The sequence below is a fragment of the Mustela putorius genome, unplaced genomic scaffold (assembly GCF_011764305.1).
Source record: "Mustela putorius furo isolate JIRA1106 unplaced genomic scaffold, ASM1176430v1.1 tig00000508_pilon_pilon_pilon, whole genome shotgun sequence".
NCBI classification, from domain to species: Eukaryota; Metazoa; Chordata; class Mammalia; order Carnivora; family Mustelidae; genus Mustela; species Mustela putorius.
In genome coordinates, this window is record NW_025421402.1 from 10,221,863 (window position 1) to 10,293,951 (window position 72,089).

The 72,089-nt window shown below is 37.9% G+C and overlaps 1 protein-coding gene across 1 annotated transcript; it reads right to left on the minus strand.

Annotated features, from left to right (window-relative positions):
• Positions 1-2,779: 2,779 nt before the first annotated feature.
• Positions 2,780-29,809, minus strand: RGS13 (regulator of G protein signaling 13). Its single transcript, XM_045081150.1, has 7 exons — positions 29,610-29,809; positions 27,866-27,935; positions 27,168-27,208; positions 21,423-21,491; positions 17,578-17,639; positions 5,018-5,184; positions 2,780-3,829 (listed from the first exon to the last, which is right to left on the minus strand). The coding sequence occupies exons 4-7, from the start codon at positions 21,485-21,487 to the stop codon at positions 3,644-3,646; spliced, it is 480 nt and encodes a 159-aa protein (XP_044937085.1). The 5' UTR covers positions 21,488-21,491; positions 27,168-27,208; positions 27,866-27,935; positions 29,610-29,809; the 3' UTR covers positions 2,780-3,643.
• Positions 29,810-72,089: the final 42,280 nt, after the last annotated feature.

Below are 72,089 nucleotides of genomic sequence, written 5' to 3' on the forward strand. Positions count from 1 at the left end.
ACGTGTTTCATTCTTCACTTACAGCTTGAATTTAAATCCCATTTTTCATCTTCTATGACCAGAGATGGGAATTTCAGGTCCTAGATATGGGGGAGATATTTTTGGGCAGTGGTATCTTAGGATTTTCTTCAAATCACACCCTATTATGTCTTTGGAGAAAGCTTTACATATCTCTTTGTTGTAATCGTTCTTCCAAAATTGGTAAAGAGTCTTTTGCAGCCGATGAAACTATAGTGTGACTGATGAATTATAAATAGGAAAGTGTTCATCTCTGCCAAGATATTTAAATCTGAATTGTACAAATCTCTGTCACTATCTTCTTTGGGAGAAGATAAGATTTTATTTTTGGGCAGATACACTGAAGGCTTATCTCATAGATCTCTAGAGTTTGAAAATATATGTCTAAGAAAGAAAAATAATAAATATTGTCAGGTTCTGATATCAGAAATCTAACAATATGTTTTAACTTATCAATTTCAAAGCACTCACGATAAAACAAATACCATGTAAATATGTGTTAATGTGGACATACCCTTACAGTGTTTGAGAAGTATAATCAATTTTTGAATTGTTTTAATAAATATGCTAAGGAAAATGTAAAATATCTAGTGTATTATTAGGCTAAAATGATCTGAAAGCTATTTTAACAGTTACTAACATAAAACACATGCTACCACCTAGAACTCTTGAAAAGATAGCAGTTTAAGTTCTCTGTTCCAAAGTAAAAAATTTCAGAATTCCCTCAACCAACATTAAAAGCCAAGGTGGTTTTTTATCCACTTCCTAATGAAAACATTTTGGAGGAATTACAAAATGAGTCCAAGCTCGTTACAGAGAAAAAGAATAATGAATCCCTTAGTAGTGGTATGTAATAAAGCCCACACTGTGTATGGCTCAGTCAAATCAGCTGGTCCCACCCCTTTATTCGATAGGTGAGGAGAATGAGACCTACTGGTGCTAAAGGTACAATGATGTCAGGTGAGTGAACAGACACTAATTCGGTTGCTTTGTATCTCAGTCCAAAGCCTTTTGTTTCATGTTACCATGAGCAACCTTGTTTACCCAACATGAGGTGAAGGGCTGGGATAGATAAACAAAGGAACAGTATTTGGGACCTAAGATCAGTATATAACCAAATCTGAAAGTTCTAGACTTCTCCTGGATTGGAACTCAAATATTCACCCACTGAAGGGGAAAGAAAAATACTAAAGAATGCTGATTATTCCAGTTCCATTTTTTAGTTATATCAGTGGCTGATTTACTACAATTTGAATGATAAGGCCTCAAGGACTTCTGGAACTGTTCCATCATGGGTAGTCTTACCATGTATGCATAAGACTCCCTACGTGTATATCTAAAAATATATTTATTCCCCGTCAGAGTGAGACGAAACTATTTGAAACATGTGGAAACATTTTTTTGCTTATATACTGATCTTATGTCCTGGAAACAGTCCCTTTGTTTAGCTAGGGATCATCATCAACTTTAGATCTCTAAGATGTCAATCTGCATTTTTATATTGGTATTTTTTTTTAAAGATTTTATTTATTCATTTGAGAGAGAGACAGTGAGAGAGAGAGCATGAGCGAGAAGAAGGTCAGAGGAAGAAGCAGACTCCCCATGGAGCTGGGAGCCCGATGCGGGACTCGATCCCGGAACTCTGGGATCATGACCTGAGCCGAAGGCAGTCGTCGAACCAACTGAGCCACCCAGGCGTCCCTATATTGGTATTTTTAAGAGAGCATAAAATACAGTGAGATACTTATAATTGGACCACTGCGGTAACACTTTCTACTTTAGCTAGAATCTGCATTAATTAGTGATACTTCTTCACAAAAATATTTCTTGAGTACTTTCTCAGAAATAAACCCTCAAGTATTTATTCTGTGTTATAATAGCCCTTTGCTGATTGAGAAGAATTGCAGTTGATGTTCATTTTCATGTCATACAGCATGGGTTTATAGGCGTCTTAAAATAGTCATGTTATTTTAGTCACATCTGAGACCTGAGCAACACTTTTCATAGTAAAATTAAAAAAAAAAAATCTTGAACAATATTGTTCTTGAGTTAATTCTTCGGCAAAATGATATAAAATATTCTATGTATTTTGTTCTTCATCAAAAACAATATTTATCCATTTTTGTGTGTAATGTTTATACGCTATGCTATATGCTAAACAAACAAGTCAAGAAGCTATGACTTGCTTCCTCTGGAATCTCCTAACAAACTCTAAGAAACTGCTATGAGAGGACAGGCAAAAAACAGTCTTTTTTTTTTAAATTTTTTTTTTAAAGATTTTATTTATTTATTTGACAGACAAAGATCACAAGTAGGCAGAGAGGCAGGTAGAGAGAGAGGAGGGGAAGCAGGCTCCCTGCTGAACAGAGAGCCCGACGCAGGGCTCGATCCCAGGACCCTGGGATCATGACCTTGGCTGAAGGCAGAGGCTTAACCCACTGAGCCACCCAGGTGCCCCCAAAAAACAGTCTTTTGCTGGAAAAATAACTTCATTGTGTCTTTGGGAAAAAAAAAAGCATAGATTTGCTTTTAATTTTTAATTTTTTATTGACATATAATATATTATTAGCCCCAGGGGTACAGGTCTGTAAATCGCCAAGTTTACACACTTCACAGCACTCACCATATCGCATACTCTCCCCAATGTCCATAACCCCACCCCCCCTCTCCCTACCTCCCTCCCCGCAGCGACCCTTAGTTTGTTTTGTGAGATTAAGAGTATCTTATGGTTTGTCTCCCCCCCAATCCGATCTTGTTTCCTTTTTTCCTTCCTTACCCCCTCAACCCCCACATTGCCTCTCAAATTCTTTGTATCAGGGAGATCATATGATAATCGTAAAAGGATGGATTTATAAGACTTTAGTTTATATTTAGATTTATTGATTATCAGGACCATGATAAATTCACATTGTGAGGAAACAATACTTCAAATATAGGAACTAAGTTTTCTACCCTTATATCAATATACAAATAAATGAAGAATTTTATACATTATTAATAGCTTAGAATCGTCAGCAATTTTTCACATTTAGAAGATATATATGATATAGAAATTTAATTATGAATATAATAGGAAAATTTCACAGATAAAATATCTCTCAAGACACAACTTTTTATATTACTCATAATATTAGACCATTGATTGTACTTCATATACTGTTTGTCTACTAACTGAAGTTATTACAAGCACTCCATCTGTACAATACACTCATGCTAGAGACAGTTCATATAGCTACAGTTTTTAAAGAACTGATCTGTGCCTTATGACAACAAAACTTCACTAATAAGAAACCATCATTATTGACTACCGTAGTAAAAACTTCATAATATTGGTGTTATGAAGGCTTTCCTTTTTCCTATATGCTACATGAGCTACATAGGCAAGCCATGAACTGTGTTTTTCATGTTATAACTGTTCAAGAGTCCATCCCTTTGGGGATCTGTTTCTCTTTGAGAACAAGAAGACATTAATATGCAATTTGATCTCTTCTATTTCATTCCTATTCTATTTCTGATTGTAAGTGTGTGATGGTGTGTGTGTGTGTGTGTGTGTGTGTGTGTTAATTAAAGAAACAAAGCCAGCACTTTCAATGCACCGTTTTCAATTTATACTTTTGAGTGAGAGTTAGGAATTGTTGTTGGACGGAATAGTCTTCAAAAGTCTCTGGTACATTTCTGACTTGAGAAATCTGGGATAGGAATCTCTTTCCATGTGCATATACACTATCCTTTGAGCCTCTTCAAAACACGTTTGAGTGGGTTCTTGAATATTCCTGATGATAGTTTCTCTTGTTGAACTGTCAATGTTAATCTGAAAAGTGAAATTACATGCAGAGCATAAGTAGGTATCATTGAAGATAGAAACCATAATGGAAAGGTTTAATTTTTCCCCCCCTCTCCCTTTTTTTTTTTTTTTTTTTTTTTACTGGAAAAAGGTAATTTTGTCTGAAATTCTGTAGATATCCAAAAAGACTTTTAAGAGACAAACTTTGCTCTTTCAAAAGCAAACATCCACCTTCCTATCCCAGGTTAAAAACCAAAACAAAACAGAAAACACATAGCCCCAGACCAAGGAAATCTCGGAAACCATTGCTTACTTAGATGCACTGGTTTGTTAGTGGAGTCTACAAACAAGGAAGTTTATGAGATGAAGGTCTCTTTTAAGGAAAGGGGAAGTTGGTGCTATTTTAAAGTTTATCTTTCTTAGTAGTCATGATTGTTGGTTTCAATGAATATGCCCTGAAATGGGAAGAGAGTGAAGAGAAATGGAGAAATAAAGGAGAGAAGTGGTTATTTCAATAAACCAAGTATTTTCCAGATAAGAGTTTTGAGGAACCAGTCAATAACGTAGGACTGTCCTGTGAGATGGGAATCTCACATAGCATTGTCCACCCTTATCCCTTGACAAGAATCTTCATTCCTTATTCTTTCTCTACCAGGAGGGGTCCCAGTGTTTCACGCACTCATGACTCTCTATTTTCTTGAGGCCGTTGTAAATGATTGGCAGAAATATCAGTGGGAATGTTTGCTGATTGGCTGCTTTGGAACTGAGGTGAGCAGTGAGTTTGGTGTGGAGGCACAGACTTTTCCCAAACCACTGGGGTATTCAATATGCCAGTGTATGGCATCTATAGTTCCTTCCAGCAAAGTCGATTCTTCTTTACAAGGACTTCTCCTTTTTTCTCTCTCTCTCTCTTTCTCTCTTTAAAGAAACTCTTCCAGGAATTAGGATAATTTAGTGAGAAGCAGCTCTGGGGCCAGACAGGCTTAACTGTGAATCCTAACTCTCTCACTTATCAGCTCTGTGACACCGAACAAGCTAATTAACTTCCCAGATTCTCAGGCTTCTTATCTGTAAAATAAGGTCTACAATATTGAGTTTGTAGCATAGTAGGAGATACTGGATATGAAGTGCCTGGCACATGTGTGTGCTTGAGAGATCTTAGCGCCCTCCCCGGGATGTACTGATTTCCATTAGCTGTGACTGTCGCGTAGTTACCTCTCTAGGGGACTGTGGCTGGATGTAAATCTTATAAAGTTTTCTTGCCCTAGAAATTCTGCTCCACCGAGAGGCAGTTTTCTTATAGGTTTCACAGGCCATCCAGAATTTAATATTCTCATCACTGTGCTCCATTTTTAAGTATGCTGTATAGACCACTGGACCATCTAAAAGTAATGGAGAAATCAGTTTATTTTCATGGATCAAAATCATTAGAAAATCTGAACAATATTTAATTCAGGTTAAAACTAAAGTCTAAATCAAAGCTTCCAAATTATTCAACAAGTGAATATTGTATAATGATACACACACACACACACAAACCACACACACACACACACACACTACATCACACTTACATCCAAAGCATATTTTGACAATGCTCGTTAGTAGTGGGGTCATCGCTTCATTCCTTTCTTCTGAGTCATTCAGAGGAAAATGTTCACTGAAGTGGGTGGGTTTGGGGCAGGAGAGGTCACTGGGACTCAGAAACAGGGCTTAAGTTGGATCAGTAGACAGAGCTCCATCATGAAACTGACATGAAGATCTAAGTCCTCCAGCCATACTGGAGGGTCAGGACACGGTTTAGAATCTCAACAGGCAGGTCAAGTTTGAAAGAAAAATATCCAAGTCATGTAGAAGTAATGAATTGATCAGGTTGTACAGCCTGGGGTGTTTCTCAGTATCCAACATGGAGAACATGGATGGAGGAAACGTTCAACTTCTCATTATGCTTTATGGTTCAAATGAGAAAGGAAGGACCAGACGAAGAATGGAATTCAGGTGCGGTGTTGGAAACTCTCTCAAAATAGAGAACAGGACAATGGGTATGTGTAGCATGACCATGAGATGACTCTTGATGCCAGAGATGATCATTGGTAGTTTTGGTATTCAGCTGTATTTTTGGAGTGGGTAGACAAGGACATCCATGTGAAAGGTGCTTTTCTGACTGAGGCACTATTTTGTAGAAAAGGGTTAGGCAAGCTCCCAGAAATATAGCACATTAAAGAAAATCTCTGGGAGGACTAAACATTCTCAGTATTGAGGATGAACCCTCTCAGAACTTCTTTTGCTGACTGGGAAGTCTCTTGGCATATCTGAGAAATTGAATTGCTAAATGATGAAACAATGTAACTTTTAATTGATAGTAAATAGAAGTGTGTGTGTAGGCACATTGAATATGTGACCAAGCATAGGATTTTGATTAACAATATTTTATTCAGTATTATTAACTGCCATAAGAAATAATGGTAATGGGACGCCTGGGTGGCTCAGTTGGTTGAGCAGCTGCCTTCAGCTCAGGTCATGATCCCAGCGTCCTGGGATCGAGTCCCACATCGGGCTCCTTGCTCAGTGGGGAGCCTGCTTCTCCCTCTGCCTCTGCCTGCCATTTGTCTGCCTGTGCTCGCTCTCTCCCCCCCTCTCTCTCTGATAAATAAATAAAATTTAAAAAAAAAAAGAATTAATGGTAATGAGGTAGAGTACCAATATAAAGTCAAGCTTTCCAAGATCTTCGTATTACAGAATAGGCTGAGTTTTCTAGCACTAGAAAGCCGTAACTTCTTGGCTTCTACTGGCTCTGTCAGCAGTGATACAAAAATAAAGATAGCAATCAAGATATTTTTATTCAAGAAAAAAAAAAAACTCAAAAAGAGGCAGATCCCCTCTTCAATTTGCAAGAAATGTGCCTTCGTGGGAACACACAAAATTAGAGCATGTCTCATGAATATCATGAAAGTCTAATCTTCATGACATTCAGTAGGAAATGGTTTGAACGGAATAACACTTGAGTTGAGAGGACAGATGAGATGGGGATGGAACGTGTATAAATATGTAACATAGGAAATGATATGGATTAGATATTTCTACCCAATGGGGAATACATTTTATCTTAGATTTCAAACAAGAAGTTTCTTTTCACCACCAAGCAACTTTAAGATGTGCCTTGCTTCATCACAGGCACAGAAAGCTAAGGGCAGAGACAAAGACTGTACCAAGCGGAGCTCATCTTAGAGAAATAGCTGAATGGGAAGGCAAACCAAAACCTAAACAAAACAAAACCATTAAAAAAAAAAATCAAAACAGAAAGCCATTTCTAGCTTAATAAGTAAAGCTGGAAGACAATAATTTGCAGTGTGTGTTGAAGAAATGGAGTCCTAGCTAAGAAGATAAAAAGCAATTTGACATACTTTGTACTTAGTGGAATTTGGACATTGCGTCCTGAGGAACAGAATTTGAGAGTCCTAAAAGAAAGAAGTGATCTATGGAACAGGGTAAGGAATGAGGTACCAGATAAAATCTGTAGATCCTGGAATGAGAGTCAGCCACCAGGCTACTTGGATGGCTCAAGTGGCTGGGCGGCTAGGGGAGAAGGAGATGACTTGGAAACCAATATTAGATTCTATGTTATAGAATTCTGAATTTGTGTTGATACTTAGGTTTAGCTTCATTGCATAGTAAAATCTTTAGAGATTCTCATTTCAGAACCTCCCTGCGTCTGTGTCAGCCTTCTCTAACTTCTTTCCTGATTGAGCGGAGGAAGGATTTTATGGGACCGGGCAAATGGTTCAACAGTTTTCAAAATACCCAAGGCCTTTGCTCATGAAACCATCCATGCATTGCTGTTGATATTTTATGTAGACACTTGATATGATAGATTGTAGTATTGGTCTTAGTTACTTCCTGCCCTTCTTATAGGAGGATGACATTTTATGTCCTACTTATATCAGCCTTGCTTATTGGACTTGTTTTAGCCAAGGAAATATATGAAATGTGCCATGGATAGCTGGAAGAAGGTTTTAAGCAGAAAGTTGAAGCAGGTGGTCTGCGATTGCCCTTCCAACTGGTCTTGCAAAGGACACATTCTGGGAAAGAACCTTTGGTCTGAAGGTTAGAATGAAGATATGGAAGAGACCTGGAGCTGAACCCAGTCACTGTGTGACATGAACAAGAAATGAACCTTTCTTGTAAATTAGTGGGATTTGAATGTGGTCTTTTACCTGACCTGGACCTGAAAGCTGACATCGATCACTTGGACCTCTCTGATATTTCAGAGAAGATTCTGGTGCCTGGAATCAGTAGACTCACATGGCTGGTATGTTTTATAGAATTTTTATAACTTAGTCAAGTAAGCAGCTGAAGATGCATTTGTATGAAAGTGTTCCAGGAATATGAGTAATTATTAAAGTTGGAACTGATTTGCTCAATTGAGAATTTCTACTGACTCAGACAACAAATGAATTTAAAGGTGGAAAAGCCTTTTCCAAATCGGGCAGTGAGGCCCAAAGTAGCCCGTTCTGAAGTTGTAAATGCTACTCCTTCCTGAGCATTATACTCCACAGACCGTGATTTTGCTTGAGCAGAGTGAATAAGGAGAAACAACTAGAATTGCTCATTAAATGGAGAAGATGGAAAAAATAGGTTTATGTCATATATAATGCATGCTTTTTTCTTAAGAATGCGAGTGATGCTTTTGGGAGTCTCTAGCATGATCTTTTTAAGCTAGTCACTGAAATTAGTATTTCTATGACACACAAGATAACACATGTCAGTATCTTGATGCAGAAGGAAAACGTGACATTCCTCTTGGCTGAGTCAGAGCAGTGGCCCATCTGTTGCAGGATTGTTTTCTGCAAGGGGAAAAACCTTACACCACAAATTAAATCCTAACGTTTTGCTATATTGCGGTCTTTCATCAGAAATGCACCTAAAACAATTTTAAATTTATTTTATTTTCAATCTGTACCACTTGGAATAATAAATTCCATAATTGTACTAGACTCTATATGAAGGTTAAAAGTAAACCTGCTTTACTGAGATTCTCTAGTTTGGCTACTATGATATTAATCATTTATGATTTTTCTCTTAACTTCTTTTTGCTGTGTTATTATAAAAGTAACTTAAAGTACTATGAGTTGTTTTTAAATACAGAAAACTTCCAATAAAGATAATAAAGATTATTGACAATTTGATATATTTCCCTTTGTTTTTTTCAGTCCTTTGTTAATGTTTAACTTTCTATCTAACCTAGTATTCATTCATGGATACAAACATAGATACATATATAAATTACTGACATTATACTATGAAAACAATTTTGCATCATTCTTTCATATTTAGTATGTAGGAACACTTTCTTCTTTTGATTTTTAAGGGTCACATACTGGTCTATTGCAAGGCTACCCTATTTTATATTTAGCTACCCTGCTATTATTGAATATCTATGTTGTTTCCCACTTTTATGTTGTAAATTATCCTACATTGAATGTTTCGTGTATAAATCTTTGCATCTGTAATTATTTTCTTAGAATTAATTTAAGGGGTGGAATCCTTAGGTTGACAGATACCGTATTTTTGGAGACTATTGATACTTGTTGTAAAATTGCTTTCAGAAAGATTTCATTATTTTTCATTACTAACATTAGTGTCAAAATGTCTGCTCACTTCACCCTTTCCAGTCTGATGGGGATAAAACCAGTGACTTACAGTTGTTTTAGATTTTTAATATATTAATGCCGAAACATTTTTTCTTTCTTACTGACCATATCTTTTCTTTCTGTGAATTTCAAATCATATAACAATTTTTTTACACTATTAGTGTTTTCTGGATTTTTTTCAGATCTTTACATATGAGAGACATAGTTATATTTATTGCATTATCTTCTCTGCTCTTTTTACATAGAATTTTTGTTTATGATTTTTGAGAAAAATATGTAAGCCATCTAATCTGAAAAAAAAAAAAAAAACACCTCATTTTGTCTATCTGACCTGCTTTCAATCTCTTTTGCACTTTTATCAGAGAAAAAGAAAAAATCTCTATAACAAAAATCTGGCCACAACCCTTTAATAATAACCTTTCAACCTTTCCCCATTATTGCCCCCATAAAAAAAGCCAGACCTTGGCAGTGGCTACAGGGCCCATGAAGATACAGTGTTCTCTACCTCTCTACCTCTTTCTTTGTCACTTCTGGAAACATTCTTGGTTTGAGTGTTGCTCCTGGCCAAGCCATGTGCCACCGCCATGCTGTTGTACAGGCAGTTCCTTCTACGAGGTGGCCTTTGTACTCTGATCTAAGACTCATGTGGAGCATCTCAGTTTCTGGAAAAATTTCGAACACTCCCCTCCCCCACCTAAGTAAGTGTTTCCCATCTGTTGACAAATAGCACCTGGCCCATCTTATATAATTACAGTTCTGTCTCACCCTGCATCACAGTCTGCTCTATCTACCCCTTTACCTTTGATTACTTTCCCACTCCCGGGCTCATACTTCGTGAATTAGGACTGCAGGTCTGTCTTCACACGCCCAGTGGCTTTGCCCTGCCTTGTATACAGCAGGTACTGACTAGACCAGTGTGTCAATCCAGGCTTTCGGACTTCTCATACTTTTATGTTTGAAAGTGATTCTCTGCAAGTTTTGAAAGGTGAAGCAGCAAGCCATAATTATTTAGCATCCTGGGGGCACCAAAGACCAGAAGATTTTACCTGAAGTGTTGTTCCTTTTTGCTTTTTTTTGACACTGAGACGACATGTCCTAATGGAACAAGGATGTGTCTGAAAGGCCAGGTTTTGTTGTTCTCTTTTTCTCCCTCAAGGGAACAAGTGCACGAGGAGTTAGAGAAGACAAATAGTGCCACGTGGAGGAGCTGCCACCCCGCAGGGGAGGTAGTGTGAGGGCTGCCGAGGGGAACCATGGCAACAGCAAGGGATTAGCAGAGGGCAGAGTAAATTATAGTGTAGGAAGCTGCAGATCCACAGCGAGCAGCACAGAATCTCTCTCAGAGGAAGAGAGCTGAGGGAAAGGCTCTGTCTGTGGGATCAGGAGGCATGTGGAGTAACAGCATCCATCCGTCACTTCTAATGTCTGCTTTGTGCCAGGCTGAAGATGCACCAGGCACAGGAATTGGAACCGTCTTCATGGCCTCCAGAGATATGATAGTCCTATAGCATCCAACCTGGCATTTCCAAGGGTGTTTGCAGGTGATCGTGGTAACTGAGAAGGAAGGAAAGTATACACCACCTTGAAGGATGACTTTGACCCAAATCAATGGTGATGTAAACTCTGTGATTCACAAAACCTGCCTATTTAGAATGGCTTAACTCTACGTCTGCTCTGGAACAAACTGAAGAGAACATACGAACATATGTAACTGGACTTTCTCATTTGAAATCATCTGGGCAAATTTTATGTGGGCACTCAACATTACACAGTCATTCTACCACCCCTCCGTAATATCTTGGTTCTTTCACTCGCCAGAAACCATTTCTTCTCGTCTCCCTTCTCCCTTCCCCATCTCTCCTCAGCTCTGTGCTGATGCCCTTGCCTCAGACCTCACAGAGAACACTCATTTCATCAGGTAGGGATGCCTTCTTCTCCCTCCTTTCCAACTTTTCTCCTGAACTGGAAACAATGTCTGAGCCATTCTTTTCTAACTTCCACTTTACTATGGTTTCTCCATGACTTTCCATTTCTTTGTTGCTCTTGAAATTGTCCCTACCCTCTTCTATGTCATCACTTTCTTTCTAACGGTTGCCATCACCTCTACTGTATTTCCCAAATAAAACCAAAAATGGCTCTTGACTCTATGTTCTCAGTATTGACCTCATGTCTCCTTCTAACCTGTACTCTTTTTTCTGCTGACCTTCACCCCAAAACTTATGTAAATGATTCCCTACATTCTCTCCCTTGCTTTCTATTGTCCTATCCATTCCCGTGCCCCTAAAACAGTTCCTGTCAAGGCACCACTGGCTTCCATATTGCCACATCCAGTGATCCCTGGTCTTTTCTCATCTTACCAGTCTTCTCAGCAGTCTTGGACACAGCTCACAGCTCCCTTCTTGAAATATGCTCTTCATTGCCTTTCACGGTGATGTACTGTTTTGCTCATCCTTAATTCACCCGAAGCTCTTTTTCCACCTCCTTTGCTGACTCCTCCTCTTCTCTGGATTTGGCACTATCAGCATGCACCTAAGCTCCATTTCTGGATCTCTCCTCTCCTTTCCCTGATACTCCCTCTTAGTGATCTCACAGTCCCATGACTTCTATTAGAGTCTATATGCTAAGTACTCTTGGCTTTGTCTTCCCCGCTAACTTATAGTCTTACATGGTTTATTGCAATAGCTTCCCCAACCAGCTCTCTGTTTCTTTCTTTTTTTTCCTTTTTTTTTTTTTTCCAGAAGAGAATCAGAGGGGTTTTGTGTTGTTGTTGTTGTTGTTGTTGTTTTTTTTTTTAAATATTTTATTTATTTATTTGACAGAGAGAAAGATCACAAATAGGCAGAGAGACAGACAGAGAGAGAGATGAGGAGAAGCAGGCTTCCTGCTGAGCAGAGAGCCCGATGCGGGACTCCATCCCAGGCCCCTGGGATCATGACCTGAGCCGAAGGCAGAGGCTTAACCCACTGAGCCACCCAGGCGCCCCTGTTGTTGTTGTTTTGTTTTGTTTTGTTTTTTGGGAAAAGGGGCAGGGGCAGAGGGATAGGGAAAAAGAGAGAATCTTATGCAGGCTCCATGCTGGGCTCCATTTCATGACTCCAAGATCATGACCTGAGCTGAAACCAAGAGTTGGATTCTTAACTGACGCCCCAGAGAGTACCCTTAAAATCACATTGACCCTTGTTACTCTGCAATTGAAAGCTTTTTATGTGGCCAATAAGTCTTATACTTATGATATGGTGAGCATGGTTTATTTGAAGACAATGTCCTCGCTTATCTCTCTGGGCCTTTTAAACATGGCTTTCCTCTGCTTGGGCCACTCTACCCACAGATCCCAGCCTGGCTGGCAGCTTCTCATTGTTCAGCTCTTAGCTCAAATTTTACCCCTTCTGACAGTTGTCTTCTAGTCATACACTTGAACTGTCCCCTTATATCTGCCTTCTCTTTGCCATGTCAGCTGGTTTTATTTTCTTGAAAGCACTTACCACTTTCTGACATTAATGTATTCACTATTTATTTGTGTGTTTGTCTATCTCCTCCTCTAGAGGGAGCACATGAGCTGAGGACAGTGACCTTGTAGGTATCTTTCACCTCTGTCCCAGTGCTGGGAAGGTTTCCCACACCCAAGGAACGACTGAAAGAATCATCCAAGCAAGTTAGTTGCAGTTTTACTAAACTTCTTTCTATTTTGGGTCAACATCATTTAAGGAAAAATTTTTGGTAATTCTCAGGTACTTTTATGAGAAAGTAACAAATAGTTTTGACATTTTTTTTTTCTGGTCCATTAAAAAACTTATTACTACTTTTATGTCCATTTGCAAATAATGTAACTCTTCTAAAAACTTGGGTGTTTGGAAACTTGGAGAACTTTCTATCACCTGCAGACTTGGAAATTTCGCAGGGTACTTTCTGCTTAACTCATTAGGGAGATTTTTTTTTTTTTTTTTAGATTTTATTTATTTATTTATTATTTGTCAGAGAGCGAGCAAGCGCGAGCGAGCACAGGCAGACAGAGTGGAAGGCAGAGTCAGAGGGAGAAGCAGGCTCCCTGCGGAGCAAGGAGCCCGATGCGGGACTCGATCCGAGGACGCTGGGATCATGACCTGAGCCGAAGGCAGCTGCTTAACCAACTGAGCCACCCAGGCGAACCAGGGAGATTTTTTAATGAGACCAATTTTTACACTAAATCCTGAGGAATCCTACACACTGTCTCTCTACTGGACTTCTAAAGTAGTTGACTATTTTTAAAGTACTGTCAGTCAGACCTCCTTATTATTTTACAGCAGTCGGAATCAAGTCCCAGCTCAGATCTGCCTCTTGTGAGAAGCTTTCCCCAGAGACCTGCTATCCCCCACCATCTATCTTCACCCCTTAGCACAAACCTAGTGTGTATGTGCTACAGACCTACCTACGAGGACTGTGCTAGGCGATCTGTTATTTCTAGTCTCCCTTCTTTATAGTTGTTCACAAATTGTTTATGGTGCATGTATATATTTTTTTAATATTTAATTGTGGATGCCTTCAGGAAAGTACTTCCACTGTCCCTACATTCTACATAGTTGGAACTCACTAGATGCTTCACAGCTCAGGGATCATACTTCACACAGTATGCTAAAACTCAAAGCAGTTTGTTCTTAGCAGTTGTTTGAGCAATCTGTTCAGCCCTCGGATTCTCATAGGATGCTTCCTAAGTACACATTTTTCTTCAGTCACAAACTACACTTTTGGGATATACTTTAAGTGCTGCTCTTCTATAAGGCTGTCCTAACCCAACCTTGCAAGTAATTTTATGTCAAAGAAATGTGTGTCTGTGTTTTTCTTTCTATATCTAGAGCTTCTTTCTGCTTGTCGAATGTAATAATAGACTCTTCTTCAAGGGAAAGGCAAAGCTTTATAAAGCCATCCTTACTCTGGAAGCAAAAGCCAAAACAAACCAAATGAAACCAAACCAAACCCTGCCATTTAGCCCTTTCTTCATCGTTTGGTGAAAATGTTGTCAAAGGCTATTATTTTTAAAAAGTGTGTGTTTGCCTTGCCCTTGAAGTTCCATTCAGGATATTACTAGAAGTAACAATCACCATTTTCTACTTTACCACAATGTGCTATCAGTTGTAGGCTTCCCTGTTTCTTCTGGGAGATTTTCAGTTTTTGGAAAAAATCTACTCTTTTCCCTGTGTTATTTCATGTGGTAATGGGTGCATGGAATTTTTTTTCCCCAAGCACATTGCCTGGTACCTAAGTGCTTAAGATTTAGTGAATGGATATTGAACACACATACTCTTTTTAAAAAATTAACTTGTTTGTCAATAATGAATCATTGAATAACATCTAGGCTATTAGCATTTTTAATTTTTAATTAAGGTCTTAATTTTGACAGGGTTCTGTTCTTCAATTGACGATATTCTTAGATCCCCTCCTCTCAAGAGGAAGTTGAACTTAACTGTATTGTAATGGCTAGTACTTAATGGCTGTTCAGTAAACATCTCTTAAACCGATTCCTGTTCATCCATTGAAACCATACTTAATACCTTTCCTTCCTACATGTAGTTTCTGAACTACATGTTCTTAGAAATAGTCTTTTAATCTCTGTAGAAAGAAGCATCTACATATCTTAGGTAAAGAATACATTTTACTAATGTCCTTGGTTAATGTAAACACACCTTATTCTCTGGCACATTTAATGTTTCTTTGTTTTTTTGTTTGTTTGTTTGTTTTGTTTTGTTTTGTTTTATATTATCTTCCTGGTTGGATGGTCCAGCGATGAATTGTTTTATCCCTTTTTAAATTATGTGATTATTAAATTTTACATGAATTTCACAGTAATTCAATTTCTCCTAAGATTCTTATTCTGCTTTTGCTGGTTTAATAAAGAGCCTTCCCATCCTCTCCTTTTCTGTAAACTTTGCTTATTCTTATGACACTAGACCTCTGAATAGCTAATTGTAATTAGGCTATCACTTGAGGTTATTAGATCATTACCCAACAACTAACTGTATTCACTTTGTTTATGAGGCCTTTAGGACTGGCACAGAAAGTTTTATGTAATATGGCTTGATAGTTGGATCTTTTCTCACTAATATTTGTCTTATGTTAGTATTCATTGAACATTTATTAAATGCCCATTGAATACAAAGCACATTTTTAGCCTCTGGGACAGGAGATGAAAGGTGAACTCTCTCTGATCTGTGTTTTCAGGGAATTTAAAAATCTACTGAGAAAGTGTCTGTGGAAAAAACCCAGTACGCTAAGTAACCATACTTAGAAGCGGAATAAATACTGATACCAACGGAAGAAAGACGGCAAGTATTTCCAAGAGATGGCAGGGAAAAGGTGGAAGTTGAATTTTACTAGCCAGGACGGGCAGATAACAGAGTAGACAGAGGACTTGCCAAGAAACCTGGAGCAGGTGTGCCATGGAACAAAGGTCACCCTGGCGGAGGGGTGTGTCATGTGAGGAGGGAGAGCTGCGGCTAAATCGTAGAAAGTGTGTTTGAGTTTGGGATAAAGGGTCTTAAAGGCCAAGTTAGAGATTTTGAACTTTTTGGTAAGCAGCAAAGAAAAAGGAATGATATTCAGAGACATGCACTTTATTACTAATTAAAGTAACTACCATTTATTGCATGCCTAATCTGCATCAGCTATTAAGCTAGGTGTTTTATGGCTAACATAAACAATAATGCTGGAAAGATGGGTGATATTATCCCCATGTTACAGATAGAGAATTTGAAACTTCAAGAGGGAGATTAATGTGCAATGTTGCAAAACATAGATTTCACTGGCTGGGACTGAAATCCAAATTATTTAGCGGAGGATCAATCAATATAGCTGACTGAACAATATATGCTTTTGTCTCTTCCTTTTACTCCAGTGTCCTAAAATTGACCCCCCAAATTTCAATTTTAAAAATTCATAATCATGCTGGCAAACCGGATCACAAAATATGAGGAATACTTAAAAAGTCAAAGGCTGGGGCGATTCACAAGAAAATCCTGGCCTCAGATGTTTATTGGAAAGGGTTGTTAGGCTAGGTCTGGAGGTGTGGATCCCAGTAGGGAGGGCCATGAAGTAATTTCCAGAATAGCTGAGGAAAGGGTTCCTGTAGAAGGAGCCAGGGGTCTACACCACTGGTCTACACTCTATGAGTCAGCTGTCTCCATGCCAGGAGGGGCCCTTGTGTCAGAGAGAGCAGGAGTGCCCCAGAAACACGGTCACCCCCAGGAGTAACAGGAAGTACTCTATGCAGAGTCACCACTGATACATCCCATCAGTTAAATCATTAAGTAGCATAGCTAACTCCCTCTCCATAGTCAGTAGGTGTAAACAGGTGAAATATTTGCAGAGAGTCTATTAGGGAATCTCAAATAAGAAGAGGTCTGTAGACAACAATTAGCAAACATTTGATGGGGACAAAGTCCATTAAAAAAATACTAAATTCCTCAAACAAGAGAATTTTCTATGAGTATCTACTACATTTTTTTTTCCTCTGCGTACCTGTCTTCTGGTACTTATCAACTTTCCAATTCTCTACCCCAAATACAAGTGGCTGCTCCCATGAATGCACACACTTTTTTGTATTCCTTGCTTTGAGCCTATGACTCTATCTCCCTAATATCCATTTTTGTTAACTCTCATTTATACCATCTGGATGTTGATACTTCCATACCACTATATGCAGATTTATATGAAGTCTTGTGTAAATCAGACACTGATAAAACAGAAAACTAACTCCGAGGAGTTTCAAAACATTAAGACTCAAACTTTTCTTACTTTTGAAAGCACTAAGAGCAGCAAATTGTTGAGTTTTCTAAAATCCTAACTTTAGAAGGCCATGGTAAGGCAGTGTATTTCAGGATGTGTTACAATTTAAGCATATTTTCTAAGGGATTTTACACGTACACTTGTCAAAACTAAAAATTCCCAGTGACTAATCTTGTTTTAATTAACACCAAAGAAAATAATAGTGGTTGACATGACAAACTATTTTCAGGTTTTCTTTTTTTAACTGGGAGCAGTTGCCATTTAGAAGGCTGTGAGAAGAGAGGCGTACATTCATCATCTAGTGCCACCTTCTTCTGTTAGGAGTGAAACTGACTGGTTAGTCAAAGATGAAATATACGTAATACTCACATTTTGTAGCCATCAGCTTTTCGAAAGACTGGCCCCACTGTAACACTTCCTCCAAAGTAATGCTTTGAAAAGAAAAAGAAGGTGCTCATTGTACCAAAGTATTCTCAAGGGTTTGCTGAACTACAGAGAAATACATGATCTTGAAAATAATGCCAAATTATAGTTGTACTCTATTTGTGTGTGGTTTTGGATGGAAATTTATCTTTCTGTGATCTCCTACATTTTTTTTTTTACTTTCTAAATTACTAAACTTAAAAAAATTGTGAAAGTAGTATAAAATTTAAAAATAAATTTTTAAAAGATAAAGATCCATAGTCCTTTAATTCCATTATTCCCAACTTACTACTATTCATATTTTGATTTACTTGTTTTCAGTGTTTTTGTTACTTGTGTGTGTGTGTGTGTGTTTAACTAAGAAGTAGCCATACTCTGAATGTGTGTTTGTGGACATGCATACTTTGTTTGTGTATACATATATATGTATATATATTCACTTGTATTAAGCTTTTTACGTGTCATCGCAATTATCTTAAAATCCATTTATAGTGTTACGACTTATAATTATAACATTATAATCTTTAATAGTCATTGTGGAGGGTTCTACAAGGGGGCATTTTTTTTTCTTCTTTTAAGATTTATTTATTTGAGAGAGAGAGAAAGAGAAAGAATGTGGATTGGGGAGGGACAGAGGGAGAGAATCCTCAAACATGGACCCCAATGTGGGGTTCGATCTCATGACCTGAGCTGAAATCAAGAGTTGGCCATTTAACCAACCAAGCCACCCAGGTGTTCCTATAAGGAGGCATTCTATAGTTTACATAATTATTCTCAATGAGCATCTTGATTATTTCTCATTTTTTTAACATAAAAACTTGTGATTAAGGCTTGCTATGCTCACACAGGGCAATTGCTTATGGGTGGGATTTGTAACAGTAGAATTAAAGTGGGTCAAGAAATGCACATTAGGGGCGCCCTGGGTGGCTCAGTGGGTTAAGCCACTGCCTTCGGCTCAGGTCATGAACTCAGGGTCCTGGGATCGAGTCCCGCATCGGGCTCTCTGCTCAGCGGGGAGCCTGCTTCCTCTCTCTCTCTCTCTCTGCCTGCCTCTCTGCCTACTTGTAATCTCTCTCTGTCAAATAAATAAAAATAAAATCTTTAAAAAAAATGCACATTAAAAAATTTTTTTTAAGATTTACTTATTTGACAGAGAGAGATCACAAGTAGGCAGAGAGGCAGGCAGGTGTGGGGGGAAGCAGGCTCCCCACTGAGCAGAGAGCCCGATTTGGGCTCTATCCCGGGACCCTGGGATCATGACCCAAGCTGAAGGCAGAGGCTTTAACCCACTGAGCCACCCAGGTGCCCCAAGAAATGCACATTTTTAAGGTTCTTGGTATAAATTGCCAAACTGCATTTGGGTTTGCATCATGTGCTGCTGGCATCAGTAATGTGTTGGCCCATGTAACTATATCTTAGAGATTATCCACAAAGTCTATTTGCATGCATTCATATAATAAAGTTAGTAACCTATATGCAGATATTTTCTCTATTATTTGTTATAATTTTTTTTTACAGGCTGAGGGTTTGAATTTTTTAAAAGTGAATAATATGTGAATAAACGGTATAAAAACTATTTACCATTTCAAAAAATCTGTGGAAAATACTGGGTTTGAGGCTTCATTTCTGTTCATCTTTTGGGGCTTTGTGAGGTGATTGGCTAGTGACTATGGATTCTTACGTATCATTTTATTTTCTCTCCTTCAAAATACTCAATGTGTTCATCGCCATTCAGCTTATGATTGTTTCAATTTACAGTTGGTTCACTCTTCATCTTCCTGTTTCTGGTGATGTCAAGGCATCAGCTCACTGTAGATACAAGTAAGCCCTATGCATTGCCTACACCTGGTGTAGGGAGCTCAGTAACTGGTGTTGCGGGAACAGCTATCAGCATTAGGAGGGACTTAACACAATGAAGGAGAAGATTAGTCAAAGAGGTTAAAACATGACCTAGAACATGCAAAAATATCAGGAGTCTTAAAAAGGTCAAATGTCTTTTGTTGTCTACAAATTTGGATGGTCCGTGCCAGTTTTAGGTGGACTATGTGCATCAGTACTGAGGCTTAACAGTATACTGACATTAAGATTGCTTTCAAAAACCATTTCCATGACATGGTATCTGACTCGTTGTTCTTTTCTCTTACTAGAACTTTAAGAACAGTGACCTACAGTGACCTTTCCCATCCAGTGAAATGGTAAGTTCGGCAAGGTATATGGCATTCCTCTTGGCTCCACCCGTGTTCCCATTATATAGGAAAAAAAGAAAACCTACAATATGAGCCAAGATGCTGTCATTGTCTTGGCTTAGCTTAAAATAAAGCGTTGGCACTTTGTTGTTGAGAGAATTCTTCCTTATCTAAGATTCATGAGATTTATGGGAATAGATCACGATCAGAGTGATTACAGTTGGGGTTCAAGTTGTAAAATGAAATTTGGTTTTGGTTTAACCCCATTTTGCTTGTAATTTTTTCTGAGCATCTCAAGTTTCATGCTGTCCCATTGCTATTCAGGTGAGAGTATTTCTAAACCTCTCTGTCCCCTCACCCATCCGGATTTCCTAATAAAAGCACCAGGTACAAAACAGGGGAGCATTCTGAGACCTCGTGGCATTGTGGAAATGGGAATGAAGAGTCACTGGAGTCTGAGAGTCTGAGAGTCCTGAGTTCTAATTCCAGGGCTGCATTTAATAGCTTTTGGTGTTGCCTAAAATCTTTGAGCCCCAGTTTTATTATCTATAAGATGGAGATAATACCTATCTCTCGAAGTTATCTTGAAAAGTAGAAGGTCATGAACATACAACACCTATCCAATGACTGTTATCTACCAGCTTGTCATGACCGTAAATTCTCTTTCCCTGGCCGCCCTCTTCCCCGATGGCTGGTCTACAAGGTGAGTAGAAGGAAACATGAGCCCCTGGTGGTGAGACTCCATGGGAGTCATCAGCAGAAGAGATGGAAGCTGTTCCCGAATTAACCTACTTCATCTCCCTCCCAGCACAGCAGCGTCACCTGGTTGTTTAAAATGCTGAGCTTTGGGTCTTCTTATCTCATCCACCTACCACTTCAGCCTCCTCCTCACCTCACACAAATGCTTGTATTTTCAGATATTTTGCTATTACAGGGCAGGAACAGGCATGCCAGGAGCTCTGACCATAGCAAGGGAGATGGGGTCAGGACTGAGCAGTCCACATGGACTTGGTTAGGCACTCTGGTTAAACTAACACACAGTGATCCTCAGTGTGGGAATCCTGGAGTGTGTGGGAATCCTTGAGGTGGAAAATCCAATCAAACGGTTTGTTACCCTTCTCTGGCATTATGCATTCCATTTTAGCAATCACTATTCCCATCCAAATGGCTACATGTTTAGTTTGGCAAAATATCCAAGAGACTCGGGAGGCTGGTAAGCATCTGGTTATCACACCAGTCTCCCTTCTTCCAAATAGACATGAGGTTTCTGGCACTTTTAGATGGAGGGTTAAAATCCTGAAAATATTTTGGATAAAGAATCTCATTTGAACATAAACAATATAAAACTTTAAAGAAATCTAAGAGTGTTTATAATAGACCCTGTATAAACATTAAACTTGCTTAATTCTCAAGTGTAACCCATAAATAATGAACATGAAACCTTAGGGTAATACATGATTGCTCTTCTGGAGGAATTGCTCATGTGTATATGCAAATTTTACTCTCTGAACAAAATATATTAAATTAGCCATTGAATAAATGTACACCTATTTATCATGTGATACATATGCATGAGAACGGCCATCTAATTTAAATGCCACTTACTTTGAAGGAAGACTCTTAGATTCATCTCTGCACATCTTGCAAATCCAACAATTCCAACTGCTCATTTTTCTAAAGCAATACAAAATGTACTTAGTATAATTTAGTCATTTAAAATAATTATATGCTAGAGTCAATGTCTCAGGAACACACAAAATTATAAATCATGAAAAAAATAAGCATCAGTTTTTGAAATTAACGGGATACAACCACTGGTGGCGTGGGGAGGAGAGATGAAAATAAAATAACTCATCTTATAAATATTTTTTTAGAAATGCAGGTACTTCGAGTTGTGACTTTAGAACCCACCTGGGCCACTTATTCATCCTAATATGTTTTATTTTTTTTAATTTTTATTTTTTTAAAAGATTTTATTTATTTATTTGACAGAGAGAGATCACAAGTAGGCAGAGAGGCAGGCAAAGAGAGAGAGAGGAGGAAACAGGCTCCCTGCTGAGCAGAGAGCCCGATGCAGGACTCGATCCCAGGACCCTGAGATCATGACCTGAGCCAAAGGCAGCAGCTTAACCCACTGAGCCACCCAGGCGCCCCAATCCTAATATGTTTTAAAAAAATACAGCTTACTGAGAAAAATCTTCCCATTTAGGGCCCACCAACAATGAATTCGACTCCTGGGTCTTCCCTTTTTTTGGGTAATTTTTAGAAAGATCTCTCAATATATCACACAAGAATTTGCTTCTTTGTAATTAGCCAAAATAGTGTATATAGCTAAGTAAAAAAATAAGATTCCTTAAGGGTGAATTCTGAGAAGGGTGTTGCTTACCTGGTTTTCTCTGTTGTTGGCAGCATAACCTTGGCTTTAAAATTTAGGTACAGTTTACTCAGCCCAGGCTTTATATAGAAGTGTATGTTATAGAGGGTTTTAAACTCAGAACATTGAGAAAACAATTCAAAAATTTAAGAGTACTTAAATCTACAATTTATAATGAGAGATGGAAATATTTTCTAAATATGTATGCATTACACACAATGAACTATTAAGGATAACAGTGAGTTTTCATATTAGTCTTCACTGATTCATTCAAAACATCTGTTGAACACTTGTTATGTGCCAAGTTCTGGCTGCCAGTGTTCCATGCGGATCCTGTCTTTTCCTCTTCCTATCTTCACTAGCAAGCAGTTAAAGTCTCTCTGATGGGGACTTTGAGACAGGAAGTCCAGTGGTCCATGAGTACACATAGGAGAAGAACCTAGCCAGACTTGAGGGTGGTTAGAGACAGCGTCCCAGTATAGTAATAGCTGAGCTGGAACCCACAGGATGTGCAGGAATGTGCTGAGTGAAGAGGACAGGGCAGCTTGGGCATTGGTTCATGTTCCAATTGAGGAAATGAAAGGAATGTAGTCTTCTCATGAATCTAGAATATGGCAGGGAGAAAGCTGAGAGAATGGGCTAGAGAACTAAGATTGGATCAATAATCATGTTCCAAAATGTTCATTGCAGCAAGAAAGTGATGAGAGATGAAGTTGGAAGACCTGCGGAAGCTAAGCATGTTGGGCCATACACTCCATCAATTTCATAGGAAGGAGCTGGAAAATTATTAAAGATTTTAAAATATGAAGGTGACGTGCTAACATCTGAGATGGGTTTTGGGAGTAGAATTGATTGTAATGGTGCAAGGGTGTAATCTGGAAGACTAGTTAGGAGATTGCCCGCGGGAATGTAGGTGAGGATCTTACAGGGTTCGATTCGGAAGGTGGCCGGAGAGCTGAAGGGAGAGGGACAGATTTTCGACGTGGTAGAGAACCTGATGTATTGGATATGGAAGGTGGGAGGCATGCAGGAAACAAGTTCAGATAAAAGATTTGAACTCAAGATAAAGGTGGCGGTTTTTATAAAACACATAGGAGAAACCCAAATAAAAGATAAGATGGTCCAGGAAGAGAATATGAACTCAGAAAAGTAGACGGCCCAAGACAGATGACTCAGAAACACACTGAGAAAGTGAAGCCTGCAGAAGGCTTCAGAGTATAAACAGAAACCAAGGAATGAGTTATCAAAAAGCAAAGACCAGTCAGTTGAGTGTTAAGAGCGGGGAAGAGATGAAGGAAAAAAGAATGGGTGGCTCAGTGGGTTAAGCATCCTACTCTTGATTTTGGTTCAGGTCATGATCTCAGGGTCCCAAGATCGAACCCTGCCATGCTGGGCATGAAGTCCGCTTCAGATTCTCTCTCTCCCTCTCCCTTTGCCCATCTCTTCCCTCCTAGGCCCGTTCCATGCACATGTGAGCACTCTCTCAAAAAAAGAGAAAGCAAGAGAGGACAAGGGGGCCTAGCAAATATCCATCCGATTTGCTAACACGAAGGTCATCAAGAGCCTTGGTGAGAGGGGTTTTGGCAAACAGGGAGGGCAGAAGCAAGAGGGAAGAAAACAAGAGGAAATGGAGACCAGAACCAATATAGGGCTACTTGGACTTTCTTTCTCTCCTTGGCCCTCTCTCCATTCCTGCGTTCCCTCCGTCTCGCCCCTCCTTCCTTCCCATCTAATGAAAGCCATAAACAAACAGTGTAACAGAGACTGAGAGGCAGGACTGTGCTCTCTGGCTGTTCTGGCCTGCACATCTCTAAGAATCTGGTTCACAGGGGCGCCTGGGTGGCTCAGTGGGTTAAGCCGCTGCCTTCGGCTCGGGTCATGATCTCAGGGTCCTGGGATCGAGTCCCGCATTGGGCTCTCTGCTCAGTGGGGAGCCTGCTTCCTCCTCTCTCTCTCTCTCTGCCTGCCTCTCCGACTACTTGTGATTTCTCTCTGTCAAATAAATAAATAAATCTTTAAAAAAAAAAAAAAGAATCTGGTTCACAAAATCTACAGTGTAAGTGACCTGCCCTCGGATTGGCAAATAGTGTTCATGGAAAGAAGTTGTAGACTTAGGAGAAAGGAGGAAAATCAATAGACATTAGGTTTCTGAAAAAAAAAATTTTTTTTTTTAAGGGACTAGAATTCAGATTGAGGGATAGAATATTGAAAGTGAAAATAGAGGAAGAAATAGCTGTTTTTTTTTGTTTGTTTGTTTTGTAACTGGAATAGGTCTAGATCTAAGTATATTTGTAGGTTTGGGGATAAGAATTTGGGGGTTCTGTGGTCTGATGGATTTCATTTTCTGTATGGCTTCTCTCCCATAAGGTGGAGCAAGGGACAAGTAGTTAAGTATATCTATAGAAAAAAAAAAAACAAATTTAGGACTCTTGTGATTGCAAATATAGATTTAAATCAATTTAAGCAAAAGAGAGAGTTGATTATAAGGATAACTGTGTGTGCAGACAGATTCTAGATGGCCTTAAATGTTGGGCTCTATTCTGTTGTAGCAATAATTCACTGAGGTCTTTGAATTATGGTGTGATGAAAATAAGATGCTTTGTTAGAAAGATAAATCTGACCAAGGATGATTAACACTGAAATAATTGAGGCTAAAAAATCTTTTACATTGATTGGTTATTCATAACCGACCCTGTGCATAATTGGACCCTGAATTAAATTTTAAGATTCTTTATCTCTGTAATCACTTCTAAAGTGCAGATTATCCAATGGCTCCCTGCTTCTCTTCTAAGTGGGAGGCTGGTAAAGAAGTTCTTTCTGTCATGTGTCAATAAAACTAGTCATCCCTGGCTTCTGCTGGACCATGACTTCTCCCTTCCCTACAGTATTTAACACAATTTTTTGTATGTCATTGTCTACTCACTTGGTGTATCAGAGCTATGTGCACACATTAGTGATTTCTGTAACTAAAATTCATGTCTATTTACAAGCTATCATATATTTTTAAGAACTTTGTTGGAATTGTTTGGCAAAGGTAGAACAGGCTTAGTATGCAACACGTATTGAGGTCAGACGCATGACAAAGGTAAAGTAATTTCGAGATGCTCTAGAGTTTAGAGAGTTCCCACAGCTCTTTTTCTTTCTTTCTTTTTTTTTTTTTTTTAAAGATTTTATTTATTTATTTGACAGACAGGGATCACAAGCAGGCAGAGAGGCAGAGAGAGAGAGAGAGGAAGGGAAAGCAGGCTCCCCGCTGAGCAGAAAGCCTGATGTGGGGCTCGATCCCAGGACCTTGAGAGCATGACCTGAGCTGAAGGCAGAGGCTTTAACCCACTGAGCCACCCATGCACCCCAAGTTCCCACAGCTCTTGACAGGTGGTTGCGTATGTTAAAATAATTCTATGCTCCAAAGCCAAAGAAACACGGCTGTGAGTTCAGGATCTTATTAGCTGTGTAATTGTAAGTAAACTCTTAGATTCTTAATTTCCTTGTCTCTAAAATGGAATTGTAAAGATTAGAAAAATGCTTGCACGCAAAAACTTTCTGTTCCAGTTAATCTGATCTTCCTGTAGCTTCTTGCACTCTGTCACTTAGGAAATATTTCCTGAACTCTCTTGTATGTACAGGAAACACACATTCAGCCAGACTGCATTCCTTCCCCTTTTTAAATTTCATCTCAGACCTCGTAAATCTTCTAGTTAACCTTATCCATTCTTCAGTGTGTTAGTACACTCCCTTGCAAATCTTCCTGTTCTTTTGTACCACGTTCCTGTATTTCTGTTGTTCACATATTAGTAGCTGGGGTTCCAGCTTAGAAGTAGCCAGATCTTCTGTAGCAGGTCAGACACTTTGGGTGCACACATCATATTGAAGGGACAAGGCTACCAGGAAAGATTTGTTTGGCCAGACAAGCTCTGAGAAGACAGTCTAGCCAGAGCTACCCTTTACAATTATAAGAGGTTGTCTCGTCTATGGACACACATTGTCTGGAGGAGAGAAGAGGCTTAGGTCCCCCCCAGTCTCTTTGCCAACCAAAGGGCCTCCAAGTGGGGCTTCATTCATGTAGTGAATGAAGACCATCATTTAAATTTAAAAGGCCATCTTTTAAAATTCCAGCAAAGGCTCTGTATAGACCAGTAGTAGCCCTGTGATTAATTTAGGTTCTCTCGCCCAACTGGCTCATTAGTTAAACGACATTGGAAAAAGAGGGTAATAAAAATATAAATGTATGAAATAATATTATTTATATTTCTGACTTCTACAATCCTAATAGACTATAAATTCCCCGAAGTGTTAAGTTCAAATGTTACTTGATAATCATGTTTAAGTAGTTACTTATATATTATCTAGTATTTTAAGTCAAACATTCATAAATTAAATTACAGAATACCAATATAATGACATAAAGGCATCCACAATGAAATAAAGTATTTAGTGACAGAATTATGTAAAAGATGTATTATGTGTAAATTAAATCACAAAGCAGTCTTGTTTTACAAAGATCTTTGGTTTTCTAGTCCATTGAGAAATGGAATTTATTGGGGGATTGTCCCGATGTCAGAGTTCTGCTCCATGTCCTTGCCCACCCCATGGAGCCCTATGGCCTGTCTTCTAATATTTCAGAAACTGAATGTCCACTGCGCCTCCCTTTTCTGATGACTCCTGGATTCACTATGACTGTGACTATACACCACTTCTTTGCTAAAATCCCGCAGAACATTATCCATGTCCTCATAATGCCCTCTGCATTGAAACCAAAAGATAAATTCACAAATATTTAACTTAGCTTCTGATAATAGACAGATTGGTTCCCTTGAGCTTATTACTTCTTCTACCCAAAACACTGCTTAAAATTATAGTTAAGGCTTAGACATGGAGAAAAAAAGGAGATTAAACAAAGAGACAAAAACCAACAAAATCTTTTAATTTTGGAAGATGGTAGACAGATGCAGGAATAGAAATTAAAATTCTCGTACCTCTAAAATGAGAAGAGAAAAGGTCGCCTTTGGAATTTTGTCTGGAAAAATGAAGAAAATAAAATTCAGTCTGACACAAAGAATTTCCAAAAATAACTAGTGGTTTAGAAAGAAATATCTGCAATTTTTCATTCAACAGTATATGTCATTAAGTCATAGATCTGCATCTAAATATCAAAATTTAGAATGGTGGAGTGAAAAGTTTTCATATTTATAATTGAGAACTTTTTAAAAAAAATATTTATTTATTTGACATAGATCACAAATAGGCAGAGAGGCAGGCAGAGAGAGAGAGGAAGCAGGCTCCCCACTGAGCAGAGAGCTTGATGTAGGGCTCGATCCCAGGACCCTGGGAACATGACCTGAGCCTAAGGAAGAGGCTTTAACCCACTAAGCCACCCAGGTGCCCCTATAATTGAGAACTTTTAAGGAAAAGTTTTGGTAATTCCACAAAAAGTAAATTAATAAATTTACTTGGAATTAGAGCATACATAGTCATTTACTGGTAAACATAAAAATTAGCCTAAAATATTCTAAAGCTTTAAAATTCTATTTTGACAAAATTTTATTTCGACAAATAAAATTCTATATTGACAAAATATTCTATAGAATTGAAATTCTATTTGACAGAGAGTTCTCTGTAAAAGAATGACCCAAATGGATATGATATAGAATTTATTTAAATTAGAGAAACTCACCAAATTTCAAATCAATAACAATCATTTTTTTCTCATGTTAGTAGTATGATTATGGAAAAATTCCATTGACCTAAAAAGAAAATAATAACAAAACCAAAAATGTTATTATGTACTTCCTAGAGAATGCATATTTGGCAAAATAGTTCTATAAATACCTTGTTTTATATTTTTAAGTAAATAATTTTTCTACTTAGTGTTAGATTATCCTTATTTTTCTCCCCATTATTTTTACCTTAAAAAAAATTAATATATAACATATTATTAGCCCCAGGGGTACAGTTCTGTGAATCACCAGGTTTACACATTTCAAGCACTCACCAGGTTATCCTTATTATTTTTTTTAAATTTTTTTATTTATTTGACAGAGAGAGATCACAAGTAGGCAGAGAGGCAGAGAGAGAGAGAGGAGGAAGCAGGCTCCCCGCTGAGCAGAGAGGCCGATGCGGGGCTCGATCCCAGGACTCTGGGAACATGACCCCAGCTGAAGGCAGAGGCTTAACCCACTGAGCCACCCAGGCGCTCCAGGTTATCCTTAGTTTTTGATTTAACTTCTGATCTGGAATTTTATTAATTTCAGAGATTGATACTGTAAAAATTCCTATATATTTTATTTGTGTTTTCCATTGCCATTTCTTTATTTTTTGTTTACCTTATGTTAAGCCTGTCTTTTATTTACTATTTTTAAATTTTTTCTAATCTGACTGTCTTTTAGATTTTTTCCATATCCTGTCAGTAAAACTAGTGCTCACTTTTACACTCTAAGTGTAGAGTATTTAAAAACAGGTCTCCAAAATGATTTTGCCTCCAATGTTTCTCTTGCTTTTTTTATGAAAGCGTATATTTCATCTATACAATCTAATTCTTAGAGTGGTTATAAATGCTTTAGTGATGAATTTAATTAGATATATATTGTGCCAGAATAAATCCAAGTTTTCTCTAGCATTTAAATGAAATCTTTCTTAAAGTAATATGAAACTAAATGAACTTTCTTAAATTTTACCTTTCCACATATTTAAATGTTTTTATTATCCTGATAGATAGCTATAAATTCATTCTATTCAATATAATATCTGCATTTAAATGTGTTTCTTATGTTATGGAATGTCACATGAAACTTAGAAAAACCTCAAGTTTTAGAAAAACTCAAATTTACATTTTAGTGAGGTTTTGTTTGCCATAGCACAGAAAATTCTTGCCTTTTAAAGAGCAAGTAATTTGTTTTTTATTTGTGCCTATTAGGCGTAATATTAAGGAATGAAGAAACTCCATAAAATCAAAATGAACAATGCTTCATGTAAATCTTGCAATGGTCGATACCCAGAATCAGTACAGCTAATCAAATAATGGAACTAATTATTTGATAATGCATGATTTTTGAAGCAAACGATTCTGAGACATCTGGTTTTATATATACCCTTATTTAAACACATATATTTATGTTCACACACACACAACCACATAAAATAAAAGCCCATACTCTAAATCTATACTCTATTCTTTACTGTACAATTTAGAAGCTTCATTTATACATGTATGACTGTAAGTATTTTTTAGAAAGCCTAGGCCAGGCAAGTTATTTTTTAAGTATAGAAAGCCTAGGCCAAGCAAACATGTGTTCAGTAGTTTGTTTTCCTCAGAAGAAATCTAATACTTCTCGCAGTCCTGCTGTTAAACATCCACTCATTATTGATATCAAACCAACATTATTGTATTCATCAACTATTTTACAAAATCTCATACTTACAAATATATCCTGTAGAACGGTCCACCATGCTAAATTTTATTTTCTAGCTGTATGATCCTTTTGAAATCAGGTTCTGAAACACTATGAGATACCCAGCATTTTGTTTTGCCTCGCATAAAATAACTTTACTGTCTCTGTAATCACCTTTGATGGCACTCTGCCCTCTCTATGAATGTTCTGTTTTTACACACATATCTATGCAAAGGGAGGTTTTGTTGATTATGGAAAGTAGTGCTGTGGGACTGCCATGCATTGCTGATAAAGAGTTTTTTTCTAACATTATCAGCCTATCTGAAGCAATCAGATGATTGGAACCAGTAGTTCTATGAAATTTTCAGTGTAATATTCAAAATGTTTTCCAAAATAATCAATTTTTCTACTTTTAGAAAAATTTTTCTACTTTAGCTTAAAGAAGAACATCTACTTTTTAAAAAACTGAGAATTGACTATCAGTAAGTAAGCTACACCTGCAAGGACTTGTTATTAAATTATTGAGAACTAGTAAAATAATCTGTTTAGAATAGTCAAATTACTAAGGTCTTGTAATAACTGAAGGGTCTAAAAACGGCTCATTTCTGGTTAAATCTTTCTGGCTCCTTCAACTTGTCTTCATAGGGTGATTTCTGGACTCACCATATTCTTCAGTTAATAATACCTATTAAATTCTGAACTGAACACAGAGCTCCTGACAAGGATTAATGAACCAGAGTATGGTGAGATTAATACCTTGTCCTATGTCTAATCTAACCGTGTTGTATATGTGTGTATGCGTGTGTGTGTGAGAGAGAGAATGAGATACAGAGACAGAGAGAGATAAAGAGAGAAACAGAATGATGGGGTTTGAGGCATGCTAGAATAAAACAACAGAGAAAGATTAGATGATGTTTGGTGGAATATTTCTGAAAGTATTTAGGAGCCTAATGAGGTAGAAAATTATCTTTACTTCTATTTCATGATTTTGAGGTCCAAAGCCAGAGAAACTGAATCAGATCTAGAGGATAATTTGGGGAACTAGAAAAGGCAAATAAACTTCAGAAAGTCAGAAGCTAAGTAGATGTAGCAAGGAAGGAAGGAAGTATAGGGCAAGGTTTGGATTAGTTGTGAAGATTCCAGGTTGATGGTTTGCTGATAGCACCATTTTCACTGGTTTCTAGGTCTCGAATTCCTTCCCTTCTCGGGCCACTAGGGAGTCTCTCTAGGTAATGGTGCCTGAGGTTCAGGACAGTTTCCTCTTTCTCTTGGTTTGGGTGCAAGGGGAACTTCTTTACATGAATAGATGAATGAAATGTTAGAAATTGGCTATCGGCGATGGCTAAGAAATAAGCTATTTATAGTTATAGTGGGAAGATTCTGAAAGTAGCACTCTGTAAGAGTGCCAGTGGAAATCTTGATGAACAGAATAAAACATGAGCATCTTCTTACAGAGTGAAAATTGGATATCAACAGAGCTGGGCAGGAAAAAAAAAAAAAAAAAAAAAAAAAAAAAGAAGGAAGCCATGGAGTGAAGAGTAACAGAATAGCTAGATAAAAGGCAGTCCAGGAAAAATTCCAGAACAAGATACCTGTGGCAGATATCGAAGCATTTTTAGTTCTCCTGGAAAAATGTAGGCAAGGAATTAATGGGGTCAGAGCAATGTCATCCTCAGGATGTGGGCGGACCCAAGAGATTCAGAGATGTCTGGTAAGAGTAGGTAGTAGCATCATTGAGCTTTTACTCATGCAGTGTGGGAAAGGTTTGGTTAACTGTGATCTCTTTACTCCTGTGTGCTTTCACTCTGTTTCTGGTTCAGCCCAACACAGACCAAACTAACACAAGTTCAAACGTGCATAAAGAATATTTACTATTTTTTTTAAAGATTTTATTTATTTATTTGACAGACAGAGATCACAAGTAGGCAGGCAGGTAGAGAGAGAGAGAGAGGAGGAAGCAGGCTCCCCACCGAGCAGAGAGCCAGATGTGGGGCTCGATTCCAGGACCTTGAGATCATGACCTGAGCAGAAGGCAGAGGCTTTAACCCACTGAGCCACCCAGGCACCCCAAGAATATTTACTATTTTTGTATGGTTAAAATTCAAAATGAACTTTAAAAACAAAGATTTTATTTATTTATTTGAGAGAGTGAGTGAGGAAAGGGCAGAGGGAGAGGGAGAAGCAGATTTGCTGCTGAGCAGGGAGCCTGATGTGGGGCTTCATCCCAGGACCCTGGAATCATGACCTGAGCCGTAGGGAAATGCTTAACCCACTGAGCCACCCAGGTGCCCCTCAAAATGAACTTCTTTACATGAATAGATGAATGAAATGTTAGAAATTGGTTATCGGCAATGGCTAAGAAACAAGCTATTTATAGTTCATCGTATTAGGTTATATAGCTATTTGCCATTTGCTCACAGTATCCTATGAAATGTTTAATATATAGTACTTAAGATATATAATTAATATAAACCACTTTAATTAATATATACCACAATATATACCACTTTAATGTCATAATAAAATATTTAATATATATAATTTATAATAATTTTATATATATTCTTTTTAAAAAACTTTTACTTATTTGACAGAGATCACAAATAGGCAGAAAGGCAGGCAGAAAGAAGAAGAATTAGGGTCCTCGCTGAGCAGAGAGCCCGATGTGGGGCTCAATCCCAGGACCCCGAGATCATGACCTAAGCCGAAGGCAGAGGCTTTAACCCACTGAACCATCCAGGCACCCCTATTTTATATATATTCTAGAAGCAAAATAAACCACTGCTGAATTCACTCATAGACACCAGTGAGTTCTTCAGTGAAATGTATCCAATAGACAGCACTTTGTACCAATGTTTTCATTGCCACATATGAGAGATTTTCTGATGTGTTCATAAGTACCATCACTTGCATTGAGACCAAGAGTTACTACATTAACTGTGGAATTACTGCTACATTAACTGTTATGCAGAGTTTTCTATTTAGATGGAAGCACAAACTTTATAGTTTTATTTTCTGCCCACTTGCAGGAGTGTACTTCTTTTCAAACCAGATTTTATAATGATATCTTGTAACTATTTCTGGCTGTGTACATCTGATACATAAGTGAACTAATTTAGAATACATTTTTGTATCCTTAAAATAAACTGAAAATTAGTTAGATAACAAATTCTGAAAACATTTACTATGGTCCTTAAGACAAGTACTGTATGAAAATGCTAGTTCCTGCTTACTAATTTCAGAAGAGAAAACACAAAAAAAGCCATACTGGAACAATCTGTTGAAGACCATATGTGATGTGAGTATGTCAGATATTGCCTCCTCAGTCTCTAACAGAAGGTTTTCAAAAAAGCAATTACCTAAAAAAGAAAAGTAATTGTTTTAGTTCTACGTTCCTTAAAGAATTTTTAAAAAAAATATTTTAAGTTTTTATTTACAATGATATAATTTTCAATAAAAACTTAAGAAACATTTGAATTCTGTAGAGTGTTGATTTGTAGATAGTACCTTGCTCTAAGAACCATTTAAAGTACAAGTTTTGTGGGGTTTTTGTTTGTTTGTTTTTTGTTTTGTTTTGTTTTGTTTTATTTAAACCAGACTCTTCATTTTATCACCAAGTAAGAGATACCTCCTTCTCCTGGAGTGAGCAGATATGTATGATCTGTTTCTTATGAGGGTCTAGTTGCCACTCACAGATCCTGAGACATCCATCCGTGTGGATTTACCCATGCTCTGCCTCTACCCTTTGCGTCAGGGTGATGGAAGTCTGCTCCTGTCTTTCTTCAACTCTGGATCTGCCTCCCCCTAGCCTCTCTACTCTGTGCCTTCAGCCTGCTTCCCTCCCGTGTTGTATCTTTGCAGAGCAATCTCTGTCCTTTAGACTCCATGTCCCTATCTTAGAATGTGGTCGAACATTCTGCAACCCAGACTTGACTCATTCCCTCCTCTTGTCGTTTCTGGCTTTCTGCCGACCAGAAACAATCTAACTTTGGCTCTTGCCTTCTGTAAACAGAGTGACAACATAAATTAGAAACAGATTCCTGAGCACCCCACACTTTTGCCAGAACAAAAATGCACTTAAATGTCAGTTAAAACTAGCTACCCATTTGTCTGCATTTATTCAAATGACTTACTCTAAAGATGCCTTTATTACAATTGTGGTTCCTCCAGTCTGTAAAGCCCCGTCACGACTTCCCAGTCATGACCAGCTTCTACTTGATGGTGTCTCTAAATCCATTCTCTTGACTTTCCCAGGAAATTCAGTAATGCTTTCAAGGTTTCTGATCTTTAGTTTGTAATTGAAAAGGAACAGCAGCCCTACTTAGTTTCCGTTTTCTCAAGAGCACTTAGTGGTTGGTCTTTTTCTGTCCTAACCAGCTAGATTCCAGGGGAGTAGTTAGAATCTCATTGTCCATACCCCGCCCACCCCATCCTCAGAAGTGTATTTAAGGCAACATTAGCAACTAGAAAAGCGATGTTCTTTTCCTGGAAAAAAGAAGACAGTTTACATTGTTTAACTTGAACTGGGATTATCTTTTAGCTTTATTGTACATTCATGTTGTTCCCCCCGTGGAACCCTCTCAGAACAAGGTGGAAGGTACATTCCTTTGAAAAAGACGTACGTACATTGGCTTTGTTAGGCAACCCAGGCACTTCCAAACCAGGACTGCTCTGTTATTTTCTTGGTTTGTTGGCATGGGAAAATGGTGAGTGGGGAGGTGGTTTCCTGGACCACACAGACAGAGTAAATTTAAATTATAAATCCAGGAGAGCACCTAATACCCTGGTATTATGCTGAACCCAAATTTCCTTATTATCAGTCTCTGCAGGTAACTGGGTTTTCCTATCTACTCTTTCACTGAAGATGTAGCTCTTTGAGGATCCTTGGCTCGTCTTGCTACCGGGTACAGCCTAAGATCTCTTTTTCTGACTTGCAAGGGGCTCCTAAGAGCCAGCCCTCTAGGTAACTGAGATTAGCAAATGCTGAGCTCAGCTATATGTTAAATCCTCTGGTTTAGGATTCCCTTTGTTTTTCCTTGGGGATTTTCTCTAATGTTTTTGCAAGCTTAAGTATACATTTAAATTGGTGGTGGTGGTATTTGTTATATATTATTTCCTAGCATTTCTAGGATTCTGGCAGTGAGAAGATATTTCATGATATATCTTGTCTACCCTAATCCATATTTTCTTTTATACGACATAATGTGATATATTCATTTTTAATAAGACCAAATGTAAAAGTATCAAGGAAACTGGAACGTTAGTATTTCTTTGTTATGTCAGATGGAAAGCACCAGTTATTTCCTTCTTCGAGTCACCATTTATGCCTTAAACATACTGGGTCTACTGGTATATGACTGCAAAGCTGAGGTCTTTCTGGTTTCTCATTACTGAACCAATTCACTGTCCTTATTCTTTATATGAACCTGTTACTTGCTGCAAGGTATCTGAATTCCCTGTCATGGAAGGACAGAACAAATACACCTGTGTCAGGGCAATTTTTCCTGTTTTGGTCCCCCCCCCCCCCCCAGAGGTTAAAATGGCTCTGCTGCAGATCACTATTTAAAAATTTGTTGACAATCTTGAAACGAATCTGTCCCTAGGACAATGGTGATGTATAGCTCATTGGTCCCATCTCATGATTGAGGTCAATGTGATATCCAGGGACATAGGGAACTGAATGGCTAGGAAATGGCTCAGATGCAAGGCAGTTTAAGAATAGGACCTTCCATCAGCAGGTCAGAGGTGGTACAAGAAAAGGTAGAGGACTCAGGGTTGACTTGCCTGACCTCCATTATGAGGGAATCTCTTATTTTTCTCAGACATGTTTCCACTGCATATGCAGACATAACACTGAGATTGGCATAGTAGATGCTCAATAAACATTTCAACGATTAATGAACATATCTCCTTTCTAACGATTCATCCAAAATAAAAACTACTTAATGTTCCTTTAACCGATTTTCATCAATACAAAAATCATAGAGTGGAGTTTGGGAAGAAAAAGCATATTGTATAAGTTTTCTCACATCCTCCTTAGAGATAGTTCTGTGTCTCTCCTGTAACTTTGTTATAACCTACAATTAGTATAGTAGTTAATGAGACATACCTGGAAATGCCAAACTTTGTAAGTATAATTTGCTGAAATATGTATTTTATGAAGCATGCAAATTTCAACAATGGAGTCCTTGTGTTTCTATCAAATAAGGAAATAGAATAAAACAAAGCAAACATTTGTCTTTAGGATCTGAGAATAACATAATAAAACTATACCTTAGAACCTTTAGAAGGACATGATATGCAAATAAGATTAGTTAAAACACATTAAATTTTAGTAAAGGCAAAGAATTAGAAAAAATATGATCCCAGAGCTTTAGAAGTCCACTTTCATATGCTTTCCACCATAAAAAAGGGTACATTTTCCCCTGCAAGTTTGAGTGCCTGGTGGCTTCCTTAATAACTGTAAAGCTAGCCCATCAAATAATTTATTTTGGATATTGAAAATGTATCTTTAAAACACTTTTACATAGAGGAAACGTATTTTGGCTTAAAAATAGAAAGGAAAATAAAAGTAGTTGCCATGATGAAAAGTATAATTTTGGGGCCTAGAATCATGTAAGGCATCCTAAATGCGGGACATCAGACCAATCGAGATTACCTGAGTGATTCTTTATGGATGAAGCCAAGGAAAAGGGTAGAATGGGAAGTAGAAGGGGGACTGAGACACAAGAAGTAGGACTTTATTTTGAAAAAGAAACATTTCTGGGCGGTAATTACAAATATTTGTTTTTTCCCAAACACATTTTCTCTTTCCCTTTTCAAAGATTTTATTTATTTATTTGAGAGAGAGACAGCTCAAGCAGAGGGTGGGGCAGAAGGAGAGGGAGAAGCAGACCCCCCACTGAGTGTGGAGCCTGATGCGGGGCTCGATCCCAGGACCCTGAGATCATGGACTGAGCTGAAGTTGGATGCTTAGCTGATTGTACCCATGTACCCCAAACACATTTTTGAACATGACAGAAAATAATATTTACAAAACCATGAAACTTTGTTTAAGTCTATAGAAAAATTTTAAATATAGCAATTTAGGGAAAATGGCATTTAAGAATTTTTTTTCCTAGGTTCATGGGCATTTATCCCATCTTACCACTTTTCTTTTTTCTTTCTTTCTTTCTTTTTTTTTTTTTTTAACCATTTTATTTCTTTATTTGAGAGAAAGAGCAGAGGGGGAGAGAGAGCACACAAGTGGTGTTGGGGGCAGGAAGAGGTAGAGGGAGAAGCAGAATCCCCACTGAGCCCGATGCGGGGCTGGATCCCAGGATCCTGGAAATATGACCTGAGCCAAAGGCCAGACACTTAACTGACTGAGCCACCCAGGCGCCCCCATCTTATTGCTTTTCTAAGCGAGAAGGCAGAAGATAAGTTGAAATGCGAAATTTACATCAGTTAGTTGTTTTTTTTTTTTTTTTTTTTAATATCTTGCTAAATAGCTTTGTGAAAGAGACTTTTATAAGAAGGGAAGTATTTCTATATTTAAATCTTGGTGGTCTCTGTAAGAAGTTCAAAAGCTTGTTCTCAGAGACAGTCTTCGCCAACTCCATTTTAAAATAGGAGTCCTATGTGAAGTGTGTAAACCTGCGACTCACAGACCTGTACCCCTGGGGATAAAAATACATAATATGTTCATTTAAATAAATAAATTTAATTAAAAAAAATAGGAGTCCTATCAGAGAATTTTAAAGTTTAAAGGAACTTTAGAGTTAATCTAGTTTAAAAATTTCATTTTATTAAATTATTTTCCCCCATTTTACTGGCAAAGACTCTGATCTCTTATGCATTGCCCCCGAATCACACAGCTAGTTGTGCTATAGCCAAGGTTAAAATCCTGGCCCCCAAATTTTGTGCTCTTTTTACTCTAAGGTCTCTGATTCCCTTTCTGATTTACTTCTCATTGGAAACTGAAGAATCTTTTTTATATATATATATATATATATATATATATATATATATATATATATATAATATATATATATATAAAATAGTCTCATTTCAAATTATGTAACAGCCAAGAGTTTTTAGGCACATGTGTCTAAATATCTGTGCCCTTTTCCTTTCTTTACCAGAAGGACATGTGACACAGATGCTGTAGTTACACAACTCTGCCCCATTCTTGTTACATTATGTTCATTGTAATTAATTAATGTCATATTGAGAAGTTGGTCTTGCCACTTGATTGTTATTTACATGGTTTCTTTTGAGTTGAATAAATCTAACTTATCTGTCTCAAATGATGCAGTTTGGGCATCGTTCTCTAAAGAAACAGAGTATATGCCGCCTGCCACCAGAAAATGATAAAATATCTGACAGAACAATATAGAGTGGGAAATGATTATTAATACCAAGAAGAGTGATTTATTTTACAGAAGAATTCCACAAGGATTCCTTTAGTGAATTCCTCTGGTTTGAATTTCTGAAATATAGTTGATGCCCAGTTTTTTAGGAACATAAAGAAACAAACATGTCTTTGAATTTTGGTGATAAATGAAAAACACCCCAACTTTTCTAAATAACTCTAACAGTTCAAAACGCTGGTTATATCTAATAATGCAAATGTTAATATACTCACGAATGTATTTTTTATTATTTTATTTTTACTTTCTGCCAAGGCACGGGTGCTTTGGTAGGATAAATAACCCTATCTGCAGATTGGCAACAGATTTAAATTGCTAAATTGCAATGCCTAGAAATACCCTGGAGAATCAGACATGCCTGAGAAAAGAGGGTCAAAAAAAGTATTATGAAACACTGGTAATTAAGGAATATTCCACTTAGGTCTGGTTTAAGTCAAGCGGCGTTCCAAAGGGACCGTGTGGCTTTATTTTTAGGCTGCAGTTTATTGATTCGGGCTGTGGCCTCAGCTAATTAATTGGCAAAGCTGCTCTTAGCCTACAGATGTTTTACTGGCTTTAGATAATGAGAAATTAAATGTTTTGTCTGTCATCCCGGAGAAAGGACACTATTACTCTGTTGAGGAAACTTTCTTCAGGATCAAGCCCTGATCCTAGGTGGACTATTACACAAGGTTACTTGACAGATAACTGAGATTCACACTGTCCACATACTGGGTTTCCTTTGCTGATTAGTGATAGTTCAGTCAATAAAAACGGAGCCAGGGTTTTGGAAGCTATATTTGACATGGAAGCATGAGGACGATTTTGTAGATAACATTATTCCTCTAGTGAAGTAATTAGCTAACGGTCTCCCAGAGGGGTTGAGAGAGAATAGCAAAGGGTCAATGGTGCATAAGATAAACCTGTGGAGCCGAGGGTTTGGCAAAAGAAATCTCTTGGGGTTGCTATGAGGAGATGCCAGTGTATCTATCCGTAGGGATGTTTTGAAAGGGGTATGAATGGCTCAGGTCTCACAGCTAACTGTGCAGATCTCTAGTGACTAGATCTAGTAGCTTGTGGTTCAGGGCTTTCCCCCTCAAACTCAAGAGGCGACACTTGGGGGTTAGGGACAGCTCCATGAGCATGTGACATGGCCCACAGCTACCTGGGGCCTGGAGCTCGCTTGAATTCTCTGTTCATAATTTTTTTTTTAAGATTTTATTTATTTTGACAGACAGAAATCACAGGGAGGCAGAGAGGCAGAGAGAGAGGAAAGGAAGCAGGCTCCCTGCTGAGCAGAGAGCCTGATGTGGGGCTCGATTCCCGGACCCTGGGATCATGACCTGAGCCCAAGGCAGAGGCTTTAAACCACTGAGCCACCCAGGTGCCCCTCTGTTCATAATTTTTAATAAAGGGTCTGTCTTTTTCATTTTGCACTGGGCCCCACAAATGATGCAGCTGGTTTTGCTAGAAGGGCACATAGATAGCCAAGGGGATAGATACAAAAGGCAGATTTGGGGTAAATTTCAGTTTGGGCTATGGAAAATTCTATTCTCTAGAACATGACTTAGAGGGAAGGCATTTAAATAATCCTCCTAACATTACGACTTCGAGAAGCATCAGGAGGGCATTTGACCACGGAATTGTTGAGAATGAAGGGGTGATGCTTCTGGTGGGGTAAAGGCAAGAGTGGTAAGGTGGGATGGGGGGGCACAGAGCCAGGGCTGAGGTCTTGGGGTGAGGGAGAAGCGCAGCCATGCTGATAGGTTAGAGATCCAGAACAGGGGACATCACAGCTGCCTGGCAACTGCAATTGCGCTAATTAGGAGGCCTTATGCGTCCATAGAATTTGGAGAGTTACGTGGCCGTGGTGCTCAAGAGAAAGTCACTTGACTTTCTGTGTTTCAGATTCCTTATCAGTAGGATGACTTTTCATATTAGTTGCCCTCCAACAGCTAACAGTTTTCATGTGATAGGATCTGTCAAGTGCTCCAAGCTCCTAAGAGATAGGCTCCTTATCAATTGGCGCAGCAGCTTGTTCCTTTAGCAGAAATAAATAAATTTGGGGTCTAATAGACTTGCCTAGGAGGAGGTGGTTCTAGTTCAAAGAAGTTTAGGAGTTCAATTGTTAGCAGTTCTCTAGGGAGATATCTTTTTTTTTTTTTTTTTTTTTAGGATTTATTTATTTACTTGAGAGAGGTGGTGAGGAGAGAGAGAGAGAGAGAGGGAGAAAGAGAGAGAGAATGAGAGGAGGCAGGGAAAGGGAGAGGGCGAGAGAAATATAAGTAGATTCTGTGATCACGACCTGAGCTGATACCAGGAGTTGACGCTTTAACCTACTGTACCATCCAGGCACTCTAGGGAGATAGCTTAGAAGTAATAGCCACCCACCTCCCCACAAACAGCTCCAGTATGTTGTCTAGTTGTATATATTTCCTCATAAATTTAAGTATGGGGTTAGATGCAAGACATGAGGTCTCTCAGATATTGTAGGTGGGTCTTGCTTAATCTAAAGTATCCGTTAAAATAATAGTCTGTGAGCTCTCAGGGGCATTAGAAACAATTTAGGTTCATTTCTTGAATTTTCAAATGACAAATTTGAAAGAGAAAGGGGTATGAATGGCTCAGGTCTCACAGCTAAGTGTGCAGCTCTCTAGCGACTAGATCTAGTAGCTGGTGGTTCAGGGCTTTTCCCTTCTACCACACATGGCTTGCAGGCAGTCAGGTCCCTTACCGGTATATTTGAGGAGTTCTGTTGCATTCTGTGTTTACAGATGTTCCAAGGTTATTATGGAGTGTTTAGTAATCGGGGTCCTACTACTACTAATAGTATGATTTACGCAGGTCCTGCAATGGGCATAGAAACTTAGGACTTTCCCCAATCCTTTTAACAAGCTTACGAGATAGATCTTACTATCTTCACTTATTAGAAGAGTCAGTCAGGACTTAGTGTCTCATGGCTTTTAATTAGATCGATTTTAGAACTTCATTAACCTTCCAGCACTTTTCAGCAGCTGTTTGTCTTGGAGGAGACCGCAGTGCCTTTAGCGGGAGATCGTCCTCTCTATGCCTCCCTGCTGAGCAAGAACCAGAGCACTAATTACAAGGGTGTTTGTTTATCTTACAGTATTTAGTCTTTTGTTACATGCATTAATTCATGATGTTTCATGTCACTGTTTTTTTTTTTTTTTTTTTTATTCCAGTTGGTGACATTGGAGCCTTAAGGTATTCTTCATGATCCAGTCTCTGAGTTGGAGAACATACACATTTTTACAAGGAATCCAGGTGAGAGAAATGAAGGCGCCACTTTATGGAAATATAATGGTGACTCGTGTGTATTTGTCAACTATATTGAAGACAGAATCAAGGCGAGTGTTTTGATTATGAGAAAGAACAACATTTGAAATCAAAGGAGAATAAAGGAAGCACAAGGCTTTGCGAGGCTGTGCTTGCACCAGGCATTTAGAATTAGGCTACGGGTCAGAACATGCACTTCTGTCCCTCTGCTGGTTGCAGAGAAGAGTGGGCAGGGTTGAGAAGAAGGTAGTAGACGTCAGTCTGGGGAAGGGGTGGAGAGGGGGGTATGTCCTCCCTCCTGTAGTCGTTTTGTTAACCTTGTTCAGAGGCAGAGAATACGGCCCCTGGAAACGAACTCAAGGCCCTTCTGTTCCAGCTGTCATTTGTGTTAACAGCGAAGCCGCTAGACTTCATTTACCTAAACCCGTGTTGTTTCTTCCTCAGAACAGTCTTGGCCGGTAGCACTGCTGTAAGCACAGTGAAGTGTAAAATAGCCAAGCCGGTTCCTCTTTGACAAGTGGAGTGCAAGTTTCTCATCACTCCCCAGGGGCCACTTATAATGAGAAATTGGTCTTGTGAGCTTTGAAACTTTTCCGTTCACCACCTTGTACGTCTTTCATTATTTTGACTTTTAAAATTAGCAGGCTATTTTAGGAAATGAAGAAAGGTTTTAGAGGCATAACAACAGCATCTGCTTTGCAGAGTCCCTGTCTCTTTGCATTGAGTTTTGAGTTACTATCCAAGGTAGGAAAATATGCAAATGGAAGATATCTATATTGAATATGCTTTTGTCTTGAGGCCCTTCTATAAATCTAAAGGGTGGATATTTGTGTGTTGATTTGCTTCCTGTTTCTCCATGAGACTGTTCTTGTGGACTCTAGAATGTGGCACGCCCTAAAAGCATGCTGATTCTATGATGTGCTCATACGGTCCTTGGCACCTTACTCTGAGTCCTGGGACTGGACTATCAAATAGATTTTATTATTAATAATGACTATACATTGTAGGTCCTGAGTTTCCACTGAGATTTGAACATGTCGGAAGAGTGAGAAAAAGTCTGTTATGATTCCATAGGTGTCCCTCATTGGGACCCTAAAGGCCCTTTGTTCTTGCTTCTGCATTACTGGGCTTATCACAGGTGCTACATTTGCATGTTCGAGTGTCTGTCTCCTTCTGGACTCTGAGCTCTGGGAGAGGAGGGCTTGTGCCAGTTGCCAGTCTTATTCATTATCAGGTCCTCAGAACAAATTAATGCATGGCCCTCCGTAAGCACTCAATAGGTATTTGCTTAGTTGAATTGGTACCTTTAATTCAATAATTTCTAGTACCTTTATTATGCCAGGCATGGTAAAGAGTGTCTTAAACACCTATAATCCTCACAATAGCCATATGAGGCTATTATCCTGGTTTTCATATTACAGATAAGTAATCTGAAATTCAGGATAAGCAATGTGCTTTAGCCATACAGCTAGTTTGGAACTGGGTTATATGACTGCAGAGTCCACATCTTATCTACTGCATCACACTGCTTTAGATCAGAGGGTAGAGTGATATAAAAATCATCTCAGAAGGGCACCTGGGTGGCTCAGTGGGTTAAAGCCTCTGCCTTTGGCTCAGGTCATGATCTCAGGGTCCTGGGATCGAATTCCGCAGTGGGCTCTCTGCTCAGCGGGGAGCCTGCTTCCTCCTCTCTTTCTCTCTCTCTACTTGCCTCTGCCCACTTGTGATCTCTCTCTGTCAAATAAATAAAATCTTTTTAAAAAAATCATCTCAGAGGCTGATGGAAACCTGCAAAATATGAGCATCGTAGAGGGCCTTGTAATATACTCTTACAAAGGAACATTGGTAGAAATGTACTCCCTTCAAAATTTTCACACAGTAACTCTTTCCGTTGAATGCAGGTATTTCTTGCTCGGGGCACCTGGATCACTCACTCGGTTAATTGTCTAACTCTTGATTCGGCTAAGGTCATGATCTCGTGGGTCCTGGGATTGAGCCCCTCCATCAGGCTCTGTGCTCAGTGCAGAGTCGGTTTCAGATTCTCGCTCTCTTTTCCTCCTGCCCCTCCCCCAACTTGCATACTCTCTCTCTAAAGCAAATAAATAAATCTTTTAAAAAACACACAAATAATTCTTGCTCTTTAGACAAAAAAACTTGCTCCTTAGACAAAATAAACAAATAAACACACAAACATGTGTGTTCATTGTTTCCGCCATTTGAACTGACATTCATGGATATTATGATTGTAAGTGAGGATAGCATACCAAAACTATTTGATTTAATTGGTTTTACTGAGCACTTAAAAAAAAAAAAAAGGTTTTATTTATTTATTTGACAGACAGAGGTCACAGTAGGTGGTGGTGGCGGAGGGGGAGCAGGCTCCGTCCTGAGCAGAGAACCGGCTGTGGGGTTTGATCCCGGGACCCTGGGATCATGACCTGAGCCGAAGACAGAGTCTTTAACCCACTGAGCCACCCAGGTGCCCCTGAGCACTTTCTAATTCTAAGAATGACACTGGGAGAGACTGGGAGTTGGAGGCAGAATGGAAAATGCAAGTTAGCAAATAGAATACCTTTTATTTTCATAAACATACAGTATGATGGGGAATAAGAAGGATAATCAAATTACTACATAACAAACGAGAACATAATACGTGTAGTAGAACTGGTACGAGAGAGAGGTGATATGAAGGGAGTCGGTACTTACATATGGCTGGTGATAGAAATAAATTACGGAAGGGGTAGCATTGGGATGGCTCTTGAAAAATGGGTAGGATTGAACAGTTTCACGTGTTGGACAGTTGAATAGGAATACATGGTCTCTGCCTTTCACAGCAACCAAGACTTCTTGGCAGAAATGAGTCCCGAGTATCAATGGGTCAGAGAACAGTGGACTGGAAAATGCAATTAAATAATGATGCATGGTAACATTGAAAGCATAACATGGGATTTTGTGTCTTTCTAGGGGAAAAGTAAAGACTTCCAATCTGGGTAGCTGGCAGCCCTCGGCCCTGGGATTTACTGTTATGCTGATTTGGCTCTTGAAAGTTTGTTCTAAAAATGGATCTAAAAGGGGCTTTGAGACGTAGGAAACTCAATTAACGTAAGCTCTGGTTCAGTGACTCAGTTTTCTTGGGAAGTCAGGATGCTTTGAGTATGGAATCCACAAGGTCTGGTAAAAGGAAGGACTCTTCTTTAAACAGTGGAGTATGTTGTTGTACTGTTCATCAGAATTGGCAAAGAAGAATCAGGCAGCATTTGGGTTGGATTATACTGAAATCACGTCAAAGACTGAATAATTAAAACCACTTGAAAGGGAAGTTTGTTTTTCCCCTCTTGAGATGAACATATGACTCTGGCACAGAAACGTTTTTCTAGTTTTTCTAGTTAAATGTTGTTTCATTTCCCATTTAAGATTTGTCATGGTAAATAATCTTTCTCAAATGACAATAGCTTGAATGTATAATACAGTGGGTGCTGCCGAAACATTAGGCAGTCAGTTCCTTGTGGGATCAACTAGCTTTTCCTTAGATGAAGATTGTAAAACGTAATAAAGCAGCACACATAATCAAATGCTAGGACTGTTCCCATGGCAAGGGTGGCCAGAGATTCTTTTGCTAGTAGAAGGAAAATGGGGTGGATATTAAAGATGTTAATTAGCTGCACTATGGCAACAGCTTTTTCTACAACCCTGAGCTCCTCCATTGGTTTCCCATGTGTACAGCTCCATGTTGCTGGCTATAAACATACAACTAGTGTAGAGAAATATTTTTACTCAGAACGATCAACTTATTATTTTTAATAGCTTTGTTGAGGCATAATTTACATGCCAGTAAGTCCACTCATTTTGTTTGTAAAATTCAGTGATTTTCAGAAATATGTACAGTGGTGCAACCCTCACTACAATCCAATTTTAGAATATATCCATCATTCCCAAAAGATCTCCTGTGCCTATTTTCAGTCTTTCCTCAGCCCCCGACAGTAGTCTCATTTCTGTCTCTATAGATTTGTCTTTTCTGGACATTTCGCGATAATTTATCCTTGAATAGTTTCTATGGATTGGTGACTGTGGGGGAGTATTTTCTTTTAGAAGTAAAGCATGTTTCCTGTTTTCAAAAACCTGACAAATAACTAGGAAAGGGATTAACAAATAGCTAGTTAACAATTATTAAATAAATTACTATTATTAAATAAACAATTATTAAACAATTATTAAATAAACAACTATTAAATAGTTAACAAATAACTAGGAAAGGGATTAACATCTACTTATTCAAAGGTGAATGACAAAGTTAAGGGTTAAATTCTATATAGGGCTCACAGATACAGAACTAAAAAGGGGCAAGAACCATACATGCAGCAAGATGAAAAAAACCCGAAACGAATAAATTAGATATCAAGACATTTCATCAGAAATGTCTCATTCATTTGGATGAAAATGTTTGATTGGATAATTTGTTTTTCAATGAGGAAAGAAATATGTATGAGGATACTTTTAAGTCAGTCCTGAGGTGTAGTTAATTTTGAATTTAAATATTGGACACGATGGGGTGCTCAGTCGGTTCAGCATCTGACTCTGAATTTTGGCTCAGATCATGATCTCAGGGTTGTGAGATGGAGCTCTGCACTGCGCTAGGTGCTAGGTGTAGAGCCTGCTTACCATTCTTCTCTCCTTCTTTGTGGTCCTCCCCCTGCCCACATGCTTTCTAAACAAACAAACAAACAAATAAATAAAATATTGGACATGTTGGCTCAGGTATTTTCAGAGTTGGAAGAACATATAGCACACATCACAGTGAAACCCATCCTGGCCATATGCGTGAGTGCAGAAAGGCTGCTTAGCACGTATGGAGAATTCATAGGCTGCCTGTGTCCTATTATACCCCCCAAGGAAGTTGTCCATGCAGTTCAAAGCCAGTGCTCTGCATTGCTGTGATCAATACTTGGGTAGGCTTCTCTCTGTCAGACAGTACTCCGTTTAAGGAAACAAGGTGTCTTTTAAAAGAGAAAGGAGATTTATTTTCGGACATCTTGATCACATTTCTAGACAAGAGTGTTTGATCTAATATATTAGTTTGTCAGTGCTGTTGTAATGAAATACCACAGACCGAGTGGCTAACACAACAGAAATCTATTGTCTCACAGTTTGAGAGGCTAGGTATCCAAGAGCGAGCTGTCAGCAGAGTTGGCTCCTTCTGAGGATGAAGAATCGGTTCCATGCTTTTCCCCTCAGCTTCTGCTGGTTTGCTGGCCATCTCGGCCAGCATCAATACTTCATCTCTGCCTTCATCCTCACAAAATATTCTTCCTGAGTGCATGTCTGTCCCTGTGTCCACAGTGACCCTTTCTGTCCTACCCTGCTTAAAGCAATATATTATCCTAACTGCATCTGCAACAATCCTATTTCCAAACGAGATCATTTTCGGCAGTACAGGGGGTTAGGAATCTGAATCTTTAGGGGACACAATTCAACCCATAACATCTAATAATGATACTAAACAATTATGTACATAACACTGAATGTACCAAGCACTTTTCTGACAAGTACTTAGAAACATTAACTCATGTAATCCTCATAAAATCCCTATAAGATAGGTACTATTATTATCCCTTCTTTATAGGTTAAAAAAAAATTTGAGGCACCAAAAGGTCATTCAGCTAGCAAATGTGGATCTTGGGTTAGAAGCTAAGCCAGCTGGCTCCAGTGTACATACTCTGATACAACAAAGTATGTTGTTCCACCATCTTTGAATTTCTAATCTCTCCACTGGTTTTTACATTATTTAATTCATAAATGGACAGTTTATGACCCTATTCTCTTAGGACACCATTATGAAATGAATTATATTTCTCCTCTACGGTATAACATGTACTATTTGGTTCAGAATGGTGCTTGATTTCCCCGTTAAAGAGAGAATATGTTAAACTCATGAAATGACTAATTATAACGTGTATATACTTATATTAAATTGCCTCAATTTTTTTTTTTTTTTTTTAGAGAGGTAGAAGTGAGGAGGTATGGGGCAGAGGGAGAGAGAGAATTTTAAGCTGGCTCCACACCCTGACGCAGGAGCCTGACACAGGGCTTAATTTCACAACCCTGAGATTGTGACCTGAGCCAAAATCAAGAGTTGAATGTTTAACCAACTGAGCTACCCAGGTGCCCCAAAATTGTCTTTTTTTTTTTTTAAGATTTTATTTATTTATCCAACAGCGAGAGAGGGAACACAAGTCAGGGAGCAGCAGAGGGAGAGGGACAAGCAGGCTACCCGCTGATCAGGGATCCTAATGTGGGGCTCAATCCCAAGACCCTGGGATCATGATCTGAGCCGAAGGCAGATGCTTAATGACTGAGCCACCCTGGTGCCCCCCAAATTGTCTTTTTAATTAATAATTTTGTGTGATTCAAGTCAATATCTCTATTCATATTTAAAGCCAACTTTTGTTGGCTTCCAAGACTCATTTCTTCTTTGTTGATAAAACAGGCAACATCTCATTTCTTTGAAAATTCCTTTACCTTTTTAATATATTAGTTTATATATTACCTTTTCTTCTTATATATTACCCTTCTAATATATTACCCGTCTTTCTACCCCAACCTGTCTCAAACATTCAAGAAGCAAGACTGGTGGTTTTGTTTGTTTCTGGGAAGAATGTTACACAATACGCAGAGAGAAAAAACAACAACAAAAAAGATGATGACTGGCTTTTGAAGTTCAAACACTTAAATCAGAATATAAAATACAGATTTTTGAGAGCAATATAAACACTACCTTTGTCCCTGGATTAAATAAAGATTCCACTGTAGAAGGAAAGAAAAGTCTGGTAGCAGCAAGAAACTTCTGTTCTGGGGGAGATGAGAGTCAGTTGCTGAGCAGAGGCTGTGCCTATCTGCTTAGGGCCAATCCTGGAAGAGGTTAACAGGATGATATTTCTGTCCTGTTTTTCAGTTAGCATCATGGAAAAGAGCAGGACAGTTGCTTACTGGAACCGCATGGTCTAAGTTATGTTGTGGTAATAAGTTTCATTGGCTTATTTCATAGTTAAGTGTAAACTTGCATAGACAATATGTTTACTTTAGAGAAAGAATGTTTTTTTGCATACTTGAGTTTGTTAACTGATATTTATTTATTTTAATTTAAATTCAAGTTAGTTAACATATTAGTGTGGTATTGGTTATAGGAGTAGAGTTTAGTGATTCATCACTTACATAGAACACCCAGTGCTCATCCCAAGTGCCTTCCTTTGTACCTATCACTTATTTAGCCGATCTCCCCCCCACACCTACCCTCCAGCAACCTTTAGTTTGTTCTCTATATTTAAGAATCTCTTATAGTTTGCCTCCCTCTGTTTTTATCATATTTTTTCTTCCCCTCCCCTACGTTCATCTGTTTCGTTGCTTGAATTCCACATATGTTGTTTTTTGATAGATGATAAAGAGACACTGTAGATTTTAGAACAGTCTGAGAAAGTTATTTTAGAACATTTTTCTTTTCATCCTACTGACTATCCAAAAAATATCTAGACAGTGAAAACTCATCAGTAGGTTGTATTTTGAGGCCTACTTGCAAGTCCTTTATTTTGGATTTGGCATATCCTCAGACAAATCTTTTTGTATGAAGGGTTAGCTTCCAAGATGGTCCACAAAAATTTAGATAACTTGTAATATGAATTTTCATTTATGCAGATACAGTATTTTTCAAATTATAACAATCACTATATTCATGGAGATCTAGGAGTTCTGCAAGAATTTTTAAATCTTGTGTTTTCTTTTTTTTTTAAGGCTTTATTTATTTATTTGATTATCAGCGAGAGAGAGGGGCCGAGGCAGAAGGAGAACCAGGCTCCCCAGAGAGCAGGGAGCCCAGTGCAGGAGTTGATCCCAAGACCCCAGGATCATGACCCAAGCTGAAGACAGATACTTAATCGACAGCAAGGGTTGTCAGACACCCGTTCTATTTTCATGCTGATGACAGTCTAAAAATGATTGTAATCATCTTCCAGATCATCTAAATAAGCACCACATTCTGTGATTCTCAGAAAAAAATTCCACATATGAATGAAATCATATAGTTGTCTTTTTCTGAGTGACTTATTTCACTAAACATGATATACTCTAGTTCCATCCATATTGTTGCAAATGGCATGATTGCATTCCTTTTGATCACTGAGTAATATTCCACTATATATATGTGTATACACACACACACATATGTATATATATGGATAAATTACACCTTTATCCATTCATCAGTCGGTGGACATTTGGGCTGTTTTCATAATTTGGCTCTTATTGATACTGCTGCTATAAATACTAGGGTACATGGGTACGTATGTCCCTTCGAGTCAGCATTTTTGTATCCTTTGGATAAATACCTATTGGTGCAATTGCTGGGTGGTTAGGGTAGTTCTATTTTTAACTTCTGAGGAAACTCCATACTGTTTTCCAGAGTGACTTCACCGTTTTTGTTCCCTCTACAATGCAAGACAGTTTCCCTTTCTCTACATCATCACCAACATCTGTTTCCTGAGTTGTTAATTTTAGCCATTCTGACAGGTGTGAGGTGGTATCTCATTGTGGTTTTGATTTGTATTTCCCTGATGATGAGTGATGTGAGTATCATTTCACATGTCTGTTAGCCATCTGGATGCCTTCTTCGGATAAGTGTCTATTCATGTCTTCTGCCCTTTTCTTGATTGGATTATTTGTCTTTGGATGTTGAGTTTGATAAGTTCTTTATTTATTTTTAAAATTTTTTTTTATTTATTTGACAGAGAGAGAGAGATCACAAGTAGGCAGAGAGGGAAGCAGGAAGCAGGCTCCCTGCTGAGCAGAGAGCCCAATGTGGGGCTCGATGCCAGGACCCCGAGATCATGACCTGAGCTGAAGGCAGAGGCTTTAACCCACTGAGCCACCCAGGTGCCCCTGATAAGTTCTTTATAGATTTTGGATACTAGCCCTTTATCTGGTATGTCATTTAAGAATAACTTATTTCATTCTGTCCATTGTCTTTTAGTTTCGTTGATTGTTTCCTTCACTGAGCAGAAGCTTTTTATGTTGATGAGATTGCAATAGTTCATTTTTGCTTTTGTTTCCCTTGCCTCGGGAGACATATCTAGTAAGAAGTTGCTGTGGCCAAAGTCAAAGAGGTTGCTGCTTGTGTGTTCCTCTAGGTTTTGATGTTTTCCTGTCTTACATTTAGTTCTTTCATACATTTTGAATTTACTTTTGTGTATGGTGTAAGAAAGCGGTCCAGTTTCATTCTGCATGTTACTTTCCAGTTTTCTCAAAACCATTTGTTGAAGAGACTATCTTTTTTCCATTGGATATTATTTCCTGTTTTGTCAAAGATTAGTTGGCCATACAGCTCTGGATCCATTGTCATTAAACTATGTGTCGGTTTTTGTACCAATACCATACTGTCTGAAGATACAGTTTTCTAAAAGAGTGTGTATTACTTTTGTAATATAATATAAAGTGCAGAATTGTGATGTTTCCTGCTTTTCTTTTCTTTTTCAACATGTGTGGGCTCTTCAAAGTCTTTTCTGGTTCTGTACACATTTTAGAATTGTTTGTGAAAAATGCTGGTGTTATTTTGAAAGGGATTACATTGAATGTGTAGATTGCTTTAGGTAGTATAGACATTTTAACAATATTTGATTTTCCAATCCAGGAGCATGGAATGTTTTTTCATTTATTTGTATCTTCTTCAATTTCTCTCATAAGTGTTCTATAGTTTTCAGTGTACAGGTCTTTTACCTCTTTGGTTAGGTTTATTCCTAGGTAGCTTATGATTTTTAGTGTAATTATAATTACAAATAATTATAATTATAAATTCAATATAATTAAATTATAAATGGGATTGATTCCTTGGTTTCTCTTTCTGCTGCTTCATTATTGGTGTATAGAAATGTAACAGATTTCTGTATGTTGATTTTATATCCTGTGACTTTGCTGAATTCTTGTATCAGTTCTAGCAATTTTTGAGGTGGAGTATTTCAGGATTTCCAGATAGAGCATCATGTCATCTGCCAAGAGTGAAAGTTTGACTTCTTCCTTGCCAATTTAGATGCTTTTTATTTCTTCTTGTGTCTGACAGATGAGACTAGGACTTCCAGTATTGTGTTGAATAACAATCATGAGAGCAGACATCCCTGTTGTGTTCCTGACCTTAAGGGAAAGCTCTTGGTATTTCTCCATTGAGGATAATATTAGCTGTGGGTCTTTCATATATGGCCTTTATGATGTTGAAGTATGTTCCTTCTATCCCTACTCTTGTGAGGTTTTTTTTTTTTTTTTTTTTTATTGTATCATGAAAGGATGCTGTATTTTGTCAAATGCTTTTTCTGTACCTATTGAGAGAACCATATGTTTTTGTCCTTTCTTTTATTAATGTGGTGTATCACATTGATTGATTTACAGATATCAAGCCACCCCTGCAGCCCAAGAATAAATCCCACTTGATCACTGTGAGCAATTCTTTAATGTACTGCTAGATTCAATTAGTTAGTATCTTGTTGAGAATTTTTGCATCCATGTTCAGGGATATTGGTCCATAATTCTTTTTAGTGAGATCTTTGTCCTGGTTTTGGAGTCAAGATAATGTTGGCCTCATAGAATGAATTTGGAAGTTTTCCCTCCATTTCCATTTTTTTGGACTAGCTTCAGAAGGATAGGTACTAATTCTTTTTTGAGTGTTTGGTAGAATTCCCCTGGGAAGCCTTCTGGCTCTGGACTCTTATTTGTTGGGAGATTTTTGATTACAGATATCATTTCTTTGCTAGTTATGGGTCTGTTAAAACTTTCTGTTTCTTCCTGTTTCAGTTTTGATAGTTTGTATGTCCCTAGGAATTTATCCATTTCTTCCAGATTGCCCAATGTGTTGGAATATAATTACTCACAATATTCTCTTATAATTGTTTGTGTTTCTGCAGTGTTGGTTGTGATTTCTCCTCTTTCATTCCTGGTTTTACTTAGTTAAGTCCTTTCTCTTTTGTTCGTGATAAGGTTAGCTAGGGGTTTATCAATTTTGTTAATTTTTTCAAAGAACCATTTCCTAGTTTCATTGATCTGTTCTCTGGTTTCTTTTTACTTCTATATCATTTATTTCTGCTGTAATCTTTATTGTTCTCCTTTTTCTGCTGGTTTTAGGCTTTATTTGCTGTTCTTTTTTTTAGTCCTTCAGGTATAAGCTTAAGGCTGTGCATTTGAAACTTTTCTTGCTTCTTGAGGAAGGCCTGTATTGCAAAAGACTTCCTGTCTTTGATGTTTCCCAAAGGCTTTGGACTGCCATGTTCCATTTTCATTTGCTTCCATGCATTTTTAAAATTTCTTCTTTAATTTCAAGGTTAACCCCTTCATTCTTTAGTAAGATGTCCTTTAACCTCCATGTATTTGTCGTCTTTCCAAATTTTTTTCTTATGGTTGAATTCAAGTTTCATAGAGTTGTGGTCTGAAAGTATATATGGTAAGATGTCATCTTTTTGTACTGGTTGAGTCCTGATTTGTGACCCAGGATGTGATCTCTTCTGGAGAATGTTCCATGTGCACGTGAAAAGAATGTGTATTCTGTTGCTTTAGAATGAAATACTCGGAATATGTTGGTTAAGTCCATCTGCTTCAGTGTGTTATTCAAAACCTTTATGTCCTTGTCAACGGGATTACACGATCTGTCCACTGTGTGAGTAGGGTGTTTAAGTCCCCTGCTATTATTATCATATTATTATCAGTGAGTTTCTTTAAGTTTGCTATTAATTGATTTATATATTTGGCTGCTCCCAGGTTGGGGACATAAACAATTACAATTGTTAGATCTTGTTTGATAGTCCTTTATGATATAGTGTCCTTTTTCATCTCTCATTATAGTCTTTGGTTTAAAGTCTAGTTTGTCTAATATAAGTATGGTTACTCCAGCTTTCTTTCGATATTCGTTAGCATGACAGATCATTCTCCATTCCCTTGCTTTCAATCTGGAGGTGTCTTCCAGTGTAAAATGAATCTCTTGTAAGCAAGATATCAACAGGTCTGGTTTTTTAAATCCATTCCGATTCCCTATGTCTTTTGATTGGAACATTGAGACCATTTACATTCTGAGTAATTATTGATAGGTATGAATTTAGTGCCATTGTATTACCTGTAAACTTGTTGTTCCTGTAGATTTTTTCTGTTCCTTTCTAGTCTTTGTTGCTTTTGATCTCTCTTTCCTGCTCAAAGGGTCTCCTTTAATATTTCTTGTAGAGTTGGTTTAGTGTTCACAAACTCTTTTAGTTTTTGCTTTGTTGACTGATACTCATAACTGCTACATGAGAAAAAAATGATTTTAAATTTTTAGATTTTAAGCTCAGTTTTTCTTTTTAACACTGAAATTTTTTTTTAAAGATGTAGTTACTAAGGACTGGGTTTTCAGTAATTTCCAAGAATTATATTTGTACTGTATTTTTTTATGAACTCTAAGATAATTTATGAAGTACTTAAATAAGATATTTTCAGATCATTTTGATTTTATTTATGTAGAAAATCAGGTACTATATGAGGAAGTGAGATTAAATTAGATATAGTCTCTACACCTAATTACATTTTTTACATCACACATAATTAATTACATTAATTATATTTAATTACATTAATTATATTTTTATGACTTTAATCTCTATTTGTGACAACTTAAACACGTTTATGTATAAAAAATATGTTCTGGATATACAATCTGATGGAGGTGAATATAGTGAATAAAGAGAAAAGTAACATAGGTTTTTCCTAGGCAAGCTTGAGTTAAAGAACTCAGAAATAAATATACAAAGTTAATAATTGTGCTTTATGAATTAAGATCCATGAAAGACATATGGAAGTCCCTAATGTGGAAAGATGACCAACTTTGGAGTTAGAAATTAATGGATCGTATTCCCAGCTGAGTCATCAAATTTGTTGCACAATTACAAGTAACTTAATAAATGCTCGTTTCCTGAAGGAAACTGAGAATTATTATAAGGATGGGTAGTAACTGACACATCTTAAGTGCTTAATGATTTATAAATTTTATTAATATTTATTTTAATTTTGTTGTTATTATTTTTCCATAACAATACCAACTCAGTATCTATACTTTCAAATGGTTAATGATCATTACCATTATTTGAAAAGAATATTTTCACTTATAATGGAAAACAACATGCTATTCACATTTATGTTTGGCTTATCATGTATGGTATTATTATCAATTATGTATACAATTATAACTGATTTGGAAAAGAAATGATATTTATTTCCAGCAATTTTTGGAACTAAGTAACCTGAAATCCCTTCTATTACAAAAGCACCAATTATTACATGTAAGTGTTGAATTACTATATTGTACACCAGAAACTGTATTACACTGTATGCTAACTAATTGGAATTCAAATAAAAACTCAGAAACAAAACAAATAGATCTGCTAGCTAAAATAGCTAAAAATCCCTTTAAACCAGAGAGAATTAGAGATAATAATGGCAAGAAGGAAAACTGATAACTCTGGTTCTCTGGTGAGAATAGAGGTTCGGGGTTAGGGGGAAAGGCATTGTCCACATGAGAAAGCTAGGATCTTAGTTATGATGCCTAGGCTGAACAGAGGACATGGCTTTGGGCCAGTTCATGGAGGGAAATGGTATTAGGACACCTACCCTTCCTCCCTCCTTAAAGCTGAACTCTTTAAAGGAATAACCATTGGAAATAGTTGAACCAGAAAACATCCGTCCATTGGCACAGAAGAGAACAAGGAAGCTAAACTTCAGCCTGGGCTGGGAACAGGGAAATGAAGACTTTGATGAGAATTTGTAGTCACAAATTTGATGAGAATCTAGCTTACCATTCAGTTTCTGGAATTCCCAAATAAGAAATAAATGTAGAAAGTAGTACAGGCTGAAATGAAGATTTCAAAGCAATATCAGCACTCCCATGTTCATTGCAGTATTTTTCACAATAATCAAAATGTGGAAACAACCTAAATATGCACTGATGGGTGATGGACTAAAGAAAATATGTTGCATATGAACAATGGAATACTGTTCAATCTTAAAGACAAAGGAAGTCCTGCAACATGCCACAACATAAAGGAAGCTTGAGAACATTATGCTAAGTGAAATAAGCCAATCACAGAAGGACAAACACTGCATGATTCCACTTATACAAGGATTCTGAAGTAGTCACTCTGTAGAAGTAGAGAAGAAAATGGTGGCTGCCAGGGGATAAGGGGAGGGGGAAGTGCTAGTTGCTAATCAATAGGTATACAGTTTTAGTTATGTGAGATCAATAAATTCTAGAAATCCTCTGTACCACATTCTGTCTATAGGTAGAAATTCTTTTTTGTACATTTAAGAATCTGATAAAAGGTTTGTTTTCATGTCATGTGTTTTTCCACAAAAAAACACAACTGAAAATTAAAAAATAAATTGGAATGCAAAACTTCAAAAAATTCTACATGCATTTGGAAACAAACAAAATAAATCAAATAAAAATAAACAGGAACCAAAATGGTAACTAGAAAGTGGGAATAAAAGATTAAAATGTTATGTTTTAAAACTTGTAAGTTAAAGCTAAAGTAATTCTTAAAATATTTTTCATGGCATCAAATGCTGATTTTTTTTTTTAAAGATTTTATTTATTTATTTGACAGAGAGAGATCACAAGTAGGCAGAGAGGCAGGCAGAGAGAGAGGAGGAAGCAGGTTCCCTGCTGAGCAGAGAGCCCGATGCGGGACTCGATCCCAGGACCCTGAGATCATGACCTGAGCCGAAGGCAGCGGCTTAACCCACTGAGCCACCCAGGCGCCCAAATGCTGATTTTTTTAAAAAGAAGAAAAGCTATAAAAAGGTGAACTAAACGACCAACACAAAAAATTAGGGAAATAATAGTAAGGAAAACCTACACAAAGCAAAGGAAAGGAATAGTATAACTAGAAGTATAAATTAATGAAATAAAAAACAATGATAATTTTAATTTAATAGAAAGGGAACATAGAATTAAGAAAAACATGTATCTATTCCTATGTAAAGTTAATAGGATAGTCTGTTTGGCAGAAGTGATGGCTGAAGAAAGAGATCCCCTATAACAATGTTAGGGGTGGAAAAAGGTCATGTTACAGATCTACAGATCCAATAGGTACTAAGCACAATTATAGGAGAGTACTATGAATGCAGGAAATAAATAGTCACATTTCTACAATAATGTAAAACTTATATGAGCTTACTGAAAAGAAAGTAGAATTTTTTAATAAATCTTTATTAGGGCAGGGGCACCTGGGTGGCTCAGTGGGTTAAAGCCTCTGCCTTCCGCTCAGGTCATGATCCCTGTGTCCTGGGATCAAGCCCTGCATCGGGCTCTCTGCTCAGCAGGGAGCCTGCTTCCTCTTCTCTCTCTGCCTGCCTCTCTGCCTACTTGTGATCTCTGTCAAATAAATAAATAAAATCTTTTTAAAAAATCCTTATTAGGGCAATTGAATGAAAAGTTGAAAATCTTTAGCATACTCCCCGTTCCAAGCTGACCACCACTTTCACTTATGCTCACAAACATACAAATCCAGTCCCAGATAATTTTACAGGTAAATTTTATCAAATATGTCTGCAACAGATAATCTTAATACAATAAACCGTTTCAGAGAGTAGAGAAGCAGTACCCGCATAAGCACATTTTCTGAGACTCGTAAAACTTCTACACCAAAACTGAAGAAAGACAACATGAGGGGCACCTAGGTGGCTCAGGGGGTTAAGCCGCTGCCTTCAGCTCAGGTCATGATCCCAGGGTCCTGGGATCGAGTCCCGCATCAGGCTCGCTGCTCAGCAGGGAGCCTGCTTCCTCCTCTCTCTGTCTGCCTCTCTGTCTACTTGTGATCTCTGTCCGTCAAATAAACAAATAAAATCTTAAAAAAAAAAAAAAAAAAACAACATGATAAAGGAAAATTGTAGCTCATCTTTCTTACAAATTTACAAGCAAAATTCTTAAGATATTAACCAATCCAGTCTAATAATACATAAACAAATACATTAAGATTCAATTGAGTTTGTTTCAGAATGCAAAGAAGTTGTGTTATGAACTCTATTAATGTATTTCATTCCATTAGTAGGTAGAAGCCTCATGATTACCTCAATAAATTTAGAAAAGAACATTTAGTTAAAAATAGGTAATACCTGTTTATTTTTTGAATTTAAATTCAATTAATTATCATAGTATATTATTAGTTTCCGAGGTAGAGTTAAGTGATTCATCAGTCTTATATGACACCCAGGGCTCACTGCATCATGTGTCCTTAATGCCCATCGCCTAGCTACCCCATCCCTCACCAACCCCTACCCCAGCAACCCTTAGTTTGTTGCCTATGATTAAGAGTCTCTTGTGGCAATACCCTTTTATAATAAAAACTCCCGAAAAACAAGGAATAGAGGAGAATTTCCTTGATCCTACATAGAATTTCTACCAAAAATGTACAGCAGATGTCACAGGAAGAGTAAAATACGTGAAGCATTAGCATAGGAATTTACTCTCCCTCTTTCTATTTGACATTTTGCTAGAGGCCCCGCCTAGTGTCGAAATTAAAAATAAGATAACTATGAGCAGCGAGCAGACAAAATTTGTATTACTATGATATGGTGGGATTATCTACTTAGAAAATCTATTTAGGGAAATTATTTGTCATTAAAAAAAAAATTAATAGAGGTGCCTGACTGGCTCAGTCAGTAGAGCACGCAGCTCTTAATCTCATGTCCCGAGTCCAAGTCCCATACTGGGTGTGGAGCCTACTTAAAACAAACAATTAGTCTAATAAATTTGCTGAAATACAAGAGTAATAAACGAAAATAAACTGCCTCTCTTTACATAGCATAAATTGAGAAACATGTAATTTAAAGCATAATATTTAAAATAGTAACAAAATTATATAGAAACTTGGAATGAATTTAACAAGAGGTATGAAAGAATTTCTAGAGAAAATTTAATATTTTGTTTTGCAAAACAAATGGAGTTCCAAAATGAATAGAGAGCTATGTTATGCTCCTGGGGGAGCATATGTAACGTAACATATGTTATGTAATATAACGTAAACATATTAACACAGCCCTTACTAGACTATGCATTCCATACAATTCCAAACAAAGTTATACTAGAGTTTCCTTTGAATTTGACAAGTTCTTGCTATAATTCAGTATAGAAGGAAAGATTAAAAATAGTGAATGCACTTTCCAAACAAGTGAACGAACAGATACCTAGATTTACTCAAAGTTACAGAAATTAAGAAGGCGCAATATCTGTGCAAAGACAAGTGGAAATATGTACCAGGATAGAACATTCCTACACATATGGAAAAATAAAATGACAGAAGTGAAAATCAGCAGAAAATCTAGATTATTCAGTAAATAGTCCTGGGATAATTGATTATTCACATGGAAAAAGCCTCCCATAAATTTAGATTCCAACTTCTCAAAAGTCATTTAATTCTAAACTTCTTGTATTACCAATTATGGATTTGTGGCACAGGGAAGTTACACAATTTGCTCAAGACTGCAACAGCTGATTAGTGGCACAGTCAGGACTATGAACCTGTGATTTTCATCCCAGTTATTTTAGTTTAAGCAATTATGCCTCACATTCCTAAACTTTTGGGGGTTTACTGATGACAAAATGTCCATTAATTCTGACCATGCATAGTCTTATTTTTTGTCTTTCTTTTTAAGATTTATTAAGTAGAATATTTAAAAGGTGACCTTTCTTTTTTTTTTTTTTAAGCTTTTGTTTATTTGACAGAGAGAGAGATCACAAGTAGGCAGAGAGGCAGGCAGAGAGAGAGAGAGAGAGGAGGGTAAGCAGGCTCCCTGCTGAGCAGAGAGCCCGATGCGGGGTTCGATCCCAGGACCGTGGGATCATGACCTGAGCTGAAAGCAGAGGCTTAACCCACGGAGCCACCCAGGCGCCCCTAAAAGGTGACCTTTCTTAAACATAGATTGCTTATCTGAGCATTTCTATCTTTTGGTGGGAAAGGGAAATTTTGTATATTTACTTTCTTCTTTAAATGTACCAGAATTGGGGTGTCTGGATGGCTCAGTCTGTTAAGCATCTGACTCTTGGTTTCCACTCACATCATGATCACAGGATCCTGGAACTGAGCCTCAGGTCGAGCTCTGTGCTCGGTGGGAGTTGGCTTGGGTTTCTCTCTCTCTCCCTCTGTCCCTCTTGCTCGTGCTCACTCTCTCTCTGTCTCAAATCAATCAACCAATCAATCAATCAATCTTGAAAACAATAAGTGTGCCAAAATCCATAAATGGACATTATGGCTATACTTATTAAAAAAAAAAAAAGGAAAATTGATTTAAGTTGATCAAATTGAGTATTTCAAAATGTGCCTATCAGCCACTAGGTGTCACCATAACCCACAATAATTAAAAGCCAGTATGATAATTTTGTAGGAAAAGTCAATAGCAACAGTTTTGCTGAAGCACAAACTGATGTTTTTATAAAACTAGACACATAGATCTATTTTTCTCACCCCTGGGATTCTATATATAAGCTCTAGGTGGAAAGATTAATTCGGAATAGACTTCACGTAGTTATTTTCATAGTCCATAAACTAGACATAATTGTAATACAGAGGATCGTAATGATGAAACAGTGTGTTTTGTCGATGTTAAATAATGACAGCGTTCATCGCATCTTGGAATCCCTTTATCGTGCACGTGGTATTCATGAGAGGGGGAAGGTTGCAGGAAGGTCCAAGATCTGCCCAGGCAGGCTGTTGCAGAGCAGAGGAGAGCAGGGGCTGTGTAGGAGGAGGAAGTCACCAGGACGGCTTTGTAGGACGTGTGACTGTGTGCTTGAAGGGTGTGGTTCCTGGCCCTGGCTGACCGGAGGCCAACTGGGCATCTGTTTTCTCCTGCATCAGTTTGTAATACTGCACTTTCACCTGTGTGAATGCTTGTTCGCCTTAGGGGAAATATTCGCTAACTCATGGTTGAAAATGAAGGTATTAAGGCGTTTTCAGAACGGGTCTGACTTCTTTGGGGTTTTTTTAACCACTTGTTTCAGAAAAGAAGAGTCAACAGAAAAAGACGTTTGAGCTCTCTTCCTCTCTGCCATGGTGCTCTGCGGCAATTATTTGTTACTCTATGGATTTCTCAGCATCTGAACCCCTTGGAGAATCCCTTACCTTATAAGATACAGCCCATCACTCACTTTGTAAAGGGAAATTAAAAATGTTCCAGACTCCCTTGTAGCTAGGACATGGGTACATGTCTTAGCACCTGCAAAACAGAGGTATCTGGGCCATAATGCAAATCAGAAGTTAGTCCCATGGCCAGGGAAACTGCAGAATCGTTCCGATGAGAGTGGTGGTAGCTACTGCCTGCTCCCAGGGTCTGAAGTGTTCTGGTGTCCGTAGCAGCATGAAGTGCCTCATGTTTGGAAGGTTGACACCACAAGCACCATGCCTGTGTCCAGAGGTTGAGGGGTAGCGAGGGCCAATCTGTGAGACAGCTTTGCAGCAGGATTTGGGGTGGAGTTTCCAAACTCTGGGCCTCCTTGAGATTGTGAGAGCTAGCCAATAGCCTTCTAATGCATAGATTCCTTTTAGGATTCATTAGGTTTTTGTTTTGTCTTATTTTTGCTTACAACAAAGAGTTCTGACTTATGTACTTCCGGTTTCCAAGGTAGAAAAACATTGATGCTTACATTGCACTAAAATAAGACCGATCACCCTTTTTCACTAGATTATCTTTGATGTCCTCTTTGGGGCCAACAATGAGCTGGATGAGATGGTGGTTGCAATAGTGGGGGGTGTGTGTGTGTGTGTGTGTGTGTGTGTGTGTGTGTGTATGTGTGTGACAACAGGGAGAGAGTTCTTCCATTAGAGGCTAAGGATCCAGGTCCTGCCCTGGTATTTGTTTGTTTAAGTTCTGTATCTTTTCTTCATCTTTCAGAACATCACAAACACATTTTGGAACCTGTAGCGAGGGGAATGTTGCAGATTTTATACAGAAAAATGGAGAACAAAGGCATTGGTACTTCCCTTGGAACAGGAGTTAAGTCCCCAAAGCTAGTAGATCTGTGGACCTCTGCCAAAAGCATCTGCACTTTAGACCTCCAAATTAAAGTGTCTTATCCCATATACTTTTTACTACTAAATACATACTCATTGCCTTATTATTAGAGGGTTAAATATTTTCCAGCGCATACCAGTTATGAGTATTGGGGTCTAATAGCTTGGAGTTGAAATCTTAGCATTGGCAATTATTTGCTCGGTGATCTCAGGAATGGGTTTCTTAAAGTCAGGCAAAAATGGATTTTTAGTTACATAAGTCATACACAAAATGCTTTTCTTTATGAAAAGTAAACAATTAGAAATAAGGTTAAATAAAATTCGCTGACATCCCTTCGCTGCCTCAATGCCTGACCATTGCCCAGGCAAAACCATCACCCTTTTAATCACCCATAATATAGGTATGACAACACCTAATGGACAGGTTTCTGGTGAGGCCCCTCATGCAGGGAACTGAGTGAAAATGCTGTTTGCTTAGAGGAGTTTGACCTGATCCTCCAAACTAGGTCAGATTTCCCTGCTCTCTTCCCGCAACACTCTCTCCTTCTTCTTAACAATTTTACAGTTGTAATTTGTTTTCTAAATTACAGTAGAAGATTTACCTAGCATGTCAAAGATTCAGTCTGTACAAGATGGAGGATAAATCCAGAGTTTGGATAACCTTAATTCTAAAGAAATAGAGAAAAAATTGTCTTTGTATATGTTTCCTGCCAAATGCATATTTTATATTTGTGTAGAAATACACCTATTTGTATTCTTGTTGCTCTCAGCAGTTGGGTGAACATAGACTTCAATCCATTAATGCATGTATCCTGGAAATTAAAATTTCTCATCCTAACTTAATTTAAAAATCTCTGGTTGCTCCAGAGTTTCCACAAAATTGTAGAATAGCAAGGGGAGTAGCAAGTGTTAAAAGATAAACTGAGGCATATTAAAACTTTTAAGAGTTTATTTGAGCAAAAACTGATTTGACTCATATCGTGTCTAATCTATCAGAAAGGAGCTCCAGGAGCTATACAAAATGAAAGACATATCGGCAGAAGGGAGAGGAAGGAGGAAGTTGTACGAGGCAAAACGTGGGTTGCATATTGCAAGGTGACTTTCCTTTAGGGCCAGGCAGGAATCGATCAGGCAGTTTACCTAACTAGGGTTGATCAGGTGATTCCCGATTGACTGGTTTAAGGCTCTATTTCTGGGAGAGCTGAAACTGTGTCTCGATTTGGTGACAGGAGTCTTAGCATAAGTGACTCCCTTTTGGGTTTATTATCTGGTTTCTAGAAGAAGAGACCCTCTGGCCCCAAGTTGTCATCCTCTGTCCCTCTTGGTGTCCTTCCACACTGCCCTCTGTTCTTTGGTGATCGAACCACATTGATGGGTTGGTCCTTCTTGGTCCTACCTTGTCCTCAGTTGTTGGTTCAGATGAGTAACTGCTAAATTCTTCTCATCTCTAGCTATAAGGCCTTTTGAGTCCAACTCTCCAGCCATTTCTGTGTTCCTCCGAATCAAAGAGAGGGGTATTCTAATGCTTCTTGAGCCCAGCTACCTGGAGACCCCATACAGTTTTTCTTTCCTGTATTGCTCCTGCTGGGTTTGGAGAACTCTGCCATACATATGGCTTTTTTAGACTCTACCTGGCCCATTCCTTCAGCACCTGGATTCCCAAGAACCAGATGGAATTTTGTAATATTTCTCCCCTGCCATCAGCCTCATTTGGTCAGTCGGGTACTTGTACTTGCTGTTCATCTCTCTAAAATGCTCTTCCCATAAATACACAAAGTTCATCTCTTCATTTCCTTCAGGTTTCATCACTGTCTTATCCAGGGACTTTGCCTGAACACGCTATATAAAACTCTCTATCCGCATATTCTCTATGCTTTTTTTTCCTCTTTTTTCCCTCTCTATGCCTTTAATCCCATTATTTTTTATTTTAGCACTTATTGCCAATCTTTCTGTCTTTTCTTTCTTCCTTCCCTCTTTCTCTCTATTATTATTATAATTTGTCTCTTCCCATTAGAATATTGGCTCACTTCATGCTGCGTAGATTTTTGAACAAACGAATGAATGAATGGTTAATGAATCATCTCCTTATTATCATACTTCTTTTAAGATATAATTAATTTTGAGTGTTTCATTAGCATTAACAGAAGTTCTCCCATTTATTTTATTTTCTTCCTATAACCATTCTTAGATTCATCAATCTATAATTTATTAATTTCAGTTTTTAATCTAATATTTCATTTATTGAATAACTTCATTATTCATTGAATAACTGCTTTCTCTTGTGGTTATTTCTTCATTCTTTTTGTGGTGTAAATATTTAATACATTTATTTTCCTTTTTTAAAAACAAGACACAAACTTGTCATTTTATGTATAATATTCTCAAGTTTGTTGAAATAGTTGTATGTTTTATTTTACAAATTGTTCTTTATTTTATTCATTTGACTTAAGAGGTTTTTTTGAATATTATAATCACAAACTATTTTTTGTTTAAATGTGTATTTTTTTTTTTTTTGGAAGTTTTTATTAAATTGTGGTCTGTGTAGTTTTCTCTTTGGGAATGTATTGAGGATTTTCTTTATGATCAATTTTTCTAATGTTTTATTTGGTAATCAAAAAAGATGCATTTATTCCTATGAGTGAACATACCTATGGTGAACATATCTATGGTGAAAAAGCTATGTTTTTATCTTCCGTCATTCTTTTGAACTGCAACCCATTTATTTGAAAGAAATTTACTAATAGGCCATAGTTACTGGGAGTGTGGTGTTAAAGAACTAGAGTCCATGGCAGACTGTTTGTGCTGACAACCCCCCCTCCCCAACCACACCCTGTTCTGTCTTTGAGGTTGAAATAGCCTTGGAAGCTGACCTCATACTGTGGGTTGGGCAGCTCGTCTCCACAGCTCCTTATCTCAGCCTTCCTGTCAGTGTCTGACGGTGGAGTAGACTCATCTTAAGAGGCTACTTCTCTTTTCATAGCCTTACTGTGTTCTGGGAGTTGTAGTTTCTGAATATATGTATAAAGAGAGAAACAGATGACACTGTATAATATTAATGATGTTTTAATTAATCCAACTGAACCACATATTCAGGAGTCTTTGTTGTGTTTTCTCCACCGAGACTAAAGGCAGCTAAAGTGGTACAAAACATGCTTCATTAAACATCGGCATTTAGAGACACAGTCTAAGCTGGAATTTCAAGCACTTACTAAAATACTATTGTTTAGCCTTAAATACTTTTTTAAAAACATTTGGAAATAATGGCAGTTCATTGTCATTTTAAAAATTTTCTTTGGAAACATTTTTATCAAGTTAAGTCAAGAAGAGTTGGCTAATACGTTTTCATATCAGAACTTTATCGACTTGAGGAACTAGTGGTCAATGCGGGTCTCAATGTTGTCAAGTGATCTGAATGTTTTCGAAATTACCAAAGTAGAAACACATATTAAAAAGATAAGGGGAAAACAAACAAACAAAAAAAAGAAGTACATTGTCATCAAACACGTCATACATCTCTACGTCTTGCTAAGGATGATGATTCTTCTGTATGGAGTTAGATGTCACTAAAAAGCATAGGCTGTGATTAAAAATAGTTGCTGTGGTCAGACATGTGAGACCACAAAGCGGAAGAAGTCTAATCTTGAGCCACATGTATTTTTTAGAAACATCTTAGTGCCCATTTATTTACAGCAACAGGTTTGGCCATTCACTAGTAACCGAAGCAGGAAGAAGTGACCTGAGACTAATGAAAAATTTTAGCTATTTCAAGTTGAATGAATATAATGAAAATTGAGATACTTAGTTTATTTATAAAGCAATAATTAATTTTATATAAAAACTTCATTATTTGCATAGTACGTTATGTTATCTCATATGTTTTTTGTAATATTATCTTGAGGAAGAAAGAGTAATTATTTTTATTATCCCTGTGTTAGAAATGAGGAAATGAATTTAGAGAGGTGAAATAACTTGTCCTAGTTCACATAACTAATTAATGGTGAAGCCCGAACTCAATCTAGTCTTCAAAGACTGTAGTCTTGGAATAAAGTTAAAAACCATCAGAAACCAAACCTGTTTCTTTGCGTATGGTCTATATATTATTGAGGCAAAATTTATCTCAAGAATCTATTGGTAGCATATAACTTAATATTTCATAGAATACTACAATTGTAAATCTAAATAGATCCAAGAGATCCAATCTGGCCATCTCATTTTATTTTGTGTTATAATGAAAGTTCCTTTCTGTTAATCCATCAAAACCAAATTTTAACTGTTCGCATATGTAAAAATTACTAAATAAACACAATTTGTATCAAGTTTGGTTATATGATGATAAACATATTTTTTAATGTACAAAAAAACCAGAATACCATATATTGGAACAATCGCCATAATCTCTTAAGAGAGAATAAAACCTAAAGCAGTTCTTCCAAAATCTGCTTACATCATAGGGTTTATATTTTACTCTTCTTGGATTGTCTTCAGTCTATTTAATATATATTTTCTAGGTAGACACCAAAAACAGAATATAATTTATTTTGGAAAATTATTGAAAACTTGAGTCTGAAATTTTCCCATAGTTTTGATAGCATATAAATTATCTATCTATATATGAGTATAACTCATAGTCCAATACTTTGTATTTTATAAACATTTCACATAATTTATGTTTTAAAATATTCTGAATATTGCCATGCAATTTCACACTGGAATAAAATGTGTTATATAACTACAATCTTATTAGCAACAATTGTGTTGTACACTTTGGGGAGTAGAGGAAAGTACGATATTACTTATAATGCATATTATAACTATTATAACATTCAGAGATGCTACACCAAAGACTCAAATTTTTTTGTTGCAGTAAGACTTGAAATAGGCTTTGAATGATAGATTTGGCTTTACAGAGAGAAGCATAGCATTCTAAAAATGAGGAATACTAAAAAGAAATCACATGAGATTCAGAAGGAGGGAGTAGAATGGCGGTTACCTGTGGTTCACTATCAAGAGAGACTGAAATAGCAGTCAACAAACAGAAATCCAGAAAGACAGGGAGCTAGTGGAGATCCGTTAGTAGATCTAGTTAGTGGAGGGCTAGTATCAGTACCTGGGCAATAAATAAATAAATAAATAAATAAATAATAAGTCAAGTCAGTATAAGGTACTAGTGATCATAAGGAAAGATGAAAGGTAGTCGTGTCAGAATGGATATAAGCAGCAAGACTAGTTCAACTAAATAACAATGATTATGCATAAATGCAGTGGCCTTCTGACCCTAGTCCCCATCCTCAACCTCATTGACTAGATCAGTCCTCAGAGCTGCCAGGAATGGCTTTCTGCACAGGATCTCGCATAGAGAACGTTTTCTTCAGGTGCAAGACCGAATGAGAGAATCTCTTAATGTGTTTTCCAACCCCAAGAATGTATGTTCCATATTAAAATTTTCATCTGGCATTTGTATATCTATTGAAAGCTTAAAGCCTTTCAACACATGAAATAGTTAAGCAACCATCAGTCTTGGTTACTTCCATTTATTCTGTGACTAAATGGTCTTATTTATAAAAAGTGTTAGTGGATGGGAGTAAAATAGAGTGTTTGAGAAGGAAAGAGTGGTAGTTAATACTCTCCAAAAGCCAAGCACCATCTTTGGGTTTTAAATAAACTTGAGGGAAAATATACCTCATCTAGTCTCGTTTCATTGTCCAGAAGTTTCCCAAGGGCTGATGCTTTGTCACCTCTTCAGTAACCACAGAGAGAAGGAAAAGAGTCATATTGTTTGTGGTTATGTCATTTTGTGACAAGGTTATGGTTGTCATCTTGGGGTGATGATTGCGAGGCCATGTCCCATAGCTGCCCTGATGTCATTTTCTTTTCATCTGAGTTATACTGTGAAGTTGTTGGAAAATGTTGTCTGGCCATTAGAGGCCACTGGATTAGTCACACATGTTTCTCCCTTTTAGATTATTTTAAAAAGAAAATTATATTTTAATAATCAAAATGCAGAAGATAATAAGACATTAGGAGAACACTAACCGAAATCCCTGAGTTCTAGTCCCCTTTACTTTGTATAAACTGGGTGGGTTTGAGTAAGTACCTGCATCTCTCTTAAAACTCTTGTTCCCTAGGTGGGTTTAGATGGGTCATCTCTAAAAGTCCCTCTCAGCTTTTCTATTTGGACTCTGTCCTCTGTTCTGGACAAGGAGGTCTTTCCTTGGCATTGGTGACAACAGTGTCCTCATCAGTTTTTGTCATTCCCTCAGTGTAAGACTGAGACACCTCTACCTCAGTAAGCTATATATGATAAATAAGTTATGAAAGTCCTTCCAAATACTACTAGTTACTAAGGACAGTATCAGGTATTGGTTTAACATTTTATATTTTTCACTCATGTCCAAAACATTCTTATTTGATGGGCATAATAAACACATTAAATAAATAAAAGCAAATGAAATCAGTTCCATTATACAAAAGGTATTGAAGTTCATACAGGGTCACGGCAAGCCCTGTGTGATATGGCCAATGTGAGGCAGGCCCAAGTTTCTGAATTCAATTCAATTCAGTTTTCACACTCTTCATCAAATAAACAGATCTGTAAGTGTTACTACTTACCATTGTAGTTATGTTCTCTTTGTCTGCTACCACAGGGGACATCAATGTACTTTGCTGTACCTTTTTTTTTTTCAAAGATTTTATTTATTTATTTGACACACAGAGATCACAAGTAGGCAGAGAGGCAGGCAGAGAGAGAGGAGGAAGCAGGTTCCTTTCTGGGCAGGGAGCCCAATGTGGGGCTCGATCCCAGGATCCCAGGATCATGACCCAAGCCAAAGGCAGAGGCTTTAACCCACTGAGCCACCCAGGCACCCCTTTGCCGTAACTTTGGTGAAGAAAAGACTACTTCATTATACTCTTGATCCCTTTTCTGTTTGAATGTAGCATATCAGATTAGCAAAGAGAATTGTTAGAGGCAGTGGGCTTTAGAGAAAATTGCATAACATACATTTCTTAGTATTTTGAAAAGGTGTTCAGGAACGTTTATTTTGTTTAGGTCCTCAGGACACTGGGCCCTCCTCTTGGGCCATCCTGTGCACACCCCAGGGAAGCTGCAGTCCTGTGACATCACCCACAGGAGCTAAAGGCCCCGGCGGACCCCTCCTCCTCCTTAGCTATCAGCACGACACCCCACACTGGATTCTTCTGACTTCTGTGACTGTAATCTTGGGTCAACCAGCTAGAGAATCAAGTCAAGCACTCAGCATAGTTTGTCAGGGGTTGGGCAGGGAAGGATGAACACTGGAAAATAAGGTAAAAGAGAAGGATTTAGCAAGTTGTAGCGCCAAGAATCTCCTATATTTCTGTACCTCTGGAATCAGGTGGAATAACTTCAAGTCTTGCTTTCCTTCTTGGTAGTGGTGTGAACTTTTACCAATGATCGATCCTCATGGAGCCCCAGTTCACCCATCTGGATAATTCTGAAAAATAAATAAATATATCTTAACCAGGTGTGGGTGAAGATTAAACAAGAAAGCATACGCAAAGTATTTAGTATAATGCCTGGCCCATGGAGATGACAGCCAGACTTACCACCCAGTTATAATTCCCTTGTGGCTCCCATGTAGTGACCAGAGGCATTTAATGAAAAAATTTATGCCTCTATAGAGGCACCTGGGTGGCTCAGACAGTAAAGCATCTGACTCTTGGTTTCTGCTCAGGTCATAATCTGATGGTTGTGAGTTTGAGCCCCCAGTCAGTCTCCACACTGAGTGTGGAATCCACTTAAGATTCCCTCTCGGGGCACCCGGGTCGCTCAGTGGGTTAAAGCCTCTGCCTTCGGCTCAGGTCATGATCCCAGGGTCCTGGGATCGAGCCCCACATTGGGCTCTCTGCTCAGCGGGAAGCCTGCTTCCTCCTCTCTCTCTGCCTGCCTCTCTGCCTACTTGTGATCTCTGCCTGTCAAATAAGTAAATAAAATCTTAAAAAAAATAAAAAAGATTCTCTCTCTCTCTCTCTCTCTCTCTCTCTCCTTCTCCCCTGCACCTCTCTCGCACGAGCTCTCTCTCTCTTAAAAAAAAAAAGTTATGAGTTATGTTAGATCTTAGGATTTGGGGGGAATAACATTCATCCCTTTGAAAAACAATAATTCTAAAGTATAGAGATAAATTATAGGTACAGAGATCATACCTTCTTTTAAAATATTTTATTTGTTTATTTGACAGAGAGCTAGAGAGGGAGCACAAGTAAGCAGAGTGGCAGGGAGAGGGGGAGAGAGAGAAGCAGGGGAGAGAGAAGCAGGGGCTCGATCCCAGGACCCTGGAATCATGACCCAAGCCGAAGGCAGCCGTTCAACCTACTGAGCCACCTGGGCACCCCACAGAGATCATACCTTTTGAGTTGATAGATGGTCCTCCCTCAGCCACTAACTAATTGGTGCCCTTGGAGAAGTTATTTTGCTTTTCTAAACTTATATAAAGTGAGATCTAGATGATTTCCAATACTTCTAGATCTAATAGTTTGTGATTCTCATGAGTGTATGTGTGTGTGTGTGTGTGTGTGTGTGTGTGGTCTCTATGTATTTATTATTTATAAGTTATATATATATATACACAATTATATCTAAAAATACATATCTTTTCTTTTTCATGGAAATTCCTCTTTATAGCCTTATCATCACATGTTGGGGATTTCCCCTTGGATAAACAAATGTTTTGAGCACACCCTCCAAGTCATCCTAAAAGAAGGGAAGCTCCTCTGAGCCTCATGAATGTATGCTTTGACAGCTATGAGGAAGTATTATTTAGTGTAGTGGTTACTTTGCTTAAGGAACTTGTCACCCCAGAGTCTGCAGTTTAAAGTGTAAAGTATATAAAATCCAGCTACCATATATTGCTGACTTTCCACATGCTAGGCGCCGAGCTGCAGGCTTTTCTGACAGTACTTCATCACACACACACACACACACACACACACACACACACACCCCTATAGGTATTTTTCTCGTTGTACAGTTGGGAATCCTAAAACTCAGAGATGTTAAGTGACTTGTCCAAGGTCACGTATAAGCTTGGGTCTGTCTGACAACTCCATTGATGCCCTTGGCCTCCAGCATGTCTCCACAAAATGGTTTAAATATATAATAGGAAGCCAAACAAAATGTTCTAGAAAACAACAACAACAACACCACTGCTAACTTTTTATTTTTAAACTGATAACTTTCTGAGTTTGACATAAATCAGGATAATCTCTTTTTCTCCAGTGTATCTCCTGATGCCTTTGTCAGACCCTAGGTCAGATAAACCACCGCGTGCTTTCATGAGAGAAGCACGGAGCATATTTACCGTTCAGCACAGGGCTGGAACACGGTCAGTATGAGTTGAGTGACTAACATTCTAGATGTTAATTTATTCAATAACCATTTATTGTGTACCTATCATGTGCAAGACATTCTAAGACATGTTCCTTACCTTCCAGAAAGTAAGGAAAAGGAAAGGGAAGGGGCGGGGTAAGGCCTGTATTTTAGTACTAAATAAAGTAGCATATTTTCCTCCAAGATGATTATTGCTCCATTCAATCTTAAGATGTGGGGCGCCTGGGTGGCTCAGTGGATTAAAGCCTCTGCCTTCGGCTTAGGTCATGATCTCAGGGTCCTGGGATCGAGCCCCACATTGGGCGCTCTGCTCAGCGGGGAGCCTGCTTCCTCCTCTTCTCTGCCTGTTTCTCTGCCTTCTTGTGATCTCTGTCAAATAACTAAAATCTTTAAAAAAAAATGTAGACTGGGCGATGATCAAATTACCTTTAACAATCTTCCATATTGCTTGACTTTAAAAAAAAATGGGCTCTTATCTAATTTCTCAGCTCAAGAAGATATTATGTATTGACTATATACAAAATTCAGCAATTACATTTTCTTGGCTAAGTCATCCATCTCTCTCTTATCTATTCTTGTCAGTATTAAGTAATTCTGTTGCCAGTACTGTGGTGCAATCTATTTATCATTATCTCTACCTACCTCTGTCTATATAGATAGAAACAGATGATAGATAGATAGATAAATGAATGATAGAAAAATAGGTAGGTAGATAGACAGATTTCAAGGAATTGGCTAATTGTGAGGGTTGGCAAAGCTGATTTGGTAGGGCAGGCTGGTTGGCTTAAAATGAATGCTACAGTCTTGAGGCAGAATTTCTTCTCACTCAGGGAAGTAATCGCTCAAATCGTAATTGCTCAAATCGTAATCTGGGTGTTGCTGTGAAAGATATTTTATAGATGTGATTTACCCTCACAATTAGCCAATTCCTTGAAATCTGTCTATCTACCTACCTATTTTTCTATCATTCATTTATCTATGATGGAAGACCAATTCACGTTTCTTTCTCTTTTTTTTTTAATTTTTTATTTTTTATAAACATATATTTTTATCCTCAGGGGTACAGGTCTGTGAATCACCAGGTTTACACACTTCACAGCACTCACCAAAGCACATATCCTCTCCAATGTCCATAACCCCACCCCCTTCACCCAACCCCCCCCCCCCCCAGCAACCCTCAGTTTGTTTTGTGAGATTAAGGGTCACTTATGGTTTGTCTCCCTCCCAATCCCATCTTGTTTCATTGATTCTTCTCGTACCCACTTAAGCCCCCATGTTGCATCGCCACTTCCTCATATCAGGGAGATCATATGATAGTTGTCTTTCTCCAATTCACATTTCTAAGGGTAATCTCCTTCACGTAAAGTCAACTGATTATAGATGCAAATCACATCTATAAAATATCTTT

Excerpts from the sequence above, each read along its gene's own strand:
- RGS13 (XM_045081150.1), bottom strand. The coding sequence starts at position 21,487 with ATGAGCAGTTGGAATTGTTGGATTTGCAAGATGTGCAGAGATGAATCT. Across the intron at positions 17,640-21,422 it reads TCTAAGAGTCTTCCTTCAAA|CATTACTTTGGAGGAAGTGT; the intron begins GTAAGTGGCATT and ends TTCTTTTCAAAG. Across the intron at positions 3,830-5,017 it reads AGCCACAGTCCCCTAGAGAG|ATTAACATTGACAGTTCAAC; the intron begins GTAACTACGCGA and ends TTCACTTTTCAG.